At 36.4% G+C, this 72,089-nt stretch overlaps 2 protein-coding genes across 3 annotated transcripts in view; both read left to right on the top strand.

The window, feature by feature from the left end:
• VCPIP1 (valosin containing protein interacting protein 1) overlaps nucleotides 1-15,526 on the top strand; it is a 23,181-nt gene extending 7,655 nt beyond the window's left edge. The window contains 2 exon segments of the mRNA XM_007448483.1: nucleotides 5,159-5,245; nucleotides 14,621-15,526. Coding sequence (XP_007448545.1) covers nucleotides 5,159-5,245; nucleotides 14,621-15,489 — 956 coding nt within the window. The 3' untranslated portion in view covers nucleotides 15,490-15,526.
• Nucleotides 15,527-32,068: 16,542 nt separating this feature from the next.
• MYBL1 (MYB proto-oncogene like 1) lies at nucleotides 32,069-66,020 on the top strand. 2 transcript variants are annotated; one of them, XM_007448481.1, is made up of 16 exons: nucleotides 32,069-32,489; nucleotides 41,110-41,215; nucleotides 41,562-41,633; nucleotides 43,084-43,176; nucleotides 44,558-44,778; nucleotides 46,816-46,990; nucleotides 49,170-49,244; nucleotides 49,856-49,960; nucleotides 53,116-53,346; nucleotides 54,711-55,079; nucleotides 57,270-57,412; nucleotides 57,840-57,954; nucleotides 61,209-61,325; nucleotides 61,414-61,518; nucleotides 61,960-62,139; nucleotides 63,380-66,020. In XM_007448481.1, exons 1-16 carry the CDS (start codon nucleotides 32,470-32,472, stop codon nucleotides 63,503-63,505), a joined length of 2,253 nt encoding a protein of 750 aa, XP_007448543.1. In that variant the 5' UTR covers nucleotides 32,069-32,469; the 3' UTR covers nucleotides 63,506-66,020. The 2 variants fall into 2 exon arrangements, with proteins under 2 accessions (XP_007448543.1, XP_007448544.1); XM_007448482.1 differs by lacking the exon at nucleotides 61,960-62,139.
• Nucleotides 66,021-72,089: the final 6,069 nt, after the last annotated feature.

The raw sequence follows: 72,089 nt of genomic DNA, 5'->3' as shown, positions 1-72,089 counted from the left end.
AGTTCTCTTTAACATTTGCACTCCCCAGAGAGAATCAGACTCTGTGTGTGTGTGTGTGTGTGTGTGTGTGTGTGTGTGTGTGTGAGATAAATATATCTTTTAATGGCTGATGATGACACTAAAAGACACTTAAGGGACTGAGTATAAGGAGAGAAACAAGCATGCCTTTCTTAGAAATGGTTTTGACTTTTGATAAGGTAGATACATTTTTAGATAGGAGGATCTGCAGGAAGGGTGGAGAGACGGCAACAATTTTTCTCAGCTAATGAATACCTTTAGGATTCTTCTAGTAGAAACAGCCCCATGTTCCTACTTTAAATTTACATTTTGGTCAGTTTATTTTATGGTAATAGGAACTTGAGTTCAGAATTAACTTAGGTATTTTGGGGGGGAACTTAATAATATATTTTATATATTTTTTATTTGTTTTGTTTTTTTAATAATATATTTCATATAGATGTTAGATTTTAAAATTTACTCACTTGTTGAAACTTCAAATTGCTTTTTTAAATATCTAAAGTTAGAAAATTGGAACGATGACCTTTTAAACTCACTTTTAACCCATGATTTTGTTACTAGTAGTAAAAATTAGAAAAACAATGATATTTTTAAAATGTTTAATTTTAACATACTTTAAAAAAATTACCTCTTATTAAAGAGGAAAAAAATTAGATAACCAAAAGAAAAAACATCCATAATATCACTGCCATATATAATAACTACTGTTCAGGTGAGAGAACTGAAGACTATTAGGAAGGATTCAAGGAAGACGAGGTATGAACAGAGCTTATCTATGGTGGTGGTATAGACTTTTTTCTACATTTATACATATAAGCAGTATGTTCAATATAAGTATTTTACTGTTGTACTGTGAAGAAACAGTTGAATTATAAAGCGAAATTAATTGGAGACTAATGGAAAAATATGAATTAGTATAGTATTTGTTAGATGCTTTACCAGACTAGTCCTGTTCTCTAAGAATTTGCTTTCCAATTAAATGGTAGAAGAGTTATTCCTCCTCCCCCTTTTTTAAGCAGTTTTCAAATATGGTATTATTAAGTATGGTCACCATGTTGTACGTTACATCCCTGTCACTTATTTATTTTATAACTGCAAGTTTGTACCTAAAAGCCTTTACCTTTGTTTTTGCTATGACTTTGTTTTATTAGATTCATGAAGAGGTACAGATGGTACCATTAGTTAACATTTTATCCATATAACATTAAAGAGCAGTTGTCGTTGTGCTGCTTCAATTAAGTTTTTCATGGACATCTCTCAGGCATTATTAAAAGAAAAAAACCTCATTTATGCTAGTATTCATTTCACGAATTCTGAGTGCTACTGTGTCTCCAGCATTGTGCCAGGCCCGGGAATAGAAAGTGAAATAGGCCACTGACCTTTTCCTGACTCTGAAAAGCTTCTGGTCTAGAAGGGGAAACAGAAAAGTAAACTGAGTTAACCTGCAGTGTGATCAGGGCTGTGGTGTTCATATGCATGGGAGCATTAAGGAGGGTACCTACCTAACCACCACTGAAGAAGAATCCTAGAGGAAGTGAAACCTAAATTGAGTTTTAAAGAATATATAGCTATTACTGGTCTTTGGGGAACTGGAGCAATTTGGTGGTGTTGCTTTGTAGAAATCAAGTTAGGATATGATGAGAGAGCTGTGAGATAGGAGCAAGGGTAAGGAATCTTAGGCTGCCTTTTATGCCATGAGAAAGGAGCTTGGACTTACCCTATGGTTTGGTGGAACCATTAAAGGTTTAACTCTGAAGGCTGTATGGAGGAGAGATTTGAGGAGAGTAAGATTAGAGGGAAAACCAATTTTGAGGCGGTGGCAGTTCTTCAGGCAGGAGATGGGCCTGAACCAGGTCAGTTGTAGAAGGAATGGAGAGAATTGTAGCAGAGAGCCATCTGTGACTGATGCGGGACTTGTGCAGTGTCACAATCCTTGCTTCCTGATCTCTGATCCCTTTTCTTGGTTCTGTTTCCAACAAACATGACTTCAGTGGAAGTGTGTATATACCAAAGGAAATAATTTGCCTAGTTTTTCTTTCAACCCGTTGTTGATGCCATGGATTTCTATAAGAAGAGAGTATGGGTAGTTCTGCCAAATTTGTTGTAACATGATTTGACCTTTAGTAGAGGTTTAGTATCAGTGGAAAAGGTATAAGCTGTGGAACGATATACAGGATTCAGATCCAGACTTTGCCGCTTACTAGCTATTTGATCTTGCGAGAACTATTTAAACTCTCTGAGCTTGTTTCTTTTTCTGTAAAATTGGGCTCAGTTAGGAGGAGAAAACGAAATTATGTGAAGTGCCTGATCAGAGCTGGGTAGACAATAGAGATTTAGGTGGTATCTATCCTTCCCTTAAAGCAATAGAGTATCCATGCTCACTGGGGCCATATAGGTCTGAAGGGGGTGAAAATTGGTTCTTGGGGGAGGGTAAAATAAATCTTACTCTATTTAATGAAAAAAGTACAGATATACATATAGTATGTAAACAGATAAACAGTATATCTGTAGTATGCAAATATCATGGTCGAGGCAGATTAGGAAGATAATGGGTAAAAATAATTCTTAGGTAGATAATGAAAACACAAGGTTGATAAACAGTACAATAGAGTTCTTACTTTTTAGAGTTCTGCCTGCTTAAGTAAGGAATAGTTGGGTTTGTAAAGTATCAATATTAAGAAACGTCATTTTTCTTACTAGTATTTAGGTGTTCAGTTCTGAGGAGTTTACTCTTTTGGCACCCGTTTAGATTTTGACCAAAAAAATTAAATGCTACCATCTAAGTTTTTGATATGTTTTGATATTCTAGAGTATTTGATAAATGATATCCTAGAGTGTTTTATAAAATACTAAGTATATTTAAGATAACACTAATAATAAATAAACGAAAGATTACCACCATAGAAGTAATTTATCCAAATGAAGTTTAATGATAAATTCAGCAGTCAGAACTTCTGTCAGAAGTTATTAACGTTCTGTGTGTGGGAGTTCTTATTAATATTCAAAATTTTAAATTAAATTTCTGTATTCACCCTTAAATATTGGCAGTTCTAGTACTGTATCATTAGTGAATGAAGTGTTCATGTGTAAGTAAATGTTCTAGTTAACTGAAACGTTAAGTGCCAAGGCTTTTTAAATTTGTATACTTTAAACTGATATACTGAGCAACTTCAGCCAACTGCCATGTAGATTCACATTTCTGTTTATCAGTGTGGGAAGGGGTTAGAGCTCTGAGAGATTGTAGGTACGTAGTGATTAATTCACTTCATCAGTAACCTCCATTCAAAGCTCAGATTCAATATTGTAGTCCTCTAGTAGGAAAGATAAAAGTTAACCTTTCTTTGTTAAAATGAACTTTAAAAAGTCCTGACTGTAAAAGCAGTACATATATATTATTAGATTAGAAAATAATGAAAGTATAAGGAAACAAAAATAACCATATTCCACAAACCAAAAGTAATTTTTATGTTCCTTCCATTCTTTATTAACTTCTTGAACAGTGGTTATCATTCTTAACTTTTTATTTGAAACTTCTTATTGATAATAGGCACTGTCAAAGGATGTTCTTGAAAACTACGTTTTTGTGAAATAGTGCGTTGCTTATAGCTATTTTGTGGGCTTCTAATGTTTATTCTAAATCTCATCAATAGGTCATTTCCCCCCTAAATTTCTGTTTTAAAAAGTCAACTTTGCAACAACAAAACACATTATTTACTTATCTTCAGTCTACCTATTTACTTTTCTCCCTAGCCCTTTCCATCTGTTTTTATTAGTTTTAACCTAAATATAGAATATATTTTTTATATTCTACTTTAAAAACATAGTATCTTTCTATAATCTTTTCTGTTGTTCTAGTCCACAGTTGCATACTAGTTTACTTTGAACTGGATTGAGTCTTCATATGTATTTTGTTTAATATGCCCAGTATTGACTCATGCAGCTTTAAAGACACTTTTTTTTTTTTAAAGATGTTGGGGGTAGGAGTTTATTAATTAATTTATTTATTTTTGCTGTGTTGGGTCTATGTTTCTGTGCGAGGGCTTTCTCTAGTTGTGGCAAGCGGGAGCCACTCTTCATCACAGCGCGGACCTCTCACTATCGCAGCCTCTCTTGTTGCGGAGCACAGGCTCCAGACGCGCAGGCTCAGTACTTGTGGCTCACGGGCCCAGTTGCTCCACGGCATGTGGGATCCTCCCAGACCAGGGCTCGAACCCGTGTCCCCTGCATTAGCAGGCAGATTCTCAACCACTGCGCCACCATGGAAGCCCCTAAAGACATTTTTGAATTAGTTCCTGCATTTAAAAATGGGGGGGGGGCTTCCCTGGTGGCGCAGTGGTTGAGAGTCTGCCTGCTAATGCAGGGGACACGGGTTCGAGCCCTGGTCTCTCCGCAAATGGGAGAGGCCACAACAGTGAGAGGCCCGCATAACGCAAGAAAAAAAATAAATAAATAAAAAAAATAAATAAATAAAAAAATAAAATAAAAATGGGGGGACTTACCTGGTGGCGCAGTGGTTAAGAATCTTCCTGCCAATGCAGGGGACACGGGTTAGATCCCACATGCCGCGGAGCAGCTAAGCCCGTGCACCACAACTACTGAGCCTGCGCTCTAGAGTCCGTGAGCCACAACTACTGAGCCCACGTGCCACAACTACTGAAACCCGTGCGCCTAGAGCCCGTGCTCCGCAACAAGAGAAGCCACTGCAATGAGAAGCCCATGCACTGCAATGAAGAGTAGCCCCTGCTCGCTGCAACTAGAGAAAGCCTGTGTGCAGCAATGAAGACCCAGCACAGCCAAAAATAAATAAATAAATAGAAGACATTAAAAAAAAGGGGGGGGGAGAATTAAACATTAAAAACCTGGATTTCTGGCTTCTCTTGAAATGCCATTTGATATTGAAACATTGGGCCTCTACTCTTCCATGACAGCACTTGGCAATGGCTGCCATCTTTAGATGGACCATGCATTTCCTAGTCATGTTCCCTTATTCCATATCACTTTCTATATGTTGTATTACACCAGACTGCATCACTCACTTAGGAGATCTGCCTTACGATATCTGTTCAAGGCTAATCCATATTAAATCAAGCCTGGGTTGAACTCTCTTGTTAGTTGCTAATACTGTATCTTTATTTTACAGGAGAAGATGTATGGTCTTATGCAAAGGGGCTTCCTCACATGTTCCAGCAGGGTGGCGTATTCTACAATATTATGAAGAAAACCATGGGTATAGTTGCTTTCTGATTTTATTCTTAGATAATATCTCCACTCAAGCTATTCTAAGATTAAGAAAGTTCAGATAATATTCTTATGAAACTATTTCCAGTGTTAATATTAGGTACATATTTTTCTTTATCAGTCTGCCTAGTTAAAATGGATTATTATCCTGATATGGTCAGCTACGTTTTCTGCTATAATATTACTAAAAATCTCCTATCACTTTCTTTCTCCTGTTTTCTCATTTAAATTATGTATATGGTCCTTAACAACTAAAGACAAATTGTGAAATTAGAGGCCGATGTGTTTATAATGCTAGTGACTGTCCCAGAACCAGATAATACAGTGTTTTTTTTTTCTTTTTTTTTTTTTAATACAGTGTTTTTTGTTGTGTTTTGACTATGATTACTATATACCTCGGTATTTTCTGGATTCTAGGAAATAGCTCACTTTACATTTAACCTCTTTTCACATTGGGTATACATTGTTTATAAAGATATGTGCAAGTGTATAACTGTATCTTCACAGTTTCAAGAGAGAGGTTGCCAGTATGTCTGTTTGGACCCCATGTGTTTTATCAAAAATTTGATGTAAGTACTTTTGGCCCCAGACTTTATCACTCTGGCTTATCTCACTTTCTTACCTACCTGACCTCTGTAGATATTAAGTACATAATCTCTATTTTATGTTTGTTTGTTTGTTTGTTTTTCTTTCTCATGCACTTCTTTTTCCTTCTTAAAAAAACAAAACCCAACTTGGCTATTGTAGAAATGTTCAAACACATAAAAGTAGCAAGAATAATGTAATGAACCCCTATTTACCTGCCACCCAGGTTCAGTAATTATCAGTACATTTCTACCTACCCCATCTCAAATGGACTGTTTTAAAATAAATCTCAGGGCTTCCCCGGTGGCACAGGGGTTGAGAGTCCGCCTGCCGATGCAGGGGACGCGGGTTCGTGCCCCGGTCCGGGAAGATCCCACGTGCCGCGGAGCGGCTGGTCCCGTGAGCCATGGCCGCTGAACCTGCGCGTCTGGAGCCTGTGCTCCGCAACGGGAGAGGCCACAACAGTGAGAGGCCCACGTATCGCAAAAAATAAAAATAAAAAAAACATAAATAAATAAATCTCAGACATAATTTCATCTGTAAGAACTTCAGTATGTATTTCTAAAAGTAAGCACTGTTATTTTTTCTTTTTAAAAAACAACCATAATACCATTATCACATCTAAAAAATATGAACAGTAATTTTTAAGATATCACCAACTATCCAGTCAGTGTTTAAATTTCCTTGATTTTTGATTGTCTCAAAAAATAGTTTTTCTTTTGATTTATTGAATTGGGGACCAAAGAATAGCCAGCTGGCCAGTTGCCTTGCTTCCCTCCTTCCTCCCTCCCTCCCTCCCTCCCTCCCTTCCTTCCTAAGATAAGATTATTGAAACATAATTTGCATACAGTAAAATTCACCCTTTTTAGGAATACAGGCATGTGAATTTTGACAAACATATACAATCACATAACCACTACCACAATCAAGATATAGAATATTTCCACCATTCCAAAAAAGTCGCCTTGTGCCCCTTTCTAATTAATCCCTTACCTCTCCCCCTAGGCTCTGGCAACTACTGATTTGATTTCTGTCTCTATATGTTTTCCTTTTTCATATCACCATATAAATGGGACCATATCGTTTAACCATTTGTGTCTGGCTTCTTTGATTGAGCACAGGGGTTGGCAAACTCCTACCCGTGAGCCATACCAGGCCCGCTGCCTGTTGTATATAAAGTTTTATCAGAAAACAACCACACTCATGTTTACATATTGTCTGTGGCTGCTTTCGCAGTGCAATGGCAGAGTTGAATAGTTGTGACAGAGACTATATGGTCTGCAAAACCTAAAATATTTACCAGGTTGCCCCTTTACAGAAAAATTTTGTCAATTTCAGTTTTTAGCCTAGTGCTTCTGAGATTCATCCGTCTGGTTGCATGTAGTTTGTTTTTTATTGCTGAGTATTATTCCATTGCATGTATGTATCACATTTAAAAAATTCCATAACCAATTGAAGGACATTTAGTTTGTTTTTAGTTTTTGGCTACTATGAATAAAGCCGCTGTAAACATTTGTGTACACGTCTTTGTGTGGACGTATGTTTTCACTTTTCTTTGGTAAATACCTAGGAGTGGGATTGCTGAGAAATGTGGTAAGTATATGCTCATCTTTATAAAAAACTTCCAGATCATTTCCAGATTGGCTGGACCATTTTGTATTCCTCCAGCACTTGGTAGTATTAGTTTTTTTTTGTTTTCTTTTGTTTTTCTCTGTTTTTTTTTGCAGTACGCGGGCCTCTCACTGTTGTGGCCTCTCCCATTGCGGAGCACAGGCTCCGGACGCGCAGGCTCAGCGGCCATGGCTCACGGGCCCAGCCGCTCCGTGGCACGTGGGATCTTCCCGGACCGGGGCATGAACCCGTGTCCCCTGCATCGGCAGGCGGACTCTCAACCACTGCGCCACCAGGGAAGCCCTCTCTTGCTTTTTTGCACTGGCTATAAATTCATTGTTGAATAGAGTGGTGAGAGTGGATATCCTTGCCTTGTTCCTGGTCTAAGGCGGAAAGCATTCAAACCTGTAGGTTTTTCAGAAATGCCCTTTGTCAGGTTGAGGACATTCCCTTCTATTCCTAGTTTATTGATGGTTTTATAGTATCGTGAATGGATGTTGAGTATTATCAGGTGCTCTTTTCCCACATCTACTGAAATGATCTTATAAGGGCTTTCTTTTTAGTTTGTTGATAGTGTGAACTACATTGATTTTTGACTGTTGAACCAATGTCACATGCTGGATTCTTTTTTTTCTTTTTTTAATAATCCATTAAAAATTTTTATTTATTTATTTATTTTTGGCTGTGCCAAGTCTTAGTTGTGCCGGGTGGACTCCTTAGTTGTGGCTTGCCGGCTCCTTTAGTTGCAGCTGGTGGGCTCCTTAGTTGCGGCTCACGGGCTCCTTGGTTGTGGCATGTGAACTCTTAGTTGCGCCGTGCATGTGGGATCTAGTTCCCTGACCAGGGATCAAACCCATGTCCCCTGCCTTGAGAGGCAGATTCTTAACCACTGTACCACCAGGGAAGCCCCTTTGCTAATATTTTGTTGAATGTTTTTGTGACCGTATTCATGAGGCATAATAATGATATGTAGTTTTCTTGTAATGACTGTTTAATCAGGGTAGTGTTGGCTTCAGAAAATTGAGCTGGGAAGTGTTCACTCCTTTTCTGTTTTCTGGTAGATTTTGTAATAGCTTTGATATTATTTCTTTCTTAAATGGTAGAATTCACCAGTGAAGCCATCTGTGCTTGGAGTTTTCTTTATTGGATGATTTTTAACTATGAATTTAATTTCTTTAATAGACTGCTCTTAAGGTTATTCCTTTCTTCTTGAATAAGCTTTGTTAGTTTTGCCTTTCAAGAAATCTGTCCATTTCATCTAAGTTATCTATTTTATTGGCATAAAGTTGTTTTTAATATTCCTTTACTGTTCTTTTAATGTCTTCAAGGTCTATAGCTCTGTCATTTCTGATATTGGCAATTTGTGCCTTTCATGTTTTGCTGACTAGTCCAGCTAATGGTTTATCAGTTTTATTGATCTTTTCAAAGAAACAGCTTTGGTTTTATAGGTTTTCTCCATTGTTTTCCTCATTTCATTTTCTTTGTCTTCTGCTATTTTTACTTTTTCCTTCCTTATGCTTCCTTTGGATTTAATTTGCACTTCCTAGTTTCTTTAAGTAGAAGCTTAGATTATTGATTATAAATTTTTGTTTTCTAATATAAGCATTTAGAGCTATAAATTTCTCTCTGAGCATCCCCCTGCCTTTTTTTTGCATCCTTTTTTTTTTTTTTTTTTGCGGTACATGGGCCCCTCACTGTTGTGGCCTCTCCCGTTGCAGAGCACAGGCTCCGGACACGCAGGCTCAGCGGCCATGAATCACGGGCCTAGCCGCTCCGCGACATGTGGGATCTTCCCAGACCAGGGCATGAACCCGTGTCCCCTGCATCGGCAGGCGGACTCTCAACCACTGCGCCACCAGGGAAGCCCTGCATCCCTTTCTTTTTAACTTTCCATCTTTCACTTCATTCTGCCTTCCAAAATATATCAATACCAGTTAATGGTTTTTTTAAATAAATTAATTAATTTTTGCCTGCGTTGGGTCTTTGTTGCTGTGCGCAGGCTTTCTCTAGTTGCAGCAAGCGGGGGCAACTCGTCGCTGTGCGAAGGCTTCTCATTGCGGTGGCTTCTTGTTGCAGAGCACGGGCTCTAGGCACGCAGGCTTCAGTAGTTGCAGCACGCAGGCTCAGTAGTTGTGGTTTGCAGGCTCTAGGGCGCAGGCTCAGTAGTTGTGGCACATGGGCTTAGTTGCTCCGCGGCATGTGGGATCTTCCTGGACCAGGGCTCGAACCTGTGTCCCCTGCATTGGCAGGCAGATTCTCAACCACTGCGCCACCAGAGAAGCCCCAGTTAGTGGTTTTTAAAAAGTTATTATTTAATTATGATTGATGATAGGGCTCCCAGTAATTGGGGTAAGTATGCACTGTCTTTCATAGGACTGAAAATAACTTCCCTCAGTTGTTTTTGTGTGTGGGAGGGTTGTGGTGGGTGGTGTGGGGATGACGCTCTTGATTATTTCCTAAATAGCTTTTTGGTTTTGGTTTGAAATTATTTTTAAAATGTTAGCTGTGATGCTAAGACAATTTAATGTGGGAAAGAATAGTTTTATCCATGAACAGGGCTGGGACAACTGGATATCCACATGCAAAATAATGAAGGTTGACCTCTCCCTCACACCAAATACAAAATTAACTCAAAATGTGTAAAAAAACTGGAGTATGAGAGCTAAAACTAGAAAGCTCTTAGAAGAAAACATAGGCATAAAACTTCTTGACTTTGCATTAGGCAAAATCTTTTTAAATATGACACCAAAAGTACAAGCAACAAAAATGTAGCTAAATAAAAACAAATTTTTGTGCTGCAAGGACACCAACAAGAAAGTGAAATAACAACTCACAGAATGAGAAAATTTTGCATATTATATATCAGATAATAGATTTGCATCTAGAATATAAAGAACTCAGCAGTAAAAAGACAAACAACCCAGTTAAAGATGGACAAAGGATCCAGAGAAAATATATAAATGGCCAATAAGCACATGAACTGATGCTCAACATCATTAACCATAGGGAAATGCAAATCAGAACCACAATGAGATAGTACTTCATACTCACTAGCAAGGCTGTAATCAAAAAGACAGATATTAAGAATGGTGGGCAAGGAAATCCTGGTGGGAATGTAAAATAGTGCAGCCACTTGGGAAAAAAGTCTGGCAGTTGCTCAGAAGATTTAAGATGGAGCTACTATATAACCCAGCAATTCACTCTTAGGCGTATACCCGAGAGAAATGAAAACATGTCCACACAAAACTTGTACACAGATGTTCATAATAGCATTATTCATAGTAGTCAAAACTGGAAACAATGCAAATGTCTATCAACTTAGACACTGGATAAGTAAGATATGATGTATCCATACAATGAAATATTACTTGGCAATAGAAAGGAATGGGAATGCAGTACTGATACAGACCACATTGATGAACCTTGAAAATCTTATGCTACATGAAACAAGCCAGAAACAAAAGACCATATACTGTATTATTTTACTTATATGAAAAGTCATATAAATGACAGAATAGGCACACCTAGAGAGACAGAGAGAGTAAATCATTGGTTGCCTAGGGCTGGGAATGGGGTGGGGGAGGAAATGGGAGTGACTGCTAATGGGTTCAGGGTTTCTTTCTGGGAAAATGTTCTAAAAGTGATTGTGGTGATGGCTACACAACTCTGAATATGCTAAAAAACATTCAGCTGTACACTTAAAAATGGGTGAGTTGTGTGTGAATTATATGTCAATAGAGCCGTTATATTTTTTAAATGTTACCTGTGGTATTTATTCTTATTAGGAGGGAGTTTAGAGCTCTGGAATAGGAACATCTGATACTAAATTTTGGTTCTACTACTTATTCCTGTGTGACTTCTAAGTCTCAGTTTCTCTGTTTGTAAAGTGGGTATGATAATATCGGGGTTTTTATTAGGATCAAATGAGATTGTGCACATAAAGCAGTTAGCAAAGGGCCTGGTACCTAATAAATACTTAGCTAATGTTTGTTATTATTATTATTATTAGAATCCCAGCTGTTATTTGCAGAATTATTAAGAAAATTTTTGACCATAACACAGCCATTTGAAATGGGTCACCATCAGAAAATCATTTTAGCTTTCAAAATATAATTTCATCTGATATCTGTAGTAAAATGTTACCTCTGTTTTTAGGACAGATGCATGTGGCAAATCATTATCATCATCCCGTGGTCAAAGAATCAAAGCATAACAAGCCCTCCTCACCCCCAGACATACACCCATACCCTCCAAAAATTGGAAAAGAACATAATTCTCTTACTTTGTTCAAATCCACCCTAACAGATAAATGGTTATATCTACATTTGAACAGACATATTGCCCAATATAACAGATAGACTTTTAATATTCTTATTCTTTATGTTTGGAAAGGTATTTTTTAAATTAATTCATCCATTGTTCTGATGCACTTTAGGTAGTTTCCAGTTTTTTGATGTAGGGAAGAATGTAGCTATAAATATTATTATACATGTCTTTTGGTGTATATGTGCAATAGAATTGTTGATATATGATATAGAAATTTTAATACACCTTGATTCTTAAAATTCAAAGGACTGTATAAGTTATATAAAACCTAAATGATTGTTTAATCACAACACAGTATTTGTATTGATTTTTCAACATATATTTTAAAGTTTTTTTAATAATGTAAAAAGTCTGGAAACTATAGAAATGGGGAATATCACCTATAATTGCTAAATACTTGTCTTATACATGCATTTTTTGGTCATGATTGTAATTACAATACTTAGATTTGTTTCCTGCTATTTTCCAGTATTATGCATATTTTACTGTATCAATGAGGCATCATAGGTTACTTATTTATATCAGTATTAATAGCTGCATATTACTTCTGTCAGGTAGATAGACTGTAATTTTCTTAACCCTTCTCTTCTTGTTGAAAGCTTAGATTGTTTCCAGTGTTTCATTGTAAATAATACTGTGATAAACGTGTGGGACCGTGATTCTTTCCAGGGATAGCCAAGGGAAAGCATCACAGTAGCAGCCTGGAAACGATTACACAACCTTGTGATCTAATATAGAAATTAAAACTATTGACTGCATGATGTATATTAGGCACTGTGGTATGTGCTTTGCGTGTGTTCTCATATAATCCTCAAATAATTAGTTGAAATAAGTACTATACTCATTGTTATACTTACCTGATTGCATTATAATTGTCTATTGAAACTCATCTCCATCTCCTAAGAATTACATTTTATTTTTGAATCTTCAGGGTCTACTTTAGCTCCTGGCACATAGTGAGGCTCAATAGTTGTTATCTATTGAAATGATTGTTTAAAAGCTTCTCCTTGGGGCATCCCTGGCCTTACCATTCAAAATTCTCTTTTTTGCTACCTTTGTTTCCTGAGCTATGGTTTACAGATCTCTGAGGTAGGGGATTGGTAGAAGGTAAACTGATTTAAGGGTTGTACTCTGAAAGGTACTATTTAGACATCTCTGATTTTAATTTCTGTACATCTATTTTTGTCAGTTCTCTCTGCCAAAAATGTGCCAAGAGGAAATTCTCATTAGATTTTCACTTATCACTGAAATGAATGTTTATTTGAACTTACTATATGGTATTTATTCATTTGAACTTGTTTTTTCTCTGATTATTTGGAATATTCACAGTAAGATACATTAGAACCACTCCGTAGCTTTTTTCAGAGAGGAAGGGACTATTCTTAATAACCTGCAAAACTGGAGAGAGACTACCTAAGTGCCCACAAAGCATTCCAGAGTTCACTCATCCTTCCGCTCTCTGAATTTCTGTAGTACTTACTAACAGTCTCATTCATTTCAAACTAGTTTGCTTTTGCCTTTATATTTTGCCATAAACATACCCATATATTATTAAAAGTTCATCTTTTTTAAACATAGAAAATCTGTGGTTTCATAAAAGTTGAAAACCCTTATTTTTGCATATTTGGAGTCTATACTTAAAATGTAAAGATATTGGATAGCTTAAAACACACATGCAATTTTTTTATGCCCAGGCTGGAAAAAGTATAAAAATTTGAAATACCATGTAGTGAGACCATACTCTTCAGCTAGAAAAGAAAGGGAAGCCTGCTTTAAAATTCTTACCCTCTACTGCTGCATTGACTGTGAGAAAGTATATCGCACTGGGCCATTTGAAGAGCATCCATAACTCACTCTTGTTTTGGTGGTTCTGATCTGCCAGAGAGGAATAAGAGTTGTAACATGAAGTACAACTATTTCAAAGGAATTGAATTGAATACGATGTTATTAATCTGTTGTAACCAAATGTCAGTTCTTCCAGTTATACTTAAGTCACAGTACCTTCCATAATCCTAGCTTTCCTAAATGTGCCTCCACACCTATGACTTTAATATGGAGTATCTTATTTTGAAAGTTCATACTTTTTATATTTGTGAAAAATACATATATATACACAGAGAAAACTTTTATTCTGGTATTCTGTAATTTAATAGAATCACTTATGATTTTTAATTCAACACACTGTGCAACATATGTATACAACACTTTGCCCTTATAGGTATTTTTAAAGTTTATAATTTGAATTTTACTAAATGAAAGTATATTTTCTTATTGCTTTACTATAAGCAAATGATTTACTAACACAATTGCTAGTGTTTTTCTTTCTTTTTTTTTTTTTTTTTTTTTGGCGCGACGTGGGCCTCTCACTGTTGTGGCCTCTCCCGTTGCGGAGCACAGGCTCCGGGCGCGCAGGCTCAGCAGCCATGGCTCATGGGCCCAGCCGCTCTGCGGCATGTGGGATCTTCCCGGACCGGGGCACGAACCCGAGTCCCCTGCATCGGCAGGCGGACTCTCAACCACTGCACCACCTGGGAAGCCCGCTAGTGTTTTTCTTATGCAAGCTGTTTGTTTCAAGCCTAACTTTCCTAACCTTGTGATAGGTTAATGATATATATTTTTCAAATCCCCTGGGAAACTACATTAAGGTTTATGGTGGTATTTCTTTTTTTTTAATAGCATTAAATTCTATTAATAAGTGTAATAAATTATTTGCTAATTAAGTTTGTTTTGAAAGCTGTTACCTGTAAATTATTATTGGAAGTTTACTATTTCAATTATAATTGTCTTTACTACACCTTTCAAGTAAGATTTTAATATGTTAAATTCTTTTTCCTATCTTCAGGTATAGCTGATGGCAAGCATTGCACTTTTCCACATCTGCCTGGCAAAACCTTTGTCTATAATGCTTCTGAAGATAGGCTGGAGTTGTGTGTGGATGCTGCAGGACATTTCCCCATCGGTCCTGATGTTGAAGATTTAGTCAAAGAGGCTGTAAGTCAGGTTCGAGCAGAGGCTACGACAAGAAGTAGGGAGTCAAGTCCCTCACATGGGTTATTAAAACTAGGTAGTGGTGGAGTAGTGAAAAAGAAATCCGAGCAGCTTCATAATGTGACTGCCTTTCAGGGAAAAGGGCATTCTCTAGGAACTGCATCCAGTACCCCACACCTTGAGCCAAGAGCTAGGGAAACTCCAGTTGTAAGGAAGCAGACCACAGGGACACACTTTAGTAGTTCCATTAAAACAGAGCCTTCTGTATTCACAGCTGCTCCGAGTAACAGTGAGCTTATTCGAATAGCTCCTGGAGTAGTTACAATGAGAGACAGCAGGCAGCTTGATCCTGATATGGTTGAGGCCCAGCGAAAAAAATTGCAGGAAATGGTTTCTTCTATTCAGGCATCGATGGACAAGCACTTGCGGGATCAAAGTACAGAGCAGTCACCGTCTGATCTTCCTCAAAGGAACGTCGAAGTTGTGAGTCCTTCTGTGAAGTCTGGGAGTCTTCAGACTGGCTTACCTGAATCTTTTTCTCTAACTGGTGGCACTGAAAATTTGAACACGGAAACAACTGCTGGCTGTGTGGCAGAGGCACTGGGAGCAGCATTTGCTACAAGGTCAAAAGCACAAAAGGGAAATTCCGTGGAGGAGCTTGAAGAGATGGATAGTCAAGATGCTGAGATGACAAACACAACTGAGCCAATGGATCACTCTTGATTTAATTAGAGGCTAATAAAGGCAGAATGTTTATTGTGAACATGTAATATTTGTTGGCTGGGCCACATAACTTGATTAGTCATTAAAAATCTTGTACGTATATAATTCAAAGATTATATCTTGTTATTCAGTGCATGATAGCAAGTGTGTGATTGGCAATAGCTTTTAATATACTGCTGCCCAGGCTGGCTCTAAATTCCTATAAATTAGTTATTAGATCCGCCGAGATGACTTTCTTCCATATATGTGGTTCACTGTAATTTTAATTCCATGAAAGTCTTAATGTTTAAAACATGAAAATTCTCTTGCTACTTATGTTTGATTTCTGAAAAGGCTAGGGCTGGGGGGAAATAAGATTTTGCTAATGTTGATGTCATCAGGGTAACCATTCCACATATTTATTAGCGTGTCAAAGGATTTATGTAAATTTGAAGGTTATCTGAAGTAAATTTTATCTTGAAATTCATAAAAGGATATATTAGACACTGGGATCCTGACACTTCTGTGAGCATGAACACATTCATAGAGATATATATTCTTGGTGAAACTATCTTGAGAATGTAGTGTAATGATATAACATTTTGCTGATTTGAGCAAGGTTAGGGGAAGATAACTATTCTAGAATGATAAAGTCAATGTGATTCAGTAATGTTGCTGTCTGAGCCAACACAGCCAAGTGTGTGCTCTGTTGTTGATAATACGTTACCATTATTTTGAATCCTGGCCTGGTCAAGTACTACCAAATTTTTGTCCTTTAATCTTGCAGAAAAGTTGATTGCAATGTGTGGTAGAAAATAATAAAAATAATGGTAGCAGTAGTTAATCTCTAATTTTCAGAGTTTGTCAGATTCACAGAGCATTTATAAATAAGAATTTATCTTTATGAATGAGTTACATTGTTCTACAATTTTGATCAATGGTATTTAAGCTTGTATATGCTAAATGTATTTGAGCCCCTTTGAACCAAAAATGTTTCCCTTTTTTCTTAGAATCCATAAGATTTTCTTCATTTGTTGGCTTCACTTGGATTTGGATGCAAATTTGACTGCATCATACCCTGATCAACCAGGCATTTGCTTAAATAGTGTATTCATCAAATCTTTAGTGCCAGTTTCCTCAAGAAGCAGCTTTCACGTTTACTCCTTAAAGAATGTTTATCCTGAGACTGGTATTGCACTATTTTATCCTATTCTGCAAATCTGTATTCTGAAATGTACACGTTAATCTGTCTTTTTCCTCTGTTCACTGAAATTAAGTTGAATTTGAATGGATGAAAGACAAAATGTATGTTAATACAATCTCTTATCTAGAGCATTCAAAGCCTGGCTCTCTCTGTTTGCTCGTGTTAACAGATGCAGAACCGTTTGCATTTCAAGGTGTTTTAAAATGTCAGCCTGTTGATTCATAAGGAATATAGACAGAACTTTAACTTGTGTTTCCAAATAAGGGAGTTTTTGGTTTCTTTCTATGAAAGTATCTCTGACTGAATCCACTTATTAAACTACTTTATTTGGTTTCTTTCTATGAAAGTATCTCTGACTGAATCCACTTATTAAGTTAACTACTTTATTTTGAATAGGGAAAGAATGGAGACTCTAGACATTTGGCAGGTGATACCTGAGCAAGATACATATTTGGGTTAGTTTTATCACATCACATTTTTAAAACCATATTGTCTCCATTCTTCTTCTAAATTTACTTTCAGATACCTCTCTGTCTATAAATATAAGGAAATTTTAGAACTTTTATATTGTGTACTAGTTTTGCATAAAGAACTGCAGCTACCAAATAATATTTCCCATTTGGTTAGTACAGGTGACTTCTGTGTGTTAAATTAAAAATTACAAATATCACTAACCACTATAATTATTTTTGGGTTTTTTCAGCCACTGAACACCCTCCTGCCCCTCCACCACCACATACTTTTTTTAGTTTAAATACAGGAAAACTGGTTAACAAACGAATGCATTGCTTCCAGGTAAATGATATAATCACCTTTTAACAAATATTTTCTTCACCTGTGGCTCAATATGTTTAGTTAATAACTGACAAATATAATTTCATAGCATAAAGTAAAAATATCAGATGCACATTTTATCTCCCTATTAAATACTTTTGCATTTAGTCAAACTAGAACGCACCTGTGAACATTAGAAGGCAGGCTAATCTCTGACAACACTATTAATTTCTCTTGCCAGAGCAGTGCTATTTAGAAGCTGGTTAGGTGTGAACATTATAATAATAGTTTGGGTTCTCCCTTGATAAAGAATAAAAGGCTCGATTCTGAGAATGGTCAGGTTTCTTGAAATTATTTTAGATCAGCTGAAATTTGGTTGCAGTAATTAATGGTTTTTGAGAAGTGGGCCAGGTATCATCTTCACAAAAAAGTTTTAGAGCAGAATTTCTTTAAGTTCTTGACTATCATCGTTTGCCCTTCCATGTGGTTATCATAATCAAATACATAATTATAGGAATGATTATTTTTTTAGTACTACCATTTTAGTACTATCAGGACATCCGCAACTTTGAGTCCAACCTAGGGATCATAAATTAGTTGAAATATTTTCTTAGCCCTACATGTAATGTTATAACTCTAATTCAGTCCTATAGTTAAATTCTATTTGCAGTGTTTAACTGAAAATTGAAGTATAATTGTAAATTTTTTTCTTCACTAATCCATTTTATAGTTAGTCATACCAAGGTTGACTATATGACCCAAAGTCCAGGTAGAATTGAAGATGATGTGTGTCTAGAATACTGGTGAGAAACTGGTTGAAATTGAAGAAAACAAGACACTGTCAAATATTATGAGCGAGAATATAATGAACTCCAAGGGAATGGTTACTCAGGAACTAGTTAAAGAGCAAGCCTAATGCCCATTTCCCCTCCTTTCACTATATTTCAGGTATTTTATTGGAAAATGTTAAGCTCAAGACCTGAGAAATTTAGCAAGTGCTATTGACTGTGAAACTTGCTCTATATCTTCTGATGATTTTTAGTTTCGTTTTTGCAGTCAAGCCTACTGCTTGCAATTAAGATAACAATCTGAAATGCATCTATGATTCCCAGCCACACAGGTCCTTATTGCCATTATTTTTAAGAATCTAACTTTATTGGAAATTAGCAAACTTTTGCATATGGTCTCTTACCTCAGGGAAGATCACTTACTAGCAACTCATACTAATGACAGGTTTCTGAGAATTGTACTGACATCACATGTTAGCTACTAACTGCAAAGTTTATAACTATTATTTTATGTAGTTACCTACTAATAACTGGCTGCTAGTGAACATTTCTCTAAAAAATTTAGACCTCACTACTAACCAACCTTTAAGTATGAAATAAACTTACAACTTCTGTCTTTAATTAAGCTTTGGTCAATATAGTGACTATCATAAAATGTTTATTTCAGAATACAATACCATTTGGTCTTCATTTTTCAAACAGGAATTTTAACTGGCCCAGACATAAAATACTGCAGAGCAGATATTGAGAGATTCATGGTTCTCAAAACAAGGTTTCCATATTAAGATTTTCATAAAAGCCTTTGCAAAATCAGATTAAACTCCACTCATCTTAATATGAATTTAAAATCACCTCTTATAACAGTAGTAGTGAGATACATACTCTAAGTTGGGGTAGATATATCCTACATTTCCAGGTTATCATGTAATTTAACAAAATTGTATAACCTCAAGGCTCTTAATATAATTTTTCAAACCAGAACTATTCACTTGAAAACATACCACAGTAGAATGTTTACTTAAGAAATAACAAAAGGGGCTATATCACCAATGTAAGATTTGTAGTTAATTGTAAGTTCTGCCATTCTTAATAATTCTTTGAGATGCTAAGTGTTTCAATTCATATTTAATGATACTTAAATTGTGAGAATTTTAATGTTTGCTCCAAAATAGCAGAAATTGTAAAAATTGTGAATTATTGGAGAAAATGCCATTACTTGTATATCTGACATTTCACTTTTTAAATTATGGAGTCTACATGCTTTTTAGTATAATATTAATACGATGATTATTCTCTTGTAAAAGAAAAGGAAAACTAGTAAAAAAAAAAGTTTTAGTTGATGTTATCTGCTTGTGAGTATCAATTACTTAGTATTTAAAATTTTTAAGGTATTGCATACTTTTCTTTAGAATGCACAAGTCCCTTCCTGAGCTTTTATGCCTGTGGTAGAGCAATAAAGGACTGAAAAGGTTGTCAGTATTTTCAGGTTTATTTGACTTTAAGAATTAGTGCCAAGAGCTGGAGAGTCTGCTTTTTAGAGGGAAATGTTATTAAGAATATGTAAAAATAAGTGTAATAGTGTAAATATTTAGAAAAAATTAAATAGCAAGTGCTTTCACTGCTCAATAAAATAGTACAGATGTTCTACCATCCCTAAAGCACTGGCTGTTATCCATTATTTTCTGATTTTGTGATTGCTGTATATATTACACTTGAGTAATAAATAATTGGTAATAGTGTATTCCATCTATGTAGAGTTCTACAGCACACTTCACTGTACAGTATTTGAAGTTTTCTTTTATATCAGTAATAAAACTATAAGTTAATACATAGTTTCCTGGAATTATACCTAATTATTATAATGCATGAAAATATAGTTCATTTTTATAAAGGAATTCTTAGTATAAAAAAGTTTATTTGAAAACTTCCTTCACTGGGATATCATATAGGGACAGTGATTTCTCCCCTTAGTGCAGATTTCAATGCAAATGAAATGGACTCAATTAGAAAAGAGTAAGCAACATTTCCTTAGACATATTACATAATTGGGTCATGTGATGCTTACTGAATACTTAAAACAGATATATTCTAACAAAGAGAAAACTTGTTCCATTCTTTTAAAAAAACTGTTAGAGATAATGAGGAAATGAAGGGAAATATAGAAAATGGCACTAAATTACATTTGTATAGCTTAGCAATCAACACAACTGATACATTAAAACTTTTACGTTTTAATGTCCAATTTGTTAGAGCAGACTGTTTAAGTTAGTGGTCAGAGCATAGCTTCAGATATCAGACTTACAGATGAGTCCTGGCAGCTGCTTACTATGTGACCTCTGTGCTTCAGTTTCCTCTCAGGGAGGATGATAATGACATCTACTGGGGTTTTTGTGAGGATAAAACCAGTTAACATATCAGATGGTTAGAACAGTGCCTGACATATAGTAAACACTAAAATGTTTGCTATTATTGTTATTTATACATCAAAATAACTCAGTAGAGCTCAGCTGCCATTTAAGTAGGACAAATCATACATAGGGCATACGTTATTTAAATAGTTTATGTTAAAACTCGCTTTATTTGTGGTATATAATTAAGGAGCTAAAAACGGATTGGTTATGTGTCCAAGTGTTTATGCAACAGCTTTATGATCACATGCAACATTGAAAATCTGGAGAACTGACAGTCTCTGCTCTGTGACTAACTTATTCTGTGACCTAAGGCAAGTCACGAGCCTTTCAAAAGACCTCCGTTTCTACTATAAACTTGTTTTACAGTTGTTACCCTCGTGTTCTGCTGACCACATCATTGTGGTCTCACTTGCTGAAGGCATAGTGCTGATGGGAAAAATGACATTGGTAGGAGCCCCAAGATAACTAAACATAATTAGCTTTGCTTTGTGATTTGGCTACACTTGTCCCAAACTTGGACTTGAGGTCTTGTACATGCATGTCACTGGTCACATACTACATAGTTTGGAGCTCTCAAAAACTTCAGTGACTAAGACAAACATCCTACTTATGATAGTTCAGTATGGATTTTATTTTTATTGACTGGCTTTTTCAGACCACAGTAACTGCAATTCTGACTGCATAGTTGATTGTTTCTAGTCATTAAAAATGTATATAGAAAAATTGAAGTAAGTCTTTAGTTGATTTTCTAAACTGTATATGGTATACTGAGGTGAAAAACTTACGTGCTCTTCAAATTTGTACTTTCTTCTTTGGAACTAAACCTGCCTTTGGTTCATTTATCATATCACATAATTCTTTATCTAAAAACTGATAGTGTGAGAATCTGGGGGGATTATTCCTGTTTGTCAGTTATATGTATAGAAAGAAATATGTACATGTTGGTGGGAATGTAAATTGATATGGCCACTACGGAGAACAGTATGGAGGTTCCTTAAAAAACTAAAAATAGAACTACCATATGACCCAGAAATCCCACTACTGGGCATATACCCTGAGAAAACCATAATTCAAAAAGATACATGCACCCCAATGTTCATTGCAGCATTATTTACAATAGCCAGGACATGGAAGCAACCTAAGTGCCCATCGACAGATGAATGGATAAAGAAGATGTGGTACATATATACAATGGAATATTACTCAGCCATAAAAAGGAACACAATCGGGTCATTTGTAGAGACGTGGATGGACCTAGAGACTCATGAAGAGTGAAGTAAGTCAGAAAGAGAAAAACAAATACTGTATATTAACACATGTATGTGGAATCTAGAAAAATGGTACAGATGAGCTGGTTTGCAAGGCAGAAATAGAGACACAGATGCAGAGAACAAATGTATGGACACCCAGGGGGGAAAGCGGGGGGTGGGGTGGTGGTGGTGGTGGGATGAATTGGAAGATTGGGATTGACATGTATACACTAATATGTATAAAATGGATAACTAATTTAAAAAAAGAAAAAAAAAAACGTGCAGTATGAGATATACCTCATACTTATTTGGCTTATGGGATCAACATATTATACTTGAATCCTTCATTCATTTAAAAGCACTGATCAAATGCCAAGCTTCTGTTCTGGGAACTGGGGAAACTGTTCTAAATGAGACAACTTCCACGTGGCTCTTAGAGTTTACATCGCAATAATGGAGACAAGCAATAAACACGAGCATAATAACTATCATTTAGTGACCCTTTCTGTATATCCAGGCAGTAGGCAAAACACAACATGAAACAATTAGTTTAATCCTCAAAACAACTCTTTGTGGTTGAGTACCATAATTCTATTCATCTTTCAGGAAACAGGCTCAGGTAGGTAAGGTAGTTTACCCGATGTCCCGAAGTTAATGGCAGAGCTGGGATTTAAACCTAGATGTTTATGACTCCACACACTGTGCTCTTAACCTCAGTGCTACATTCGTAATTTAGCAAAAAAGTAAAATTTGGTGGTCACATCTTTTTTTTTTTAAATTGAAGCATAGCTGATTTACAATGTTGTGTTAGGTGTACAGCACAGTGATTCATATATATATATATATATATATATATATATATATATATATATATATACATACATACATACACGAGAAAGACATTTCTCACCTGCCTTTGTTATGCTTATATTTTTAGTGAAGGAGAGAGACATTTAAATAAGCAAGTGCAAATCTAGGAGGAATACTGAGTGGTGTGGGATGACACTACAGGAGGAACTACCCTGACCTGGTTAGAGGAAGCATCCCAAGAGGTGATGTGTTAGCTGAGACCTAAAGAATTAATAGGATGTTTAAAAATCAAATTGCAGGCTTACCTGGTGGCGCAGTGGTTGAGAGTCCGCCTGCCGATGCAGGGGACACGGGTTCGTGCCCCGGTCTGGGAAGATCCCACATAGCCCCGTGGGCCATGGCCGCTGGGCCTGTGCTCCGAGGAGGGAGGGGCCGCGGCGGTGAGAGGCCCACATACCACAAAAAAATAATAATTTTTTTTTTAATGTAGAATTCTTTCTACAAATACATAGTAATATGTGTACAGATATATTTATTTCAGTATTATTTACAATGGATAAATAATAATATTATAACAACAGAGTAAGTTTCAACATTCAGGATATCTGACTAGAATTTGGCACATCTAACAACAGAATACCATTTAACAATTACATACACTCACGCCTGTTAGAATGGCTTTTATCAAAAAGACAACAAATAACAAGTATTAGTTGAGGAAGTGTAGAAAAGGGAACCCTCATTCACTGATGGTGGGAATGAATATTAGTGCAGCCACTGTGGAAAACAGTATGGAGATTCCTCAAAAAAATTAAAAATAGAACTATCATATGCTTCAGAAATTCTACTGCTGGGTATTTATATGAAGAAATGGAAAGCACTAATTTAAAAAGATATATGCACCCCTTGTGTTTACCAAAGCATTATTTACAATAGTCAAGATATGAAAGCAATCTAAGTGCCTATCAGTAGATGGATGGATAAAGAAGATGTGAGATTTATATATATATATATATATATATATATATATATATATATATATATATACATACATACATACACGAGAAAGACATTTCTCACCTGCCTTTGTTATGCTTATATTTTTAGTGAAGGAGAGAGACATTTAAATAAGCAAGTGCAAATCTAGGAGGAATACTGAGTGGTGTGGGATGACACTACAGGAGGAACTACCCTGACCTGGTTAGAGGAAGCATCCCAAGAGGTGATGTGTTAGCTGAGACCTAAAGAATTAATAGGATGTTTAAAAATCAAATTGCAGGCTTACCTGGTGGCGCAGTGGTTGAGAGTCCGCCTGCCGATGCAGGGGACACGGGTTCGTGCCCCGGTCTGGGAAGATCCCACATAGCCACGGAGCGGCTGGGCTCGTGAGCCATGGACGCTGAGCCTGCGCGTCCGGAGCCTGTGCTCCGCAACGGGAGAGGCCACAGCAGGGAGAGGCCCGCGTACCATTAAAAAAAAAAAAAAAAAAAAAAATCAAATTGCAAGATTCAGCACTTTCAAAAATGTTTTATTTACTTAAGTCAGTCCATCAAGCAAAATTAAGCTGGATGCTTATGTTTGCCATACTTTAGACCCCATCCAGTTGAATGGATAAGGATGAAAAAGTTTGAGAAAGCTTGTGCAAATAGGGTTGATAAGGAAAGGGAAACAAATTATAACAGAGATTGAGATTCTAAATTCAGTGTACAAAACCACTTCAGAAACATGAGCTTATAGGTGTCTCTGCTACTGAATATGATTGGTGTAAATTAGATGCATGACAAAAATGTAAACAAAATAGTAAAGCAAGAATCAAATTAGAAGCTGGAAGCCCTCAATTTTTCTGATTTAACATTACCAGGATTATAGAAAGATGGTTCCATTTCTTCTTCTAGCTTCTCATGGCCCTGTCCCAGTATCTGTCACCTTCTTGGTTTCCATTAAGCAGTAGTACTCTCTAAGTGGCTAGTAACCAATGTATAAATTAAGTTGTGCTTACAATATTGCTTTTCAAGTTAAGATTATCATTTTATCTTTCTTATAGCAAGTGATTTGGCTTTTTCTTTTGTATAGTAAACTTAACAATGTTATTAAATTTATTTTTGGTACAGTCATTAGAAAACTTAAACCAAAATCTGAAAAAGAAGTAATCTGTAAACGTTTTCCTTGAAATTTGACTTAATTGTTTTCCTTTTAAAAAGTTATTCTCAAGGCAATGCATGTACATGGTTAAAAAAAAAATTAAAAACTACAGAAAAACACCCAGCTCCCCCATCTCAGTTGCTAAATCAACCATTTCTCTTTTGGTGGCTACCTCTATAACTTAAGTAAGATGTTTACAGTTCTCATTTCTTTTTAAAAAAATTTTTTTAAATAAATGTATTTTTAAATTTTTGGCTGCGTTGGGTCTGCGTTGCTGCACGCGGGCTTTCTCTAGTTGCCGTGAGCGGGGGCTACTCTTCATCACAGGTCGTTGTGCGCAGGCTTCTCATTGCGGTGGCTTTTCTTGTTGCGGAGCATGGGCTCTAGGCACGCGGGCTTCAGTAGTTGTGGCACGCAGGCTCAGCTGCTCCACAGCATGTGGGATCTTTCCGGACCAGGCCTCGAACCCGTGTCCCCTGCATTGGCAGGCGGATTCTTAACCACTGAGCCACCAGGGAAGCCCCTCATCTCTTGATTTATCAATTTTAGACAGTATCGATTCCTCCATTATGAAGGCTGAGTCCCATTGCTCTTTTTAGGTTCTCTTTATAACTTTATATAATGTATTGAATAAAATCTCTGTTTATTGAGCCATCAACTTTAGACATTACCTCTTAACTCTCCATTATAAAAAATGAGGAAATTAACATTTCTGTACTTTATCATGTGCCTTATCTTTCCATTCTACTTCCTTTTATTAGCTATACTATTACTTCTATGTTATCAAGGTTTATATATTCAAAATATGTTCTGTAGCCATAATTGCTTTAAAGTATAGTTTGACTAAGCTAATAAACAGCTGAGGTGATCTCAAAGGTCAAAATGAGGACTTTTTTTTTTTTCTGAGACATCAACTAGAAGTTGGAGCTTTCCCAAGGCAGATATTGTAATGTAAACAGATTTATGTTTTAAAAGATCCCACAGGTGGCCAAGTGGAGGATATACTGGATTGGGACGAGAGATCAGTTAAAGACTTGCTGTAACCAGATAAGAGATGAAAGATGGGAGCTTGAACTGATCCACTGGCAGTGGGAATGGTGAGAAGAGGATATTGGAGAGTAAAAGAGTCCATCCAGACTCTCAGGTTGTGATGTGAGAGGTTAGATGGTGGTGCTACTAAATTGGAATTGGATGCAGGAGTAATTACACATTGGTGGGTAGGAAGTGAATCCCATTTTTGGACGTGTTGAATTTTGGGTGTTTAGTGCTTCCAGATGGAGAGAGATGGAGTTCAGGAGAGGGGTGGAGATTGGAAGTAAAGATCTGTGAATCATAGGATATGACTGAAATCACAGGAGTGGATGAGATTGCCTGGGAAAAGAGTGTAAAGTGAGAAGAGAGCTAAAGATGCAATTTGGGGGAATGCCAACTTTTAAGGAGCAGGCAGAACAGAGACTAGTGAAGGAGTCTGAGGGATGGAAATCATGGAGGTGATGTCACAGAAAACAAGGGATGGAAGTTTCAAACAAAAGGGAGTAATGACGTCAAATGCTGTAGAAAGTTCAGACAAAACTGATTTCCTTCTTCAAGTGTCCATTGGTTTTACAGCCACAATTTCAATGGCATGGTGGTGGTAAAGGTTAGATTGTGAAAGGACTGAAGACTAATTGGATAGTGAAGTCAAGACAACTTTTAAGAAGTTTGAGCCAAAAAAAAAAAGTTTGACTGAAAGGGAAGAACAGAATACTGCAGATACAGGGTTAAGGGAAGGATGGATGGATTTTAGATAATTTTAGATAATATTTAGATCAATATTTTCAACCCTACTGGAGCCAATATCCCCTTTGTATAGCAATATATTCTAGTCCCTATACTCTACTAAAATAAAATTCATAGATAACATAATTTAAAAAAAAAAATTTAATGCTCTACCTATGAGGAGAAACAGAAGAGATTTATAATAAAACCCCTCTCAAGCACAACCAATCCAACTGATACATAGGTAGACTCACCATGAACTCAATAGCTACAAATACAGATATCAGTGGGCTGTATTAGCGACTTAAAATCTTGAGTGTCTTAATACCTTCAGTGGTGTGATTTTCTAAAACAGGGAAACAACTCTTGCTTAAGTCTGAATAAAATAAAATACAATCTTCCCCTGGTTTACATAGTACTTGTGTTTCTGGAAATATTCAGTGTATTTCAGAACAGTGAAAAATCCCCCAATACTTGTGCACTTCTGTTTATAAGTAAAAAGGAGTTGGTTCTAGGCTAAAATAATTATCACCAGGCTTTTCACTTACTGTCTGGTTGAACTTTGAATGGAACTCAACATAATTCTTCCTTGTGTAGGAGTCTCAGACACTGCAAGAGTCTTATGTTCCTAGGCCTGGCACTCTAAATGGCAGTAAGGACCTTCAATAACCAGAAATTCTCCTAAAATTTCCCAAATTCACTGTTCCCTTTGGGACTGCCTGGATGTGCTAGACCAGAGAAGAAGAGGAAGCTGAAATGAAGCCAAGATAGATTATTGTCCCTGATACAGTGGGAGGTGATAAAATTGAGAGTAGAGGTAGAAAATTTAGGATTTAAGAGGACAAGCACACACATTCATATCTTGGCAGATGTCATGTTTCCCACAGATCAGTGATAGCTCTGCCTTAAGGATTTTGTGATATGCTGGTAAATTCACTCTCTTTTTCAATGCCCTGAGTATCCTCTCCCTTAACTTGGAGTTCCTATCCTTTGTTTAAAGCCTTCAGCTAGTAGGCTCATTTGCTGTAAGTAAGGGCTAAATTTTGAACACTATGAAAGATTTCTTTTTTTGAAAAGAAAGCACTATTTTTATTATGATAGGCCAAAAGTGTTGAAAATTTCAGAGAAGATATATTAGTTTCCTATTCCTATTATTGTACTACTGCTGCTGTAACAAATTACCACAAATTTAGTGGCTTAAAACAACACAAAGGGGACTTCCCTGGTGGCTCAGTGGTTAAGAATCCACCTGCCAACGTGGGGAACATGGGTTCGATCCCTGGTCCGGGAAGATCCCACGTCGTGGAGCAACTAAGCCCGTGCGCCACAACTACTGAGCCTGTGCTCTAGAGCCCGCGATCCGTAACTACTGAAGCCCGCGCACCTAGAGCCCGTGCTCCGCAACAGGAGAAGCCACCGCGATGAGAAGCCCGCGCACCACAAGGACGAGTAGCCCCCACTCGCCACAGCTAGAGAAAGCCCGCGCGCAGCAACGAAGACCCAATGCAGCCAAAAATAAATACAATTTTAAAAAATACAACGTTATTATTCTAAGGTTCTAGATGTCAGAAGTGCAAATGGGATGTCCTTGAACTAAGGTCAAGGTGTCAGCAGGGCTGTGTTCCTTTCCGGAGGCTCTAGGGGAGAATCGGTTTCCTTGACTTTCTAGTTCCTAAAGGCTGCCTGCATTCCTTGGCCCATGACCCCTTCCTTCATTTTCAAAGCTAACATCATAGCACCTTCAATCTCCTCAGACTCTTCTGCTTCCATCTTCCACTCTTAAGGACCCTTGTGATTACATCGGGTCCACCTAGATATTCCAAACTCCCCTTGTCAAGATACTTATTTAATCACATCTACAAAGTCCCTTTTGCCATCAAGGTAATATATTCACAGGTTCTGGGGATTAGGACGTGGACATATTTGGGGGGCCATTATTCTATCTACCAGAAAAGGGTAGAGGAAGGAATATTGGGTTGAAACTGGGACACTTTAAAACATTTTTTTTTTCTCTTACAGTATTTTTTTTTTCTTGCAGTTCAACCACCCTTACTTTTGCCTTTAAAAGCCAAACTAAGAATTCTATAGCTGCTTATGTTAGTATGGTTTCTATTTATAATTTCCATCAAATTTAAAATAGCACCCTAAACGTACAGATTAGCAAAATATATTGGTGGTGGGAAGACAGAAGTTGGACCATACATTTATGTATTCAAAGTAGCATTCTAAACCTGATTTTGGTTTTCGTTATCAAATACATAATATATGGTTTCATTATTCTGCCAAGGCATATTTATTTAGCATTATCAATATTGGGACAGGTTTTACATACCATATTTGTGCTATTTCCTTGTGCCCAATTTTCCTCATTTATAAAGTGGAGGAAAGTAATGGTACCGATCTCATAGGGTTGTTACAATTATAGAAGTTGTGGCTATTACCGAAGACTAATGCATGCAAAGCACCTAGAAGGGCCTAGTAGTGTAACAGCCATTTAATGGCATTGTCTTAATATTACACTATATTTATTGGCTATATAATTGTTTTGTCCTGCTGATGAACCATTTAAACTAGCCTCAAAATGTGAATGCTTCCAAACTGGGGTTCTAATGGAATACACTACTATAAGCACTCAAGCACATCTTTTTTGCTTGTATTGAATTATATTCTAAATTTTTGTCAAAGGCTGTGCACACATTTACAGCTTTTGCTTGGTATTGCTTTCCAAAAGGATTATACCAGTTTCAATACTAACATCGAGGAATTATTCAAACTTTGTTGGTAGGATTTAGAAAAATTTTGCTACCTTAGTAGTCATAAAATCGTGTTTCAAATCTGGTTTAATTTGTACTTGTTGCATTCCTGTAAGCATAAATATTTACTTAATGCACTTATTTATATTTTTCCATTCATTCTACAGTTATATTTATTGAGCATCTGGTGTGTCACTATTCTAGGGACTGAGGATCTAACAATAAATAGAACAGACAAAAATCTACTTATGGGAATGGTTGATACAGCTCTATGAAAACTATAGTCTATTAGGTACTATATTAAACCAGCATAAGCTTTTCAAACTAAGTTAGCAAACCTCTGGAGTATTTGGCCTTTGCAGGAGGATAAGAAGCTGGTGCAGCCATGTGAAGGATGAGCATGGTGAACCTTCTGCTCATTTATTTAATAATAATGAGGCGATTTATTTAAAGATTTGGAGTAAGAAAGTAAATAATTTAAAAACATTTTTTAATATAAAAAATGAGTTTTCAAAGAAATTTCCAGTACTTGCCCCCAACCCCTGTCTCCCCTTGGTTTTCCCCCCTAGACCTCTGTGGAAAGACTTGAGAAGCATTAACAGACTATTCAAAACTAACTCTTGGGGCCTGAGGAGTAAATGTGTGACAAAGTTCCTTGTGTTTTCAGCTTCTGGTGATTAGAAATAAAGCCACTGTAAACATCTGTTTTCCAAAGTGGCTGTTTCAGCTGCATTCCTACCAGCAGTGTATGAAAAGTTATACTTGCTCAGCATCTTCATCTTCGCCAACACTTTTTACAGTCCTCCTCCCCCCATTCTAATAGCTGCATAGTAGTACCTCATTGTGGTTTTACTTTGCATTTCTCTGATTAATGATGTGGAGCATCTTTTCATGCTACTTATCTTTTTCGGTGAAGTGTCTGCTCTAATCTTTTGCCCTTTTTATTGCTTCTTTTTTTTCTCTCATTATTGAGTTTTGAGAGTTCTTTATATACTCTGAATTAAAATTCTTTATTAAATATATTTTGATTAAAAAAACGCAAGTCACAGGTTATAATATATTTGAGTATGTGTATTCAAATGACTGTGAACCACTTTAATTCCACACTTTGTTTTTTTTTGTAACTAATTTAAATGAATTTGCGATGTTATCTTTCTGAGGAATTATGTTTTTCTCTATCTCTAAAATGAGAGGGACTTAGTTTGCTGTCAAAATCTAAAACAACTCTCTTCAAGCTCTAAAAAGGTATTCTGTATACCTTTCAGACTACAGCCTAAAATATAGTAGAAACTCTGCTTCCTGTTAGGATGTAAATAAGCGGAGTCATGTGTGACCCAGGAGTAAAGAAAACACTGTTTTCAAACGACATTACTTTCTAAATTAGTTTTTGTTTTTTAAGTGAACTAGCAACACAGCAAGGAATGATTTGAAAGAAAAGCTGTTTTACCTTCCCAGAACCCATACCTTGAGAAAAAGGAACTATAAAAAGGCAGGTGTTTTAAGTTTTGAAAGTAGTGCATGCAAGCTCCTCTTAATTCACATTTGCACCTGCATCTCTTATTTGCAAAAATTGATGCGTAAACTTTCAAAATAGCAAAATGTAAGTTTGTTACAATATTAACCTGTGGTTTCGTGCTCCATGCAGTAGAGCATGTTACCTTGCAAATTTGTATCCTTTACCGTTTCTAATCCTTACTGTAGTTAATCTACTTTAATGCTACTTGAACTGAGCAGTTTGTAGTTATTAGACTTGAAACCTCTAGAGTAGTTTTAACTGCCAGAAGCTCCTCCAGTGCAGTTGCCCCGTCCTCCTGTCTCTCCTGAGAAGGAAGGTCACCTTCTACTGTTGACGACCGTACTCATTTATCTGGGCGAAATTCCCAGTCCGCTCCGGTCTTCCTGCATTCTTCTCCTGGATCAGGTCTCCTTCACCGCGCACAGCAGCTACTTCCCGTAGGGCCGGGGAAGAGATTAAGCACTTTGGAGACCAGCCGCCGACCCGGATTATTTCCCTTTTCCGTTCCAAGCACGTGTCCAGCTAAAAACTTTTTCACCTGTCACACTCCTGCTCATTCTTGATATTCGGTTTCCTACTACAGTCTTCGCTAGTTCAGCAGCTACGATGTTTGGCAAAAATAGCTCGCATTTTTGCTTAAACAATAACGGCCGCGCAAATTTTATGGTTAGATTTGTCTCAAGTCCGAAGAGCGAGCCTCCTAACTAGTGAGGAGGGATGCACCCGAGGACTGAAGAGCTGAGGCCGAGAGAAGGCAGCGGGGACATACCCTGGCGGGACAGCTCAACCCTCAGGGACACCGTCCACTCACCCCGGGAAGTTTGGGCTCCCGCCGCCGCTTCCGGACACGCCTCTCCGCGAACCTGGAACTCGCTTTCCCAGCAGGCCCCGCGCTGCCCTCGACGTCCCGCCCCCTCGGGTGCGGCGCTCTGCGCGCTCCGGGTCCTGTCACTGCTGGACCCGCGAGCCTGGCCTGCGGCCCCACCCCCTGACTCCCAGCTCCTTCCCCGACTCCCGCGGGTTCCAGTCCCGGCTTCCAGCTCCCCAGCCCCGCCCGCAGTCGCGCGCGCTCTCCTTGCCCCGCCCTCGTCCCCCCGCGTGCGGCCGCCACAGCCAATAAGATTCGGGGCCGCGTGCGCAGATTCAAACGGCGGCTCTTGAGGGAGGCTGGGCGCGAGATTCGGCGGTGCGGACAAAACCCTGCAGGAGTCTGTGATCCCTGCAGGGCTGTTCGCTGCGGGGAGAGGGCGGGGGTCGGCGCCCGCTGCAGAGCCGCGCTGGGACAGCGGCGAGGAGGCTGAGAGGTGGCGGGAGGGGCCGGCGGAGGGCGGGAGCGCGCCTGCTGACATGTTGGGGGCATCCCTGACCGGGCCGGGCCGGGGCTAGGAGCGGCGCTACGGACCGGGGGCGGGTCGCGGTCCGCCCCTCAGTCCTGTCCTGCCCTGCCGGGGACGTGCGTTCCGTACTCGGTCGCCGCGGAGAGGGACCTCGGAGAGGGAAGCGGAGGGAGGGTCGGGGAGAAGGAGCATTAGCCTGAGGCTGGAGGAGGCTGAACTGCGTCCCCGCCCAGCCCGCGCCTATGCGGTACTTGAAGGATGGCGAAGAGGTCGCGCAGGTGGGTGACATCCCTTTCGCCCAGGCCCGTTGGCACAGTGTCGGCTCAGATTCCCTTTCCTTTCCCGCTGCTTCCGCACCAGGCCCTCCCCAGCCGGGGCAGAGGTTTTCTTCCCGCTGCTCCACAGCCGCTTCGGCCCGCTGGCCTCAGCGCAGCCGTGACGTGTGGAGTTGGGGACCAGTGTGTTTCAGACTCAGAAAGTGACTAACAGATGCCCAGGTTGCTCTTTTGAGTCGACTCTCCCTGCAGCGCACATCCAGACCCCCAAACGCTCACAGCCACTTCTTGGTGGGAGTTGGCAGGTAAGTCTGTGCGCTTTCAGGGAATACGCTCCGCAGATGAAAGTGGAAGTGTCCTGCCTGGACGACCTGAAAATGGTGTTCAGAGGGCCTCTTTTTCTCTGAATGACTGGGCCAGTTAAAAATAGGAACTTTGTGATAAACCTGGGTGGGGACCCCTCTGCCGTCTTTGCTCCCTTGAAAGGTGTGGAAGTCCTCTGAGGAATAGCTGAGGAGAGAGGACCTTTTTTGATGTTTACTGTAATTACCATACCCATGTTCTCAGCTTTATGTATGTATATTTAATATCTTCTACTGGGAAGGTGCCACACTGTTACCACCGGTAGCTTGATCTTAAAATAAAACAATGTGTTTGAGTCACTTAATATTTTGTGTGTCTCTTGGGCTCTGACTGTGCCTAAGCGTTGCAAAGAGGTAGGGCATGTTTTTCTGGAAAACTTGCTAGGATGAATTTACGCTTCTCATTTTTATTTATGTCATTATAGTAGCTACTCCTAAATTGTGTGTAGGAGTTACTTAGATGACAAAAAACTACAGTATCTTTTAGTTGTCAGTATTATTAAATAAACATGAAAAGATGTTTGACAGGATTTCCAAATGGCTTTATTTATCTAGATCCACAGCCTCAAAGTCTCAACTGGAGGTGTATTTCCCAAGTTGAAATTTAGTACTAGCTTCATTCACTGCAGATTACTGTTAAAAATTGGCAATAAGTACACATAGTATTTGTTGCTCTTCGTTTATTAAGCATCTGCAGCATGTAAGGTATCTTTTGCAGAAATCAGCATAGAATGTAGTTAAGTCTTTGTTAGATTATTACTTTGTAGCAACTACAGAATAGATCAAACTCAAAATAGATCAAATAGAACAAATGTATACACACACACACACACACACACACACACTTCTCTAGAAGAGGGTTTTCAACCTAGGCACTTGATATTTTGGATCAGATAATTCTTTGTATTGGGAAGGCGGGGTGGGAGGGGTACTGTCCTGTGCTTTGTAGAATGTCTAGCAGCATCCCTGGCCTCTACCCGGTGGATGCCAGTAACACCCCATTTCCCCCAGGTGTGACGATCAAAAATGTCTCCAGACATTACCAAATGTCTGTTGGGGGCCAGAATCACCCAAGTGAGAATTATTACTCTAGAACATCAAGGACCTGACTGACTTCTCAGTCTTCAGAAAAGATAGATATTAAAATCTCCTGTAACTATAATTACTGACGTATTGATTTAGGCCCTTTCTTTTGAAGTTTTAAATATACCTTCATTAAGCAAGGTGACAAGTGAATATTGTCAAGTCAATAACAGGAGTTAGTTTATATTCAATGTGTGGCATTATCTACTTATCAGTATTGATGTTAATCTTATTTGAAACAGTTTCTTAGCTAATTCTGTCATTAGCAGTTAGTTATGGTTAGACATGGATGCTTGAATGTCAGAACCCTGCCTTCTCCAGTTAGTTTTTCTGTCCATAATTTGCATATGCTTCATAATAATAGGCTAAGAAAGAAGTGATTTAATGATTAATTTGCCTGTATAAGTTGTTTTATTGACAATACTGTGAGCTTTGAGATCTAAACATTAATTGCACTGTTGACTTTTATTCCTGTCAACTGTATAAATTAATTGAAATGTATTGCAGAATGATTGAAAGAGTCATAAGTCTGGACTAGTTCAATGTGGTGGGGTGAAGCTACACTCCCTATGGGAGTATACAGGTAGAAGACGTGATGAGGAATTATCATCTCTGAATGGTGTATTTCTTAGGGTCTTCATACTTGAATGTTTTGTGCTCTAACTTATATTTCTTGTATATGTAAATATGACTTAATCTTAGAAAATAATAGGATGTGAAATGTTTTGAAGGATAAATAATCTATTTATTGGGCAAAGTCTAGTCTCATGCCTTTAACTAAATATCTTAATAATAAATATGAACCTAATTTATAGTTGAATGAAAAAGGACATAATTCAATCACTTTAAAATCTCCACTATACAACCACTTAAGTATTTGATTGAAAACTATACTTTGCTGTGTAAAAGTTTTGCATAAAACTACAGGCATAAATCCTGTAATAACCTCTCCTGTATGATCTGAAAAAAAAAGGAGTAAAAAATGTTACCTCAGGTTTAAACAACTGAAGGATGTTAGCTCTTTTGATCTTTAAGATAGCTATAGTATCTCTGATCTGGATTTACATAAAGGAAAAGGTTTATTTGGTGTTGTGACTTTAAATAGTTTTTAGATCCCACTGGGGGTTTTAATGACATAATTTACAGGCAATACTAAAATTGGTATATCTGTTATTAGCATGTATTTAATTTTTAACCATATTTATGTATTAAGTAATTAATTTTAGGTTTTAAAAGCCAGTTCCACTCCTAAAAATAAGCTTTAAAAAGTGTCATTTAGATGCTAGAAGGCCTGTTTAAGTAGGAACAGATTCAGGTATTTACAGTTGAGATGACTGGTGACTATACTAAACTGGGAAGACAAAAGCCAGCTCTTTAGGTATGTGGTATGTGTGTTGTAGAAAGCAATTTTACTGTGTTGTTTCTAGTGAGATGGGTGTTGTGGGTGAAGAATACTGAAATATGAGAACTGATTTTTAAATCAACTTTGTAATTAGCAGTATTGTTTGGGGAAAGCAAGTAAACTCTATAGCCCTGTTTTTTGTCTGTTAATATAAGGGGTTTGGATTTTGTGGTCTATAAGGTACCATCTAGCTTTAATATAGTTCCTATTTTGAACTTTTTGTAATCATCTTTCCTCATATTCCTAATGGAATAAAATAGAAATGTTCTCGCATTGTTTTTGTTTATGGATAGCTAGGTAGAAATCCCTTCAGTATTTATTTCATTATTGCTATTAATGGTCAAATAAAGTCGAATTTGTCTTACTATAATGATGCTAGTTTGCAGTCCAGATTTGGGAATAAAATATTCATGTATGCAGTACATCGTATTAACCACTGGGTGGCCTGATTTCACTTTATTAAATCAAACTGGTAAATTTTCATCCCTTGAATTCGACTGAATTTTAAAAAATTCAGTTATTCTGTCAAGACAGTATAATAAAGATGTATTTTTTGATTATGATAAAAATATTCAGACTTGATGCAGTTTGATTTAAAATATTATCAAGTTGAAGTGATTTTACTGGTGCAAATTTTATAGAACTACTCGTATTTCTCTAATTCAAATCAGTTTCTATTCAAATAAAAATAAATTTAAAAAAAATTTCAAATTCTTCCTTTGGCACACCACGTTTTACTCTTTTTTAGGTGGAATAATTGATGTCCTTTAAAACTGAACTTCTCTCGAATGTTTTATCTTAATATTGCCAAGTGTGAATAGTTTGTGTATTATTTCACAGGGAAAGTTACGACTATCACATCCTGTTAGCTTACACCCCAGTGTAGAATTACTCTTAACCATTTTCCTGGCCTAATGAGTCATAGTATTTTTGTGTGTGTGCATATGCTCTTCATTTTGCAGTTTCAAAATCACCCTAATCACTTTGTTCATTTATAATCTACAAAAGATTTTGAATATGGTACTTAGGTTATGCATTAGACAGTTACAGAATAAATATTTTATTTGACTTAAAAAATAAAACTGGCAGAATGATTCTGGAAACCAAGTCCTGAATGGAGATTCAAAGACCAAATTCCTCTTCGGTTTTTGCTTTGTGACTGGAGAAATAATTTCACTTATTTTTACTGTCTTCTAGATTAGTCACCCTAGGCTAAAAATGGTTTATCTATTTACAGATAGATAGTAGGAAGTTGATTTTTTAATTATTAGATATTACCAGCATTGATAGCTACAATACAGAAATACTAAAAAATGAAGTAGAAAGCAGAAAAATAAAACAACAAATAAAGAAAATAAAATAATGATTTGTTTTGATGGTGTCTAACCATTTTTAAGCAATGGGACTTTTTCATTGTTAAATGGTGAAAGTAGAATATTGGTGAAGTTATTTGTGGGGTTTTATCTCTTCCCGTTTTTCTTCGCAAATTGTAGGCATTCTCAGGCAGCTTTTTTTTTTTTTTTTGGTACGCGGGCCTCTCACTGTTGTGGCCTCTCCCGTTGCGGAGCACAGGCTCCGGACGCGCAGGCTCAGCGGCCACGGCTCACGGGCCCAGCCCCTCCGCGGCATGTGGGATCTTCCCGGACCCGGGCACGACCCCCTCCTGCATCGGCAGGCGGTCTCTCAACCACTGCGCCACCAGGGAAGCCCCTCAGGCAGCTTTATGTTTTAGCTAGTGATGAGTTTCTAGGATCTTCTTCTGTCACGCTTACTTGAAAGTTTTATCATCCTTTCAACAATTACTTAAATAATATAGAAATAACTTAATGCTAAAACTAAGAAGTAGTTAGGTAGATAGATTCTAGGGAAGTCCCAGTGGCAGAGAGATGGATTCTAAGAATTCTACTTTAATCCTCCCTCACACTCAACCACTCAAAAAACCCAGCTTCCTGAACATGATGGCCATACTGATGCAAGACAGAGAATGAAACCTCTTGTAGAAATAGAAATTTCTCACAAATCAAGTATGTGGTTAAAAAATAAGGCAGGTTTTTAAAGTTAAAATGAACACGTTTTCAGGAATATTACTCCTTGGAAACTAGTCTTTTGACCAAAATAACATTTTTGCACTCATATCTTTAACTTAACATATTTTGATAAGAATACTGATAAGGTGAATTTTGTACAGATTAGATGTGATGTAGATATTTTTGTGAATACTCAAAGTTTACATGGGTGAGTCCCCAAATTAGAAATTGTTTTCAAATAACCTAATTTTTAAAGCAATCTCAAACATGCTGTTATGGAAGGTGTTGGGGTCTGAGTGGAGGGAAGAAGAGACAGGAACCTGTAAAAAGCATGACTGAGGGCTGTTTGGGATGACAGGAAGTGATAATGTTGCAGGGGACAGTTCTAGGAAAGGTTAGGCAATATTAGTAGACAACCCAAAGAACCCCTTCTGTACTGAATATTTTTTTTATGTTTGTTTCAGCAGGTTATGCTTAAAATTCTACCACTTGGAGGTGCATTTGAATTTTGAAAGTTCTTTTTAATAAATGGGAATGCTTTTTATCTCCTCTTAGAGATATTTGCATTGTTTAAAAAAAAGTTTTCTTTCTCATGTCAACTTGAGATCAGCTGTATTAAGGGAGGTAAAAGTTTTGACTGGGTTGGGAAGGAGTGAGGTAATTTTGGAATACAGAATACTTGGAGGAGGTGAAAGAGTAAGCAAGATCATTCAGTAATTTTACAAATGTTTGAATGGCAGGTACTGTGCTTGATGAAGAGAGGTGAACGTATTAGACATGGTCTTTGTACTCCTGAGTTTACAATTTGGTTGGGAAGGTTGGCAAGTGTGATAGCATTGAGAAGGATGGGTAAGTTCCATGAGTGCGTACAGTGGACAGCAAGCTTCAGTATGGTGCTTTATCTGGTTTACTAGCCTTCTTAGAAATTTATGAAGTCATTGGATCCTGAACCATCTCCAATTTAACAGTTTAATCGTGGCTAATCAAGTGATATTTCTGATAGCTGAAGATGGCTGCAAATAACAGGTATTTAATTAAACCTGTGCTTTTATTTTCAGCATAGTTTAACAAAACAATCATATATGGAAATAGGACTGGCAGATTATTAAAATAGACATTGGCTTTAGGGGAGAAAGTATTAGAATACAGAAGTGCATTAAACTAAAGAAGCAGTTAGGTGTCATAGGTAGGTGGGTGGGGGATTTTGGTGTCTTGTTTGGTTGGATAAGAATAATTTTGGTCCTAATGGAATTGACAAATCAAGGGAAATTAGAAGTTCTGCAAAGGATCTGTAAACAGTATATATTAAATCTAGACCTTCATTTTCCACAATGTCTGGTACTTAGAAACGTAAATATTAGCTCATGTTATTTTCAGATGCTCGTAACTTTATTCAGTCCATTGACTACTCAAAATCCTCTAATTCAGTTTATCATAAAGACCTGCCCTCTTTTCTGGGGTTTTGTGCTCTCATGGCTTCAACTGTTCTCTGTGTGCTGGTGATTGCCAAAACTGTATGTCTACCCTAAACCTGTTACCTGAGCAGAAGATCCATGTGCCCAGTTGTCTTCTAGATCGGCTCTGACTAGTAGGAGAGCCATTAGTCACATGTGGCTGTTGAGCTCTTGATATGTGGCTAGTCTGAATTGCTATGTACTTCTAATTTTATTTTATTAAAATTTTTTTTTAAATTTAATTTAATTTTTATTTTTCTGATTCGCTCTGTTGTAGCTGGGATTTCACTTTGTTGCTCCTGGGCTCTTTCTGTCAGCTTCATCTTCCTGTTTTTTTTCTCTTTCTCTTTTGCCTTTGGCACTCTCTTCCCTCCTGGACAATGCCACACCAGATTTTGAAGACTTAAGTAAGAAGAAAAGAATGTTAAAGATTTTGTGATTATGTTGATTACATGTTGAATTGACAATTAAAAAATATATTGGGTTAAATATTATTTATTTTTAAAATTAATTTCACCTGTTTCTATTTTTTTTAAATGTGACGACTAAGAAATTACATATGTGGCTTGCATTACATTTCTATGGGACAGTGCTGTTCTGGATATATCCAGTATCCACCTGTATATTTCTCAAGTGCCTTGAAATCAGTCCAAATTGCTTACTCTCCTCATTCCCTTCTACCTCCCAAAGTTCTGTTTCTCCTTCTATTCCGTATCTCAGTGGATAGCTCTATTTATACTCCCAAAGCCAGAAATTTTGGAGTCGTCCTTGAATCTTCCTCCCATGTCCTCAGATTCATCAGATGAAAAATCCTTTTGTTTCTACCTTTCTCATATCTCAGTTTTATGTGCTTCTTTCTATAACTACTATCACGACCTTAGTTGGTTTATTCTTTTATGGTTTCTTGATTTTTGTCACATTTAGATTTCTTCTACTCAAGGATGTAAAAAGTAGAATTCAACCCTATTATAGTACTATTATGTTTTCATTTTTTTAAGTGTAAAATATTTGCTTCATCTGAAGTTTTTATTTTAAAGTAAGACTTTAGCTTTATTTTTTAAGATAGCTACCCAGTGTCTTACCCTTCATTGAAAAGTCCATCTTTACCCCACTGATTGATATGTTACAATTTACCAAATTCCCATACGAGTTTTGTGTTTTGCCTGAATGTTCTATTCTGTTCCATTGATTTGAGTATCTGCACATGTGTCAGTACCATTCTGTTTTATTTATTGTTTCTCTACAGTATATTCTGATATTGGGTAGTGCTAATTCTCTCTCTCCTTTTTTAGAACTTTTTTGGCTATTACTGCCTGTTTATTTTTCCATATGAACTGTAGAATCAGCTTGTCTAAGTTCCTCTGAAAATCTATTGGTATTTTTATTCATTTAATCTAAATTTATGAATTAATTTACAGAGAATGGACATCTATAATATTGTTTGCCTTTCCAAGAATGTGCTCTGAATGTTTTTTCATTTGTTCTTCTGTGTCTCATAATAGTGTTTCATTGTTTACTATAACTTGATCTGTATACTCAAATTATTTCTACATATTTTAACTTTTTTTGTTGGTGTTGTAAATCGCTCATTTCTTCCATTGTGTCTTTTAACTGACTGTGTTTTGTATTTTACCATTATCGTTGCCAGGGCCTAATAATTTCTTACTTGGGGTATTGTGAAAGATTACCAACTGGTCTTCCTTCCTCCATCTCTCCACATTCCTGCCAGTGACTTTTGCTGAAACACAAGATACATGTCTTTTACTCCCTTACTTAAATTCCTTTAACTCTTTAGGTTAAAGGTCAAATAAAGAATAAAGGTCAAACTCCTTAGCATGACATAAAGGTTATCACTTGGCCTCTGCTGACATATCTAGCTTCATTCCTCTGTGTCAGTAAGAACTACAGCTCCTCTCCATTGTATGACTCTTAATTTTTTTTATACTTTGAATAATCTCGTTGGACATATGTCTGCTAGTCTGAGTGGCTTCTTTTTGTCGTAACTGTGTATTCAGATTCAGTGACTGAATTCACATCTTTAAATAAAATTTTTTTTTTTTTTTTGCGGTACGTGGGCCTCTCACCGCTGTGGCCTCTCCCGTTGCGGAGCACAGGCTCCGGACACGCAGGCTCAGCGGCCATGGCTCACGGGCCCAGCCGCTCCGCAGCATGTGGGATCTTCCTGGACCGGGGCACGAACCCATGTCCCCTGCATCGGCAGGCGGACTCTCAACCACTGTGCCACCAGGGAAGCCCTAAGTAAAATTCTTGATTTCACAATTGTGTTCTTTTCAGTGAGGATGAGGATGATGACCTTCAGTATGCTGATCATGATTATGAAGTCCCGCAACAAAAAGCGTTGAAGAAACTCTGGAATAGAGTAAAATGGACAAGAGATGAGGTAATTATGTGATAAGGCTTACTAATTCCATGCTCGTATTTAATGATTAATAATATATACTATCGCAAAAAATATATATATATATATACTAAAGATATTTAGAAACAAAACATGAGAAAAGTTATCCATCAACTAACTTGCACATTATTTTTCTTCAACCATACATGAATAGTGGGTTGATATTGAGACTGACAGAATCCGTTTAGTAAATGGGAGAACTTGTGTTATAATGGCTTCAGTCCTTCTAAAAATGGCCACCAGATATGACATGGAAGAATTGGAGAGTATCTATATTCAGGAATAGGGTGAGGGAGAACTTTCTAATTTTTCATACCTGTTTTAATAGGATGATAAGTTAAAGAAGTTGGTTGAACAACATGGAACTGATGATTGGACTCTAATTGCTAGTCATCTTCAAGTAAGTGAAACATTATCTTATATTGCTGACATGAATGATTTAGGCCATGGGGTTACATTTGCTATTTTTCAGAAATGTGTCTACATTATTTTAGATTTAGATTTCCTTCCTAAAAACATCTCTTTTGTTCTGTTCTTCCTACAGTTGGAAGCTTATAAAGTCTGATTTTCTAGTAATTAGTTTATCCAGGGATCTAAAAATTAATAATTTTAAACAAAAATGATACGAAGTTTGGGTAGGGCTTTATAAATATTTGCTGATAAATGTTAAAACATTTTGAGAGAAGTTAAATATATTGAAGTATTTTGGTAGCTAATTAATAAAACCAGAAAAAGCTACGTTGATGTGAGAATTAGAAGTAACATATAGGATGTTTGGCACAGTTCCTGACATTTAGCACATGTTCAATAAATGGAAGCTAAATTAGAAAAGCTATTTACATTAGCTTTATCAGTTTAATTTCAATGGTATAACAGCAAATGAAGTGAACAGAGAAATGCTACAAGGCTATACAGGAACAGCCTGATTATTTTGAAAAATTGATAACCTTAAAATGGATCAGCATTGATGTACAGAAGCTGTAAATGAAGAAGCTCAGTTTGAATAAAAATAAGTCCACTAGGCACCAGGACAGAGCCATTGGTAAACAAAGTATTTGTATTTATATGCTTCTAAATTATCTGTAATCCTGTATATGAACTAGTATCTTTGGAAACTGAATCACTAATGAAAAGTTAAGTGTTATTATTATTATCCTTGTAATACATAGGAGTTACTAGGTTGTGACTTGACTAAAATAAGGCTACACTTATGAATCATTTTTGGAGTTTGGGATGTTTCTACATAAGGTTTTATCCTGGTAAATTCATTTTCCTTTTGAACTTCAACACTTAAATAATTTAACTGGTATAACTGGTATATAATGCACATCTTCTATCTAGGTATATTTAGTTTTTACTTGATAACTTGGAGGTTGTCATTTATAAACATCCTTTAAATACCATGAGTGGTCTAATAATGCCTTTCAGGATTTTTTAATTTTCTAGAGTTATGTACTGCTATACTGTATGAATCTAGACTGCTGTGCTGTTTGAGTTCGTATGTCTGCTTTGTATAGTTGTCTGTTTACTCCCTTTTATTCATCAGTACATTTCTTTATGGCAGTATCTGTGTTGTAGCTTTGCTTTTTGCTGTTATAAGGCAGAGTATAGAGATACATAATTTAACTTCAAATATATATTGTCTATTTATAGTCTAAGCAATGCTGACAGCTTTAATTAAAAATGAATTGGGGCACAGGCATGTAAAATAAATACTACATTTTTAAAGAATGCTATTGAATGCATTATTCTTGAAAAACTTTCTTCTTAAGGTTGTGAGATATAAGTTTGGGCTGACTTGCTTTCTGGAAGACAATTGTTCAATAACAAAATCATCTGAATTCTTTCAGAATCGTTCTGATTTTCAGTGTCAGCATCGGTGGCAGAAAGTTTTAAATCCAGAATTGATAAAGGGTCCCTGGACTAAAGAGGAAGATCAGAGGGTAACATGTTCATATTCTTTATTTTCACTGTGTAGGTGGACTTGCTTTTTTTCTTCCTAATACATTGGTTTTTTGTCACATAAATACATGTTTAAATCACTTTGATTTGTTCTCTGAGTTACTGCTTGCATAAGAATTGAAACTTGAGTATCTTGAAATGTAGTTTTTTCAGAACTGAGTCAAACCAAATATAATATATATAGCCTTTGCTGTCTGAAAGTTTGGTTTGCAGAAGGAAAAATACTATCAGCTTAGTCACCTTCTTTAGAGCTTAGGTTAGCAACATTTAGGATATAATTTCTTGTTGAAAATTGAGTTAGCATTTTAAAAACAATTTAATTTTATTCCTATTTTATCTGAAAATGTGAGGTGTAAGGAAGTCATTCTTAACTTTCCCTCTTGACCTGTAATGAACCCCCAAATAAGATAGATATCAGAGCATCATGTTCCCAAAGAGTTGGATGATTCAAAAACCAAGGTAATTCTTTGTGTTATGAAAGTGTGAGAAGAATGGGAGAGTTGCTGTCCTCTACTGAGAACTGCTCTTTAGTTCATGCTCTTTATGGCATAAATGTTGTTAATGTAGTTGGGAAATTAGAGTATTCTTACTGCCACTCAAAGTAAAAAAAAAAACCAACAAAAAACAAAACAAAACAAACAAAAAAACCCCAAACTTCACTAGGCTCAGAACTGATCTGATTTATTTGATGGCCAATGATAAGTTTTAAAATGTATGATTTGTATCCTTTCAGTTTGAGAAAGGAAGAAATGAAAAGACAGTAACTGTAGATCCTTCCTGCTTCCATAATGATTTATTAGGCTTTCAGCTGAAGCTTTAAAAAAAAAAAAAGTATGAGTAGAAAATGCTTAAGTCTCAGCGTTTTTACTGTTATTTCATATTAATGTATGAAACAATTTAACTTACAAGTCACTTTAATTAACAACTTGTATTTTAGATAAGTTTGGAATCAATTTTTGAACTTGGCAAATACTGAAGGAATAGTTACTAGTAAAATTGTTTTTTTAAGTTGTAGTTGTGGTTTGGATTTAATGCATTAAAAATGGCATTCTTGAGTTATATTTTAAAATTCTGTGAAGGTAGTGCTTTTTTAAAATTGAGATATAATTATATATTAGTTTCAGATGTACAAAATAATGTATATATTGCAAAATGATCATGTCAAGTTAATATCTATCCCCATATGTAGTAAAAATTTTTTTTCTTGTGATGAGAACTTTTAAGATCTACTCTCTTAGCAGCTTTCACATATGCAATACAGTATTACTAGCTGTAGCCACTATGCTCTACATTATACCCCCATGACTTATTTATTTTAAAAAAAAGGTAATGCTTTTTTAAACTTTGCTTTCTGTTTCTTAGGTTATTGAATTAGTTCAGAAATATGGGCCAAAAAGATGGTCTTTAATTGCAAAACATTTAAAAGGAAGAATAGGCAAGCAGTGTAGAGAAAGATGGCATAATCATCTGAATCCTGAGGTAAAGAAATCTTCCTGGACAGAAGAGGAGGACAGGATTATCTATGAAGCACATAAGCGGCTGGGAAATCGTTGGGCAGAAATTGCCAAACTACTTCCTGGAAGGTACTTATATAAATGTATATACATTTTTCATTTTTACTTAAACTTGATCTTTATTATGTTACTATTAAATATATTTATAAGTACCCCATGACTTTTATTTATAATTAAAATTTAGACTGCAGAATACAAGCAACCCTTTGTGTTATTTGTAATATCAGTACATTTTGTGGTAAGGGATATAATTACTTTTTTAATGAAATATTTTATAGTGGTAATTTGTGCAGCAAAATGATGGACCTTTAGATTATGTGAACGTTTAATTCACTCCCCAAATTGTGTTTACACATCAGTGCCATTTAAGCAACCTTCTTTATACAAACTAAGTTGGAGTGGAATCTGAGTTGAAGAGATTTCTTTCATATTGGATTCTGTGTATAAGACCAGAGAATAACAAATACACTGGCTGAAAAAAATTGTTATGAAAGTACATTAGAGAAAATTCAATTCTTAATTAATTATGGTATCATTCAGCTCATGAGTAGTGTGTATATATCCATGTGGCTAAAATATAGCGCTTCCCTCGGGGGCACTGATGTGCTAAGTACACTATACATGGCACTGGTTCAAATGTTTCCTAGCTGTCTGTAGTACAGTAGACCAACAATCTTGGGAAAATCCATACATCACTCGGAAGATACGCACTTGTTTTTTATTGCTGTAATCTCTGTATAGTACTTAATAGTTTATAAAATGCTTTTTACATATATTCTTTTTTTTCTTTTTTTTTTAGAGAAAGAAAACACTTTTACTGTTGAATAAACATTAAATCAGAATGTGATGCCCATCATAGGCAATCTGATAAGAGATTGCAAAAAAACGGAGAGAAATCCCACCTTTCACCCACATAGCCAAGCAGATACCACCCATTACATACAGGTTCTCAAGATAAACAATAACTAGTCCTTAAGTCAGAAGACTTGACAGCACCAGTTTATTTCACATAGTTCATCCTATTGTACACTTACCTAGCAATTGGAGTGGCCATCTGTGTTAGTTACTTGGCTTTATATAAAGGAAAAACAAACTTCTCATATCTTTTTTAGAAAGTAGTTTTACAACTTGGAGCCAGGTCAGCTAAAGTTGGGCTCCTACCCTCCTGCTGAAACTTGGAGATAGCGTGTTATATTCTATATATTCTAAATTAATCTTCATATACTTGTGAAATATGCAGAGCAAACATTGCTGTCTTTGTTTTATAGATAAGGAAATTGAAGCATAGTGTTAAGTTTTTTTATCCAAGTTACTGAACCTGGTCTAGGAACTTCTGATGTTTTCAGTCTTTGGTATATCTTTTTACTGTCCATAGAACCTAGCTTAGTGCTTAGCATAAAGTAGATTCTCAGTAAATGTTTATGTATTTTTAAAAATTTATATTACAAGTAGCTGTAGGTTGAAGACTTCCATTTTTACAAGGGGAACTTAGGTAAAAGGGGAGCCAATGAACTCTTTCTTTCATAGGTATTTTGTTGTAAGAAGTGAAAAAGAATACTGGGATTCTGTATTTTGTGGTTTGCATTTTATGACCATGTTTGATCTTGGCTTTAGGGCTTTTGCCCTCACTATGCCCTTTGCCTGGAATGCTCTTTTTTTTTTTTTTTTTTCTGTTCTTGTATAGCTGGTTCATTCTTGTCATTCAGATCTTAGCTTCACTGTAACCTCACAGAGGACTTCCTGGACCACCTAATCAAAAGTACTATAGTTACTCACTTTTCTTATCCTACTTTAAATGATCTGCATTGCACTATTTCTCTTATTATTTATTTTTTTGTTTTTCTCTTCTTTCCTCCTTCCCTGCCCCCATGCTTCCAGTGCGAATGTAAAGCCCCATGAGAGCTGAGACTTTCTTTATCTTATTCACTGCTCTATCTCCAGTGTTTAGACCTTTATCTGACATAGAGACATACAGTTTATTTTTTGAATTAAAAAAAGTGTCTCATTTCACCAGTTGTAAAAATTTGTTTTAAGTACTTCGTATACTTTATACAGTGTTAACATTTATGGAATCCTCTTTTTCTTTTTAAATATATACTTTCTTAGGACTGATAACTCTATCAAAAATCATTGGAATTCTACCATGCGAAGAAAAGTGGAGCAGGAAGGCTACTTACAAGATGGAGTAAAATCAGAACGATCTTCATCTAAACTTCAACAGAAACCTTGTGCGACTATGGACCATTTGCAAACCCAGAATCAGTTTTACATACCTGTTCAGGCACATATTTTTAATACCTTTATTATTTAAAAAATATCTTTAGTTGCTATATTTCTTTAGTTTCTTTAGGGAAGGTGTTTAGTTTCTTAATAAGACAAAAACAACATATATTAAGAGGAATAGACATTTAAATTTCCAAACTGAAGAACTATGCCATGACTAGCTGTTAAACCATTAGTGGAAGTTTATCTCTACTTGTTTTGATTGATAAATATTTTGAGAACAAACTCATTAAAATATTTCCTTTTATATATAATTTTTACATTATCTAGTTAAGAAACTTAGTATGTACATTTCCTAATACTATCATTCTTTGAATCTTCATGATTCAAAGCTAATGATCATTTGTGCTTTAATAGTGATTGTAGTTTACTTTTTAAAAAAAATTTGTGTAATTGTAGTATTGCTTACCTCTAAGAGGTAAGTGTATATAAAATTGTTTAGAGGAGAAGATAGTCAAAAATCATTCAAGCCATCATTTTGGAGTGTGTGGTAAATAATTGGTTCTTTGATGGCATTCAGCTTTGCTTTCCCCTCATCACTCAACTGACTGAGTGACTTCAGCCTTTGTTTAGACAGGTTCATTGGAGATGACCCACGTTCATCATAGGGCAAGCTCTGTTTTCCTTACAATGCATTTTCCTACCTGCAAGAAATTAGGAGTTTTCATAAGATTTGTTTTACGTTTTCCCGTCTATTTGTCTGTCATGCCATTTTTCATGTTGAGCAGTTCTTGGTTCTTGTCACATAAAATGTGACAAGATAAAGTATCTACCAAAAGATAAAATTTGGCTAGTTGTTAACAATCTGTGCTTAGTATGCCACAGATTTGATTTTATTCCACTAAGTGGACATTATTTTTTTAGACATAATTTCAAAAGAATCACTTAAGAAAGGTAGTGAGACCTTAATTTACAAATAGGAAAACACGTAAAGACAGTACAGTTATCTGCTGATACTCAGCACCTTAAGGTTTTTATGGTCTGTTTCTTTACATTTTTCTTTAGAGTCCGAGATTTCAGCAGCATAAACAAACATTCTGCTTCTATCTTAGAAAGGTTATCATTTAAATGTATTTTTTTAACTCATAGGAAGATAATTTTTTTAATTATTTGGGGCTAATGGAGTGTTTAACACTCAATCAAAACGTATTGGAAAGTAAGGATATTTCTTGTACTTTAAGAATTATTTACCTTACTTTTAATAATTCTTGACAGGTTTGTGTATTCATAGTTCAATTCATTTAAACTGCTAAAAAGATAATTCTAATTTTGACTTGAAAGAAGAAAATGGATTGGTTTGAAATCCTGTCACAGATTAAAATGAAAAGTTTCAGAAAGATAAGTTTCTAATTCATTGGAAGCTGAGCAATAACTGATACTAATGAAGTGTTGTGAAAATTAAGTTCCATGTTAGAAGTTATGTATAATGTTTCTGCATTATATAGTGATTTAGGTAGTCCATTATGGAAAATAGACAATTTTATATTTATTAGATTTTAAGGTTTTAAAAAACACTTCTCATATTTCTCCCTACCACTGCTCACTAAGTTTGCATGCAACTTCAGAAATTTTATCACAGATGCTTTAGAAAAGAAACAGAATAATTCTTAGTCTATTTTCAGAGTATTAAAAAGTACATGAGTGATTCTGATTGTTTTTCTGAGACAAGTAATAGGAGCAGCCTCTGTTTTCATATCTTTCTGTACAGAGATTGGCATGGGGTGGTGGTAGAAGTAGGAGTTAAGAATATTGAAGACTTGCTTTAGGCTCTAACTTGGAGAGTGCTTCATATGGACCAGCCCCTTCCTCTGAAGGATAGGAACACAATTACTTTGTCTTCTCCAGGAGGCAGAGCAATCCTTTAATAGCAGATTTTAAAAAATACTTGGTGGATATTCTAGATAATAGATAGACTGACTGGGTGATAAATCTAGCCCAGATAATTCTCATATTTCATTCAGGAGAAAATAGGTGTTTGCTAAGAGTTATGACTTTTAATCAGTAGGTCCTAAGATTAAAGATGTAGTTATTAAGGAACTATTATATGTATAAATATTCAAAGTTAACAGAGATAATGAGTTTTTCATGTTGATTTTCAATTTTTGTGCTTTGTCTCATATTTTTAAAAATTTCCAGAGCATTATATGTATGATATTCATGTTCTAATTACTTTTTAGATCCCGGGCTATCAGTATGTGTCACCTGGAGGCAATTGTGTAGAACATGTTCAGCCTTCTTCTGCCTTTATTCAGGTAACTTTCTATTTATAAAAAGCAAAAAACCGAAACAAACCCAAAGGAAACACTTTCAAACATTTTCAGATCTAATAGTGCCTGTTTCCTCATCTTTAAAATTAGGGCAAAAATAGTACTATCTGGTCTATTTACTTTGAGTATTATAACATTAAAGGAGAAAGTTTGTGTGTTTGAGAAATATAAACTGTACAAATGAAAAGTAGTTCACAACAACAGTAAGGTGGTTCTTTCATTCTTCCAACTTAGAGCATTCAGATTATGAATGGACATATTTTTGCTAAATTGGATAGAATATATTAAGATTCAGTAAATTAAAACAGACTCCACACATAAGTTTTTCAGTTGATACAGAGGATACAATGTAAGGTTTTTCATGCATTTAACTTTCCCAAATCCTTTCTGTTAAATTGAAAATATTTACCAGCATCTCTTTAGATACCAGAAGGATTGTGATACTGAGTATTTGGGATTTTAGTAGTATTAAGCTTTATTAGAGAAAATAGATTTTATGTTGCATAGAAGAAAATAAAAATTAGAACATTAATAATAATAATAAAGCAATTTTGTAAGTAGCCTGTTTTTTTTTTCTTTTATTTAACTTATTTTAGCAACCCTTTGTTGATGAAGACCCTGATAAGGAAAAAAAAATAAAGGAACTTGAGTTGCTTCTTATGTCAGCTGAGAATGAAGTTAGAAGAAAGCGAGTTCCATCAGTAAGAAATAAGCTTAAGTGTTTAGATTTTATTGTTAGAATCTTTTATATGCTTTATATGCTCTTATAGTTTTAATCAGGACTGACTTTCATATGCCAGCAAGTGGAAAAAGCATATTCAGTGTGACTTCAGATTTTAATATGGACTAAAAATAGTTTTTCTAATTTGCAACTTTGAAGTTGCCTGTTTTTGATATGCATCTCTTTGAACATATTTTACAGTGTTCTGTATTAAGATGCTTCTTGAGTCATAAATATCAAACAAACTTAAGGTATAACCTTCAATATGTATATCTGTGAAAATGTCGTGTGGTTCAGATTAGGCTTTGGTTTTACTTTGGACATTCCATGTGATAATGGCCTTAACAGAAAAAAAGAAAAAAGCTTAAAAAACAAGGAATTTAATAGATGTGTACAGATTTATGTGCTTCAGAATTATTTTTCTCTCTTTGAAAATGTTTTCCTGTTTACTATATTTAGGACACAAATTCAGTAAATTGGAAAAAGTTATAATGTTAAAAATATGGGAAAAGGAAACATTTAGATTTTATGCTCTCTAAAGAAAGTTTTCTATGGATGTTGGGTTTTGGTTATCAGGTATGAAAAGTATTGTCTTGAGATTTGGTTGATAAAAACAACTAGGAGTATTAAATCAGGATAAATGGTAATGATTCCAGCTAAGTTAAACAGGCTATGCTAGATGGATTAAAAGGAAAAAAAAGTTTATATTTAAATGACAATTTAAAAAGTTTAATACCCCGGGCCTTCTTACGTTTAGGAAAGTGTTTTTCTTGGTTTGGGGCTGAATGAGGGGACAATATATTTAGAGTGACTAATACAAAATTACTAAATAGAATAACCTGAGGACTTGAAATAGTATTATGAGGCAACTGGTGATATCTTTATACATTTCAGAGAGTATTAATAAAAATGACATTTGTTAACTGTAGTAGATGACATATACACCATGAGAAAAGTAATTTTTGTTTTGAAACTGCAAAAACCGTGGGCAAATAGGGAGACCTGAAGTGTACTTATTTTAAAGTTAATTTCAGTTTTATTAAGCTGCAAATAAATAATCATGGTTACAGAGTTCACATTTGTAGGTTATCATGTTTAAGCACATTTTAAATTTTTTGATAATAGGCTATCATTTTTACTATAACAGGAAAATATAATTAGCTAAAAGAATTGCCATTTGCATTAAAAAAGAAAGTTATTAAATTTTTTCATAGTTTCTGTCTAAAATCCACTCTCATAAAGATCTGGTTGAATAGGGAGATTGGAGGTTCTAGAGGGAAATTGCTGCACCCAGTATAATAGACTCCATATGCATATAAAGTATTTATTCTAGACAATTATGTGACAATAATGATTGCCACTTTACTGAGTATTCATTACGTTCCACTGTTGTAGATGTGTTATATGTATTCCTGGTGATCCTTATATTAACTCTGCAAATTAGGTGGTTGGTTGCTAGGGATTCAGAATCGGCCCAGTGGGCCTAGTAAACCTCCCGCCTTGAATCTTTTTCCTGCCCACAAACTTAGTTGAAATGTATATGGTTTGGAAGTTATCTCCAGAAAGTGATTGTAAACTTGGAAGGTGGCTGTGCTAGTGAAATAAGATTGCTTTAATTTCTTTTATTTATAGGAATCTTTAAAACAGGTGGAACCTGTTTTGCAACAATGTTGAAAATTTGTTTTTTCACCTTACTTAACTCGAAACTTAACATTTTGCTGTTGTGAATATCTAGCATATTCTAGTAAATTTTTATTTAATAGTCATAGGTACTGTTTATGGAGTGCTTCCTATGGACTGAGCAGTGTGCTCTCTAAAATATGGTAACTGTTAGACACATTTAATTCAAAATTTAAAAATTCAGCTCCTCAGTTGCACTAGCCACTTTGTTGCTCATGTGGCTGGCGCCCATATTGAGCAGTTTCAGGGGCAGAACATTTTCATTACCTCACAGGTTCTGTTGGACAGTGCTATACACTTTACATCCTGTTTCCTTCTGTTTTTTTCCCTAGTTTTTTTGAAATATAATTCACATATAGCACCATATAAGTTTAAAGTGTGCAGCATAATGATTTTACTTACATATTGTGAAATGATTACCACAATAAGTTTAGTGAACATCCATTGTCTCATATAGGTACCAAAAAAAAAAAGAAAATGGGAAAAAAAGTTTTTTTCCTTGTAATGAGAACTCTTAGGATCTACTACTCTTAACAGTTCTCAAATTACATAATGTTTCTTGACCATGGCTCTTCAAGGTCTCTCTTCTTGTTTTTCATTATGAGACACTAGGAAACTAGGCTCAAAAGATAAGTAAATTGGCCAGTGTACATCTCTAGAGAGATAAAGAAAAATGACACAGTCCCTGAATTCAAAGGACAGTGGGGACACAGATAAGAAACAGCATCCAGTGTGATATAATAAGTAACACAGTTTTATGGGAGTTCATAGAAGATTGAGATTTAGGTAGTCAGAAGGGTTCCTGGAAGAAATCCTATTTGAGCTCAGTCTTGAAAGACAGGCAGTGATTATATATTAGCAAAAAGATGAACTAGGACATTATTATAAACAGAAACAGGTAGAAGTGTATAATCAGATGGGGTACTTTCCAATATTTGAACTGTATCTTAAGTGAGGAATAGGAATTTTCCCTGGTCAGTGGGTTGAGCATTCCAGATGAAGGGAGCAGCAGTGTGTGCAAAGGCTGCTCTCTTTATCCAGGGTGAAAGACCAAAACTTATCAGGGAATTGCAAGTACTGTACTATAGTTGGGTGTTCACTATTCCCTGGGAGCGGGGGCTTGAGTTGGGAGATGAAGTTAGAAAGGTAGAGAAAAGACAGATTCTAGGAGTTTGGACCTTATGTTGTAGTATATATGGTACATTACTAGTTTTATCTCACCATGACTTTATAGATTTAAGAAAAATTTAGTTAGAAAAAAGAAATATAGTCAAGATGAGGTTTAATTTTAAAAGTTTTTATATCAGTTTTGAGGAAAGATGGTATGTTTGCTACTATATTTTTAGCTGAAATGTTGTGAAGTATGTTGGTCTAGAAAAAATTTTTACTTAAAATCCAAATTTTTGTTTAGATTGGGAATGACAAATAATGTTCAAATTTCTTTTGTACTTTTAGCAACCTGGAAGCTTTTCTAGCTGGTCTGGTAGTTTCCTCATGGATGATAGCATGTCTAATACTCTAAGCCTCGAGGAGCACACTGGTGAGTTTTACAGTCTGGATGAAAATCAGGCTGTGTCTGCTCAGCAGAACTCACCCACAAAGTTCCTGGCCGTGGAGGCAAACGCTGTGCTGTCCTCTCTACAGACCATCCCAGAATTTGCAGAGACTCTAGAACTTATTGAATCTGTAAGTTTGAAATTGTGAGATTATCAAAAGCTCAGTTTTAGTTATGTGGTTACATGTTCAGAAACTCAGTTTAATGGACACTGACCAGTTTTATGTTACACATTACCTTGTCATGCTTAATTTTGTTCTGATATTTTGCAGTGGTTTCTGGCAAAAAAAAAAAGTATATATATTTATGTATTTATTATACAAGTTGTATATTAGAGATAGTTAGAAAGTAGAACACTGTAGGAAGAAAATTAAAACCCCCATAAACCCAGAGTTAATAATTTGAGGTATTTCCTTGCAGGCTGTGTTATAGACATGTAAAACACACATATATGTATATATTTTTAAACCCAAATATACACTAATGTATTATGTTTGTGAATTTTTTTCCCACATTATATCATGAGCATGTCCCTGTTTTCTTAACTCATTTTTTTGTAAACATCCTTTTTTTTTTTAAAATTTTATTTATTTATTTTTGGCTGTGTTGGGTCTTCGTTTCTGTGCGAGGGCTTTCTCTAGTTGCGGCGAGTGGGGGCCACTCTTCATCGCGGTGCACAAGCCTCTCACTGTCGTGGCCTCTCTTTGTTGCGGAGCACAAGCTCCAGACGCGCAGGCTCAGTAGTTGTGGCTCACGGGCCTAGTTGCTCCGTGGCATGTGGGATCCTCCCAGACCAGGGCTCGAACCTGTGTCCCCTGCAATGGCAGGCAGATTCTCAACCGCTGCGCCACCAGGGAAGCCCTCTTAACTCATTTTTAAACTTGAGTTTTAATGGCTTCATGGTATTCTGTCATATGAATGTAGCAAAATTTATTTATCCAACATACTATTATTTACTTATTTACACCATTTATGTGGTGTCCAGTTTTTCAGTATTACAAATTAAAGAACGTACATAAAGCTTTGTGCAAAATCATGATTATGTCCTTAGGTTAAATTGAATTTTTGGATCACGGTGTATGACCACTTTGAAGATATTCCATACATATTACCAAATGATTATGTAGATGTGGAATAGAGTGTAAAGTTTTCTGATGTGGAATAGAATGTGAAGTTTTATGACGAACTGTACTCTCTTATAAAAGTAACTTAAAATAATTTGTTATTTTCATTTAAAGTACTTTGACAGTAAGCTTCAGCTACTTAGAATTAGATGAAATATTACTTTGGAATGTTCCAACTGGAGTTGTCGTAAAAGCATAATCTGTTCCTCTCGAATGGGCTTGCTTATAAAAAAGATGAACCAAGGAAAGCCTATTTCTACTGATAAAAATGAGTAGTTAATTAACTCTGGAAATCATCATCCTATGTTCAAGACTAGATTTAACCAGGTTATAATATTAATAACTTTAGTTAAGAATTTAATTTATTGCAGGATCCTGTAGCATGGAGTGATGTTACTAGCTTTGATCTTTCTGATGCTGCTGCTTCTCCTGTCAAGTCCACACCAGTTAAACTAATGCGAATTCAACACAACGAAGGAGCCATGGAATGTCAATTTAACGTCAGTCTTGTACTTGAAGGGAAAAAAAACAGTTGTAACAGTGCAGACAGTGAGGCTGTTCCTTTAACATCCCCAAGGGTGGCTAAGTTTAGCACTCCACCAACCATCCTCAGAAAGAAGAGAAGAATGCGAGTGGGTCAGTCCCCAGGCAGCGACCCTGGTGATGGCTCATTCAATGATGGTGGTAATACGGCACTAAAACACACACCGGTGAAAACACTACCATTTTCTCCTTCACAGGTAGTAGTGTCGTTTTTATTTATGTTTCCAAATGTTGACGAGTTGGATTAAATTAGATCTTTAACATCCATACTAACAGTTCCTTGCTTTGATAACACATAAAAATGGATAATGTATTTAAATGTATACAGGAGAGTGCTGAGCTATGATAAATCAGAAAAGTATCTCAAGAAGTGTAGTAGTTGCATTTTATCTTACAATTTTTAGAGCGGAAAGGGATGTTTTGGATATGTAGTTCTACATCTTTATAGAACTCATCAGGAAATAGGCCCAGAAAGATAAAGTGATTTGCCCAAACTTATCTAATGGCAGAGCTGAGACTGGGAGCCAGTTTCCTGACTGACTGTTCAAGAGATATCAGGTATATATTCATAGACAACTGCTCCCTATAAGAATTTCATGTGTCAGTAGGTTGTTTAGGGATGTCAGGAACTATCTGCTTTCTCCTGTAGTTATATACCTGGGGAGCAGATATTTATATCAAGGCAAATTGTACCTTTTATTTTATAATACTATCTTTCTTAATGAACACCATGTTCCAGGCTGTGTGCTAAACATTTTTCTTATAGTATCTTAGTTAATGCTCTTTAAGAAAACCTTAGAGGTAGGTAAATGAAATTCAGAAGTTAGGCAATTTGTCCAAGGTCAGTTATTAAGAAAGAGGTGAAGCTGGTGTTTGCTTAAAGTGTCTTGACAGGTTAAAAAGTCCTATAGGAGAAGAAGGAAGTTTAATGGCCAAATAAACTTGGAGGATGTTGGGATATTATTGGAGGTATATTTTTGATGCTGGGAAGATGAGGATCTGGTAGTAAGTACACAGCCACTGTTTTCTCTGAAAATGGCACCCCCTCTGCTTCAGGGGATGCTATTTACATAGGCTACAATGCAGGTAGTGTGTCCACCCCCCACCCCAAGAGTTACAGAGTATCCTGAGGAAGGTGAACCAGGCTTGAGCAGACTGGCAATTTTCTATTTTTGGAGTTTTGCATACCTGCAATTTTCATTGAACAGTAAATTGTAAGGTGGAAAATGGCTGAGAAGGTGAGGCATGATTATAAAGATTGTATATCCCATAGCAAAGAACTTGGATTTTATCCTATGATTTATGGGCATCAGAAGTGATAGAGCTATTATAGAATTCATTCCAGTTATAAGCAACCTTAAAGCGATTTCCTTTTTTTTTCTTAATTTATTTTTTATTTTTATTATTATTTTTGGCTGCGTCAGGTCTTAGTTGCAGCATGCGGGATCTTCACTGAGGCATGCGGGATCTTCTTTCCTTGCAGCGTGCGGGCTTCTCTCTAGTTGTGGCGTGCAGGTTTTCTCTCTCTAGTTGTGATGTGCGGGCTCCAGAGCACTTGGGCTCTGTAGTTTGTGGCATGCGGGCTCTCTAGTTGAGGCGCGTGAGCTCAGTAGTTTTGGTGCCTGCGGCATGTGGGAACCTAGTTCCCCGACCAGGGATTGAACCTGTGTCCCCTGCATTGGAAGGCAGATTCTTTACCACTGGACCACCAGGAAAGTCCCTGGCAATTTCCACTTTTTCTTACCATTGCTTCTACTCTGTTGGCTACAGAAATAAAGTAGTATTTCACAATTGTATGTAAGTTAAGATCCAATGAGTAATTTGTGTCATTTGGAAAACAGGCTCTATGATACCGATTTTGGCTGCTCAAAGGTTCTGAGCTTTGTTCTAAATAGGCAAATTTGCCAGACAGCTGTACTTCTTCTTAGCAAAGCACTGTTATTATATTCTGAGTTCTAAATATTCTTATAGAAAGGAACACTTAAGATCATTTATTAATAAAATCATAAAACATTGTTTTCAGTTACACTGTTGTACAAAGCTTACATTTAACACAGCAGCTATTTATGGTTTCTATAGATTCCTATTTGATAAGATGCAGTGTTTGGAAATTTTTTTATTGTGTTTTGTTACTTTTGAATATTTGTTAAGCGGCTATTTTTTGAATACCTGTTACGTCTTAAACACTGTTCCGGGGAGGCAGTGATGAACAAAACAAAAATGCCTGCCCTCTTGGAGCTTAATTTTTATGGAGTGGAATGTAAATGTATTATTGATAATCCTTTCCTAAAAGGAATGGAGAAATAATTTGAAAATCTTACCAGTTTGATATTTGTGTAGGATTTTGACATTTTAGAAATTGTCTTTGAACTCTCTTCCTTTTTCAGTTTTTCAACACGTGTCCTGGAAATGAACAAATTAATATAGAAAATCCTTCATTCACATCAACCCCTATTTGTGGGCAGAAAGTTCTCATTACAACTCCTCTTCATAAGGAAACAACCCCCAAAGATCAAAAGGAAAATGTAGGGTAAGTACATATTAAATAATTATGTTAGAGAAAATGGGAAGCACAATTTCAAGAGCAGATTGGCTTTTTGTCCATTTATACATATATCATCATCCCTGTCCATATGGGATTTAGAATTTAAAAAAAATCATAACCTTATGTTTTATCCCTAGGAGACTGAAAATCAGCTAAATGTAGTATAAAACTTTGATCTTGAGCAAACAACATTTTTAGTACTTATTTCTACATTAGTCTTTTTTCTATTTTAAGATGATTGATTGGAATAAGAATAGTTTAGGCAGGCACACTTTAAAAGTTTTGGAATGTTTAAATAAAGCATGTGTATATACAAGAAAATTTAGTGTGTGCTTTTATTGTGGCTTTGCCTTCCTTAACTCATATGAAATCAAATTTTGACTGTAATACAAATATCTAAATGATTGGATAGGTTTAGAACACCTACTATTAGAAGATCTATATTGGGTACCACACCAAGAACTCCCACTCCTTTTAAGAATGCGCTTGCTGCTCAGGAGAAAAAATATGGACCTCTTAAAACTGTGGTATGTATACTCCTTTTATTTTTAAGAATTTTCCTAATTTTAATAAGACACAAATTTTGATTTTTATCCTTGATTTTTAACATTTTTAAAAAGATGTTCAATGAACTGGATTAAAAAAATGTTATCTCGATTTATAAGTTTGAATTTGTGTTAATCTTTTTCCTTGTAAGTAAACCTTTGCTTGGCTTCTTTTGAATTCAGACTTTCTTTATATCATCTAGAGAAGGCAAGTCAAGTTTCAGGAGAACTCATTGCTTAATACTAAAACCCACCTTTTAATAGTTTCAGTAGCAGTTACCTACAGTAGAATAAAATAATTTTAATATTTTGATATACGTAAGTACTTTCCTAATAATATTTATGAAACTGATTGATCATGATACCTCTTTAAGGCTCAGTTTCCTCTTCTATTCAGTGGATATCATAAAACACCCCAGCAGGTTACTTGTGAAGATAGATAATAGAAATAAAGAGGCTGGTACTAAGTTTCAAGTAGTATGTGCTTAGTTGCTGCTATTATTATTTTAATAATAGTGGTAACAAGAGTAGTACATGAACGGAGGTGGGAATTGTTACCTGTGTTAGCACACGGTTAATTTTGAAGTACCTTAGCACTTTGATACCTTAGCACTTTGATTCTAGGCAGATAAAGATTTCTGACAAATTAGGTACATTAGAAATAAAATATGATTTTTAAAATACTGGTCACTTCTAGGGTACTTTAGTTATCTTCTATTTTTAGTCACATTTTGAGTAAATCAATTAATAAATTCTAGTTTACTTGATTTAATCAATTTTCTACCAAAGAGCATGTCTCACACTCAAATCTACTAGTCTTTTCCTTTTTTTTGAAATACTGTTTTAGAGGGTACATAGTAGGATTGATCAAGTCTTTTTGTCACTTAATTCCATATGCTACTATGAACAATTATATTCTCTTTAGAGTTCTCTAAACTTTTTAGTTTTTATGAATATATACATAATAAAAGTGGGATCACACTATGTACTCTTTTGTAACCTTTTTAAATTTAATAAATTGTATATAGTTATCCCATAATTTTTAATGTTTTTGTATTAGTCCATTGTATGGAATTACCTAATTGATTTAATTAATCTGTTTCAGCATTTTGTTATTCATTTAAAAAATTTATCATTAATTTGATAAATATTGATTGAGTGCCTAATATGTGCCAGGCACTGGGCTAGGCTTTTGGGGATGTAATGTTAAACATGTCAGGTATGCTTCCTGCCTTCAGAAGGGTGTGTAGCCTAATTGGGAATTCGACAAATAAGCAATAATTTGAAGACAGTTGAAAAATTCTGACAGTGCCTCAGGGTCATTCGGTCAACATATACGTTGAGTAAAAATTATCATTTTAATAATAGTGCATAAGAAATTAGGTTTCAGGTATCTAAGTCCCTGTCAGTTTGTTCATGTTTCGGAAGAATTTATCCATTGCCAAAACAGGTCATTTTCATCAGCAATTTAAGATAAAAAGAAAGTATTGATTTTGTAATTAAAATTTCTAAAGTATCTGTAGGCTCATTTGTAGTGAGCTGACTTTTCACTCCTTCTGCTCCTCCTCCTCCAGTTATTTACTGAGCACCTACTGTGTGCTAACCACTGAACTTTCTTGTGTATCTTACAGTGGGTCAAAGGCACTTCTTAGAGGTTGGCTTTCTAGGACACTTGTATTCTTTCTTTTTTTATTTTTAAACTGAAGTATAGTTGATTTACAGTGTTATGTTGATTTCTGCTATACAGCTAAGTGATTCAGTTACACACACACACACACACACATATACTTTCTTTTTCATATTCTTTTCCATTATGGTTTATCACAGGATGTTGAATACAGTTCCCTATGCTATACCGTAGGACCTTGTTATTTATCCATTCTATATATGATAGTTTGCATCTCCTAGCCCCAAACTCCTAATCCTTCCCTCCCCCATCCCTCTTCCCCCTTGGCAACCACAAATCTGTTTTCTATGTCTATGAGTCTGCTGCTGATTCATAGATAAGTTCATTTGTGTCTATTTTAGATTCCACATATAAGTAATATCATGTGGTATTTGTCTTTGTCTGACTTACTTTACTTAGTATGATAATCTCTAAGTCCATCCATGTTGCTGCAAATGGTATTATTTCCTTCCTTTTTATGGCTTGAGTATTATTCCCTTGTACATATGCACCACATCTTAGGACACTTGTATTCTTACAGGGGAAAAATAGATTCCAAGTTTCTTTTTAAGAACACCTTATCTATATTCTTTGTGAAATGTAATCCTTAAAACAAGACCTCTTAGAGCAACACACAGAAATACATAATTCCTGCATGTCTCAGGCTGTAGATGAGAGCACTTCAAAAAAATTCTGTTTCCATTTTTAAAGATTTTGTAAGTGCTGTGAAATCTCATTTATATATGAATGCTATTCTCCCTAACTTTGTTGACTGGGAACATAAGTTGCTGGTCATTAACATGCTGCCAGTTTGTTCTTTTGTTTAGTGGCGCTTTGATTACCTTTTTTTTTTTTTTTAAACAGATAGATGAATAATCTTTTGAGACTATTTCATCATTCAGCCCACATTCACATTTTTTTTGTATCCTGCCTTCCCACACTCCAGTACACATATAGACACACACAGACACACATGCACATGCACACACTTCTTGAACACTGTGTCTCAGCTCTAAGCTTAAGGCTAGGTGTGCAGAGATGTATACACAGATGAAAAAGATGTGATCACTGCTCTCAAATAGCTCCCATATTTAGTAGTAAGAGAAACATGTAAACTAGCAATTACACACTGCAATAAGTACAATAAAAATAGAAGAAGGAGAGCTACTGTAGTCCCAATTCGTTCTATGTTTCCTATTTTTATATAAAAATACTTGGGGGAATAATCGCTTTTCTGTTTAATTTTGAGGATCCTGATTGAAGCAGGAGCTGTAATAGGTTCCCCAAAAGGAAGACTTTTGTTTAGTGCCCTAGCGTGAAGAAAGTGGCACACTTCATTCAGTGCTTGCAATGTGCAGTATTATTTTTGCCAATAATATTTTGCAGTATTATTTTTGCCATAGCTATTTGAGAGCAGTGATCACATCTTTTTCATCTGTGTATGTATCTCTAGGGACTGGGAGAAAATTATGCCAATAATGAAAAAGTATAAAAGATGGGTTTCTATATATGGGGAGAAAAAGGAATTGCTATAAAAGGCTTTTTAAAAACCCTTTTAAAAATAATTTAGTCACAGCCACTTGCCTTCTTGGAAGAAGATATTCGGGAAGTTTTAAAAGAAGAAACTGGAACAGACATATTCCTCAAAGAGGAAGATGAACCAGCTTACAAAAGCTGCAAACAAGAGGTGATCTTTTAGTATTGTTGTTAATAAAAGTCTTCCCATGTTCAAGTGACTTGACCATAATGTTCCTGTTGTAAATTATCCATTCTAGCATACTGCTTCTGTAAAGAAGGTCAGAAAATCACTAGTCTTAGATAATTGGGAGAAAGAAGAACCAGCCACTCAACTAGTAACTGAAGATCTTTCAGGCATGCAGGTTTGTAAAGAATTTTTCTTATATTAAGATGGTTGCTTTATGTCCTAGTGGTTCTTGTGTTTTACTCATTGTGTGGCTAATTCATTAGAGCTTCTTAGGCGGTTTCCTTTAGTAGTATTCTGCCTAATTCAGAGAGAAACAATTAACTGTAGAGAATATTTTATTTACTTCCTTGCTTTTTATATTTGTTTGGTTTTGAGAGGAGTTAGCTCCCTTATATATGATGTCAAAAAATGGTAGTTCTCAAAGGTTTAAATTTCAATATCTTTGGTTCGTTTCTTAAATATTTAATTTTACTGCATTACTAGAAATTTCATCGGAACCAGAAGCTTTCTTGGAGGGAAATGAACAGGGCTTCCACTACCACTTACTCAGTAGTCCCTCTATTTGTCTCCATTTTTGAATTAGTTATTTTATTTTCCTCTTTCTTTTTTCTCTTAGTCAGAAAATATATTTACAACATCTTTATTAATGATACCATTATTGGAAATACATGACAATAGGTGCAACTTGACTCCTGAAAAACAAGATATAAATTCAACCAACAAAACATATACACTTAATAAAAAGAAACCAAACCCTAACACTTCCAAAGTTGTCACATTGGAAAAGAATCTTCAGGTATGAATTTATAAATTCTTTCAGTGATTTTTGTTGTTGTTCATTCAATTATTACTTTGGACCTGCTGATCAGAAATTATACTTTTTCTTTTAAATTCAAAATTGACTATAATAGTAACTAGACATTCACCATTGTTTTGTCACTCAAACTAGATTTGGGTTTTTGAGAGACTGGCTCATCAGGGCACATATAAACTAAACAATTGGAATGGTAGCCAGAGACTCTTTTGGTGATTTCTTAAGCACTGTTTCATTTGTAAACTAAAAATATCTAAATCTACTTCTGGCACCTCTTCTGTAATAAATAATTGTAGCCCTAATTGCTACTTTTAAAGGGTAAGTGGTTGGAAGCAGTTTCAAACTTGATTTTGTTGGTATCGATATAATGGTTTCCAGTGAACTTTCTGGCTCAAAGTTGTAAAACAGAATCCTTTTTTCTGATGCTATGCAGCCATTACGTAACTGCAAATGAAGGCTGGAGAAATTTTTACTTTGTTATCTTAAGAATTCAACCAAGAGAATTTGAGAGGTCACTGAGGAGGAGGTTTTCTTCTTTACACTGCAGTGACTGCAGAGCTAGCCTTCCTGACATTCAAGCATTCCTTGAAAACATCTTTGGCAATCAGATGTGGCCACCTCCTCTCTTTCTTGAGCCACTGCTCTTCATAGAGCCATGTAACACATTCTCTGAATCCCCATTTACCAGTGTTTAACACAGAACTTTTCAGGAAATTTTATTACATAGCAGGTCATACCTATAGAGTAGTAACCTTTCCTCTATAATAAGGGAAGAAAACAAATGAAACAAACGTAAACTTGACTTTGTGTTATGATATATTTCCTAATTTGCAAGACGTAAAGCATTCTTCGTTCATTTTTTGACATTGCATTCTGTCTTTAAATCTTTTGCAAAACTTTGAAGCAGTAAAGACTGACATTTCTTTCCATGTTTAGACTGATTTGATTTGAGGGGCAGTTGTGGGAACAGAAATTTTAAGCTGCCTCCACAGTCCTATAGATAGCTAAAAAATTGACTTAAAAAAATTGATCATAAATATTTTAGTATGTATTTTTGAAACATCATTATTTAAAAAGAATCACAATGCTGTTATCAAAAACGTTTTTTACGATAATTACTTATTAAATATCCAATTAATTGATTTTTTAAAAGTCTAATTGTGAAGTAGAATGGATAGTTATCTTAGTAATTTTCACATCACTATTAATATTTCCTTCCTAGTCTTGTGAATGGGAAACAGTGGTTTATGGGAAGACGGAAGACCAACTTATCATGACGGAACAAGCAAGAAGATATTTGAGCACTTATACAGCTACAGGCAGTACCTCAAGAGCTCTCATACTGTGATTGTTATTAAAACGGATGAAATGCCCCACTCTCTTATTAGATTCTATACCAAGTTCGGCTGCAATGAAATTGTTTTGTTGATTAACTGTTTTTAAAATTTTAATACAGCCCTAAAACGGTTTGCATCCTTTTTCATATTGGGCAAGCAGAAAGCTAGGCACTTAAGTAAGGGGTAGGCAATTTCATAGTTTATTTTTTAAGATGTAAGATTTTAAAAAATTGTTTTTAAAGAACAAGATGGGGAAATCATATTAGAATATTCCTGGATATTCTAAAAGTAAATTCTCACATATTTTCTTCAGAAGATATATGTTGCTACTCTCCTGATGCTGCGGTTTTGTTATAGATAGGTTTTATGAGTATGTATGATTTCTGAAACTAGTCTCTGTATAGAAAGCATTCATGGTTTTATGAAGTACTTTTGCCTATCTGCTGATTTACTTAGGCCTTAGGCTACCATTTACAAAGAAACACAGTGGAAAGGAATTTAAAAGAAAGAAAGTTGCACTACTAATTTTTGGTATTTTTCAAAAAACAGTAAAATTAACTACAGTGTTAAATGTATTTATTTGAGCATAGTACTAAAAACAAAAGGCATTGCAAAAAGGTTTTTTACTTATTAGTAAAGAGTCAGTATTTTCTTCATAAATCTCAGAAGAGCTGAGAGTTTTGTTGAATGTATTGTACAGTAAGTATGTAGGAGCAGGAAAACTTTGTAAATTGGAAAGAAGTCTGTTTTTATAATTTATTTTCATTTTTAAAGCTTAAATGTAGATATTTATACCTATACAGGGTATCTAGAAGCCAATGTTGTTTCCTGTTATTACAAGCTAACATATTAAAACAATTTTGACTTTTAAGTATGAAACAATAGTAAGTTATAGCTGCAAAGAATACAATATCTATACTGTATGTCACATCTACCTAAATATTGCACTATGTCCTTTAAATCATGTTGGTTATATAAAGTAGTTCTAAAAATGTACTAAGTAATAATTTAATATTTTCTTTTTAAATTATATGGGGGGTCATATAATTTAATCTGGTGATTTGTATATGTGTTTGAAATTTTTGCATTTTGTTTAAAAAATAATATGGTACTTTGGTCCCTAAAAACAGTCTGCACTTAGACTTTTATTATATTTACTCAATGTTTCAGAAGTAGAGAACATTATCTTTTATTTATAAAAATATATGTCCTTTTATAAATGTTTTGTGTTTCTCTATAGGTTACAACAGTTGCTTCAGTTGCCTGTTTTAGGTGTTTGCACTTACTTTATTTCTTCTTGAAAGAATGTCTTTATTTGCTTTTGTGTAGAGATTTTATGTAATTTTTTTTGAGACATATAATGGTGTGCTGTCAACTTAAACACTGACAGGTAAATAGAATTGTACACTGTAGTTTTAATTATTTGTAATTGACACACTCTCTCCCTCTCCACTCCTGAAGTATGCTGCTATAGAAGATAGCAGAATCGGCTTGCTGCTATGAGAGAAGGAAAGAGCGACCACCACTTGCACTGTGTGAAAAGATAAAAAGCAAATGATGGCAAGTTCTCAAGTTAACTTAATGGAATCAACCATCACCAGGCAAATTCTTGCAAATATTAAAATGCTATGCCTTAAAACAAAAACAGCTTAAGATTCTCTGATGTTTTTATGTTGATAGAAATGGAAATACGATTTAATGCCTAGCTTTTGAACGGTAGACCTAAAAGGGTTTTAAGCTATTTAAATCTGCTTGCTCATTTTTGCATATTATATGTAGTGAGAAGTGAAGAAAATGTGTGGTACTAAGATTATGCCTTGTTGATACAAATAGATGAACCAATTTGAATCTTCTTAGCATGTTTGTTAAGTATGTTGATTGCTTCCTAATTAGTGAACTTCTCACAGAAACTTCACTTTGTAAAACCAGTGATTGTAGCAAAATCATACTGGATCATTTCAATTTCAGTTATCTTGAATAGCATATAATGGTTCCTTTTTTTTTTTTTTAATGTAGCCCTTAGCTGGTTTGGATGAACATAGTCTCCAATTACCAAAGTATAATATCTTGGAAGAGCTATATTTTTTTAAAGCATAATTTTTCTTGAGCATTAAATTATCCCACATGTAATATATTGCAAATCAGCTTGGGCTTTTTGGACAGAGTACATATTTGGGTTGGTATTGGTTGAATCCTTTAGTTAACTGCTTTGTTGCTTTTTGCAAGAAGATTTCTTAATCTTAAACATGTCAGGCATCTTAAATCACCTTTTATACTGTTGTGTTCCTTTGAATTTCTTTCAGTATGTTATAAAAATGCCAGACATACATGTAGCAGCCATACTTGCATGGAAACTGACTACACATATATAATACCACATTTTGTTATAAGGTTTTCACATTAATACAGCAATTACCCTGACTAAATTGAGCTTTTTGATGTATGGGAAAACTTTCCATTGTAAGAGAATCTTGCATACAATGTTGACTGTTAACATCCAAAATAAAACATCTGTGTACAAGCTGACATGGCATTGCTCATTTCACTTTGGTTTTGTATTTTATGGTATTGATCGAACCTTTAAGGACTTAACCCATCATTCTGTTCTTAGACCATTTTTCTCCTTTAGAGCTCCCTTTACAGGTGATTTTATCTGTTAACACAGCTTGACGTCTTTACTCAAGAAATGGAAATACTTGAGCCTCATTTAGAGCCATATTTTCAACTGCCCTTTTTTTTTTTTTTTTTTTTTCCCAGTACGCGGGCCTCTCACTGTTGTGGCCTCTCCCGTTGCGGAGCACAGGCTCCCGACGCGCAGGCTCTGTGGCCATGGCTCACGGGCCCAGCCTCTCCACGGCATGTGGGAACTTCCCAGACCGGGGCACGAACCCGTGTCCCCTGCATCGGCAGGCGGACTCTCAACCACTGCACCACCAGGGAAGCCCTCAACTGCCTTTAGATACTAAACTCTTTCCATATGGTTCTTCTGTCGGTACCGTAAATGTAGTATGTTCTCTTTTTCCCAACTTGGACCTGCCCCTTCTTTGTTCTGTCTGTTAGTGGTGTTATTTTCCCTTTGATCACCCACTGTGAAATCTCGTGCTTCTCCCTCACCCTGCACGTTGAAATCTGTTGTAAAATCTCAGCCCACATAAAGGCACAGCTCTAATTCCATTCCTTCATCTTTTATTTAGATGATTGCACTAATCACTCCGATCTCCATTCTACAGAAATATGAAGAAATTGTTCTGTGACATCAGGGTGTCACCTGGGCAAAGCCAACTGGTCACTCAGTCAGGTTTGTGCAGTATTATATCACCTCGGTGAATTTGTCACCATCTAGATTTTACTTTTAGCCTTAGAAATCTGATGGATTAACGCACCAAAAGTGAGTTTACCTCTCACTAGAATGCCTATATCAAGTGTGTGAGACTGACGCATGAAACCAGAATGCTAATTTATTAATTTACAGTGTGAAATACAACTGCTGAGAGGAAATACAACTGCTTGTATGTGAGTGTAAAGAAACATAAAAGACACACAGATTTGCTCACATCTCTCCTATTCAAAGATCTTCCATAATTGTCTGTTGCCTAAATAATAAGACTTCTTCACTTCCTAATCTGGACCTGGCGACTTGGATCTTTCAGGAACATATACGTGCATGCTTCTATCTCCGTGCCTCTCCTCATGGCTGCTTTTCTTTGTCTCCCTACCTGTTAGAATCCTACTCAGCCTTCAAGGCACAGGTCTGTGAATCATTTCCTGATTATCCTGGTGCCTCCATAAAACTTTCCCACTAGACTTCATGTTTTGAAGAGTAGGGATTGCTATTTACAGCTCCTGTGTCTAGCGTGGTGCTTAGAAAATCTCAGTAAGTGTTACATTGAAAGAATGTTATAAAAGGAGTCATGATGCTTAGGGAATATTAACTCTACTTATTTTACACAACAGTTGTGAATAGCTTTGGTCTCTCAGTTATCTGCATAAAACCAGTGTTGCTTTATAGTCAGTAAGCTATTATTTTGTTAAAATCTTTTAGTTCATTTTATAACCATGTGATTTCCTGCTTGATTTATCCAGTTATAGAGTGGTAGGCTTGCCAGCCAATCAGACTTTTAATTGTAATATAAAACAGATGGGAGGTTTTGAAGAGGTACTTCCCACTCTGTGACTCTGTGAGAAGTGAAAAGTTATTTTTAATTAAGTAGTGGAGGGTAAAAGGAACCAAGTGCAATTCCATCAGCACATTACACTTTCCCCTTCCCTGGCCACTTTTGTTTGTTTGTTTGTTTGTTTTAATAAATGGATAACGTCAAGAAGATGTTTAAAAATATTGGTGGAAAACCAAGATAAAGTACACCAGGAAAAAAATTATTCATGGCTGACACGTTGGGAAGAGAGTGTCTTCAAAAACTTTTTAGTATCTTGGCATCAGTACATTAAAAGCTGTTGAGGGCTTCCCTGGTGGCGCAGTGGTTGAGAGTCCGCCTGCCGATGCAGGGGATACGGGTTCGTGCCCCGGTCTGGGAAGATCCCACATGCCGTGGAGCGGCTGGGCCCGTGAGCCATGGCCGCTGAGCCTGCTCGTCCGGAGCCTGTGCTCCACAATGGGAGAGGCCACAACAGTGAGAGGCCCACATACCGCAAAAAAAAAAAAAAAAAAAAAAAAAAGCTGTTGAGTTTGAGCAAACTCCATATTAAAAGCAGTGTACTATCCTGCCCTTATTTTTGAAGGTCTCAGATCCGGTATACTTATTCAAGTTCCAAGTACAGAATGTGCTAGATTTGAGTGGATTTTTCTTGCCAGCAAAGGGAAAGAAGGAGGGAGATTGACTTTACTCTGGTTTTACTACTGTAATTTTGCCAACCATAGCTCAAAAGACTGGATCAGTTTCTGACATAATTTCCTAAGCCCCAGTACACTTATTTATTTGTTCAATTAGCAACCAATACTTAACTGTGTGTTTACAGTACCTGGCACTAGGTACTGGGGATGCTGTAGTAAGCAGGATAGCTTCCCTTGAGGAAGCTGATATTCTAGAAGAGATGCATAAATATGTAACAGAAATGGCATCTCTCCTCCTTTGGCCAAAAGTGAGATCAAGTAGCCAAGTTCCGCCCAGATAGTGTGGATTTCCTCCCTTACACTATGGAGAATTGTGCCCAGGGGTCTTCCACCTCCCAGGAAGTTCACAGACTGGAAGTTTGAGTACAAGTAACAGCTGCAACCATGTGCCAGTCACATATATGATCTCATTTAATCCTCCCAACAACTCTATTAGATAAACATTTTATAATCCACTTCTATGGATATGGAAACAGGCTTAGGTTAAGAAGCTTGTCCAAACTCAGTAAAATGCTGAGCTGGGATTCATTCAGTCAGCTGAGATTTGGATTGATTCTTTAAAAATTATGCATACTGCACGAAAGAATACATATATGATTCTATTTCTCTAAAAGTATAAAAACAGGCAAAACTAATGTATACTATTAGAAGTCAGGTAGTGGTACCCTGGGTGGGAGGATTGTTGAAGGGAACCTTGAGGGGGGTGTCTGGAGTGCTGCAGTGCTCTATTTCTTGCTTTGGGTACTGATTTGGGGGTGCACCACACAGCTTGCGGGACCTTAGTTCCCCAACGAGGGGTTGAACCCGGGCCCCGGCAGTGAAAGTACAGAGTCCTAACCACTGGACTGCCAGGGAATTCCCTGGGTGTTGATTTTATGGATGGTTTTATGTTAATACAAATTCAAGCTTTACTATTATACGTGCACTTTTCTGTGTTTATGTACATTACACTTCAATGACACGTTTTTAAAAATTAAGCCTAGGTTGGATAGTAGAGGAAAATACAAATGAATTATGCCTTGCACTATTCCGTTCATATGCTTACATGTAAGAGTCTACAATGCTAGCACTGTTATGGATGTCTCACCATTATTCTCTAGTATATGTTGGGCCCATTTCTTCTGGTAAATTTATGTTAAAGTGCTGCATGGAATAAGTTGACTATTTCCTTGGGCTGTATATACCAAATATACCAAAAGTTGATCTGTAAGAGCTTCCTACACTCCACCGAATGAACTTTAGTCAGAGTCCTTCATGACAGTCCAGTTACATCTCTGAACCTTGCCGCCACCTTAAAGTTCAAGCTTTCACTCCTGCCCCACTGAAAATTCCATATTCTCCAATTACACGTCTCTCTAATGTGGTCCACTAGTTACTTTGTACTTTGTCAGCTACATTGCTTTATAGAGCAATGTGTTATTACCTTGTTTATTTAGTGTTGATGTTCTCTCTGTCTCTCTCTCTGTCTCTGTCTCTCTCTCTCTCTCTCTCTCTCTCTCTCTCTCGCTGTTTTTTTTTTTTTCTGGCGGCGAGACTTGTGGGATCTTAGCTCCCCAACCAGGGATTGAACCCAGGCCCTCAGCAGTGAAAGCACTGAGTCCTAACCACTGAACTGCCAGGGAATTACCTAGTATTGACGTCCTCATAACCAACATTCACTTAACTTACTCATCTGATTGACGGTTAGTAAGCTAACAGGCCTTCTCCAGGTTATTGAACATTTTTGCTCAATTAACAATGAGTGCAAATAATGTCAGGTAAGAGGGCATCTACATTTTTAAAAGTTCAATAATATATTTTATTTAACCCAATATATCCAACATATTATCATTTTAACACGTGATTAATATACATTATTAATGAGGTATTTTACATTCTTTTTTTTTCCCATGCCAAATCTTTGAAATCCAATGTGCATTTTATACACATCTCAACTCAGACCAGCCACGTTTCAAGGGCTCAATAGCCACATGTGGTCAGTGGCTACCGCACTGGGCAGTGCAGTTCTAAATCACTAGGAATTTACAGAGAAAATGTTTTGTAATTCAGAAGAAACACTGCCTATTTCAGGCCACAGCAGAACAACTTCAGAAGTTACAGTCATTGTGATTCTTCCCACTCTCCCTTCCCTCTTGCCCTCCGTTCTGCCTGAGTCTTTTGGAGTTCATTAATTTAATCCCAGTTCTTCTTCTTACTGACCGAGGGACCGGGGGCATCTGCTACATTCTTTAACCCCCGTATGACTGACTGTCTCTCTCAGTGGATTGTAAGCTCCAAGGGAATGTGTCCAGAATTTAGCACACCACCTGGAGCTGTGCAAAACGCAAAGGATGCAATAGCAAAAGCAAGCAGCCCAGGAGCATGCTTCCATCTGGGAGGGGAGACAGACAGAACTCTAAGTGCTGGGAAGGAGAGAAATACAGAGAGGCTGTGACAAAGGAAACTGATCCATTTTCCTCAGGAGAAAGTTATGTTTGAAGTGAGATCTGCCAGATGGATAGGCAGGAGGTAGTCAGGTAAAGAAGATTGGGGAGCAGCAGGTTAAGGTCCCACGGAGGGAGCTAGTGTCCCACATGCAAAAATCCTTAAGGCCAGAGGGGCTGAAGTGTTGAGATGAGTGGAGAAGGAGGACGGTGCAGAGAAGGCTCCTGAGGAGGAAGGCACAGAGCGGGGAGGACACACATGCCCTGGGGAGCAGCCCCTGGTGGGGATTAGCAGGCGAGAGAGAAGTGAACTAGGGAGCCCTCTTGTAATCAGCGCCTGAGGAAGGGAAGGAAGCAGGACTGGGCAGAGGGAGGAGAAGGCCTTGGCCAGCTCCGCGGGGACTCCTGGGGCTCGGATGGCCCTTCAAGGTGTTCCAAGTCAGCTGAGGAGCCCAAGTCTTTCTAGCCCTGGGTCTACCATTGGAAGTGGGCTCCCCAGGATGGGGGCCTGCCTTGGGCGAGCACTTGGCTCAGCAGAGGCAATTCTTTGCCTTCAGTTTCTTTGTGGAGTAAGAGGCAGGGTCTTCTGCTGAGGAAAAAAAAGGAGGAATGGTTGGTGTTAGAGGCACCGTCAGAGATCTGAGGAGAATAAAGGGTTTCTGAAACAATCCTTGAGAAGAATGGAGAAGGGATCTGATCAGGGAAACAGCAGAACTGCCAAGCAGCATGGAGGACTTGTTTTAGGTTGGCAGGTGTGGTTTTTTGTTTGTTGATGTTTTTGTTGTTGTTTTGTTGTTTTGTTTTGGCTGTGTTGCATGGCGTGCTGGATCTTACTTCCCCAACCAGGGATCGAACCCAGGCCCCTGAAGTGAAAGCGCCGAGTCCTAACCCCTGGACCGTGAGGAAAGTCCCAGGTTGGTGGGTGTGAGTTCAGACCCTCTGCTAGGTCCGTAATGATGCTTTTGTGTTCACCCAGCCCCACTTGTCCCCTTGGCTGGGTGCACGACCACAGGCAGGGCCCTGCACCGAGACACGGTGATGTGTGTCTGCTCTTCCCTTGGTGCCCACCACAGGGGCCCGCTGATCACATGCAGCAGCAGAGGAAGCAGACAGCGTATCCATCCGCCAAAGGTATGTGACAAAAAGACTGAGGGGCAAGGGACTGTGGAACGTTATCAAGAAAAGTAATAATTCACGGACTAGGCAGGGTAACCTCCACTGGAACTCACTTTGCCTCTCTGACTTCCCTGACTGCACTTTATCTGTCCCTCACTGCTGGTTGTCATTACTACTGTTTTATTTTTGCGGCATGCGGGCTTCTCA

This window comes from Lipotes vexillifer, unplaced genomic scaffold (assembly GCF_000442215.2).
Source record: "Lipotes vexillifer unplaced genomic scaffold, Lipotes_vexillifer_v1.1 scaffold815, whole genome shotgun sequence".
Classification (NCBI taxonomy): Eukaryota; Metazoa; Chordata; class Mammalia; order Artiodactyla; family Lipotidae; genus Lipotes; species Lipotes vexillifer.
The sequence above is the reverse complement of the archived record's forward strand: the minus strand, read 5'-3'. Positions and strand labels throughout refer to the sequence as shown.

Excerpts from the sequence above, each read along its gene's own strand:
- MYBL1 (XM_007448481.1), top strand. The coding sequence starts at position 32,470 with ATGGCGAAGAGGTCGCGCAG. Across the intron at positions 57,413-57,839 it reads GATCAAAAGGAAAATGTAGG|GTTTAGAACACCTACTATTA; the intron begins GTAAGTACATAT and ends ATGATTGGATAG. Across the intron at positions 61,519-61,959 it reads AAGATCTTTCAGGCATGCAG|TCAGAAAATATATTTACAAC; the intron begins GTTTGTAAAGAA and ends TTTTTCTCTTAG.